At 40.4% G+C, this 72,089-nt stretch overlaps 2 protein-coding genes across 2 annotated transcripts; one reads left to right on the top strand and one right to left on the bottom strand.

Moving 5' to 3' along the window:
* Window positions 1-43,713: 43,713 nt before the first annotated feature.
* On the top strand, window positions 43,714-62,412 carry LOC131242930 (uncharacterized). The gene is made up of 7 exons (XM_058241910.1): window positions 43,714-43,978; window positions 54,188-54,218; window positions 54,324-54,342; window positions 54,862-54,962; window positions 56,984-57,082; window positions 58,683-58,858; window positions 62,044-62,412. The coding sequence occupies exons 1-7, from the start codon at window positions 43,814-43,816 to the stop codon at window positions 62,128-62,130; spliced, it is 678 nt and encodes a 225-aa protein (XP_058097893.1). The 5' UTR covers window positions 43,714-43,813; the 3' UTR covers window positions 62,131-62,412.
* A 1,987-nt stretch (window positions 62,413-64,399) lies between these two features.
* LOC131242929 (cytochrome P450 86B1-like) lies at window positions 64,400-68,629 on the bottom strand. The gene is made up of 2 exons (XM_058241909.1): window positions 67,238-68,629; window positions 64,400-65,019 (listed from the first exon to the last, which is right to left on the bottom strand). The coding sequence occupies exons 1-2, from the start codon at window positions 68,465-68,467 to the stop codon at window positions 64,615-64,617; spliced, it is 1,635 nt and encodes a 544-aa protein (XP_058097892.1). The 5' UTR covers window positions 68,468-68,629; the 3' UTR covers window positions 64,400-64,614.
* Window positions 68,630-72,089: the final 3,460 nt, after the last annotated feature.

Genomic DNA, 72,089 nt, shown 5'->3' with positions numbered 1-72,089 from the left:
GCAGTAGTGATCTCCAACAGGTGCTGTGGACACTGGATACAGCACCAGATCTCTGTGGGCCCCACCATGTTGTGTGTGTGTCTTCCATCCACTCCATACATCATCTGTGCACCCACATGTACACCGTACAGATCAAAAAGTTAGACCGCTAAAAAGCTCTAGTGGGCCACAATAGGATGAACGATGTAAACTCAATCCTGAAACCTCTAGATTCACACGATGTGAACCACTCGAGTTTTGGATCTGGCTGAATTTTGGAGCGTTCCTCAGTCCTGATGTGAGCACCTGAAGGGCTTGGATGGCATATGCACTCTACGGTGGTCCCCACACAAATATGGAAAGTTTAAATGGCTTGTCCCTGTCCTCGTTGTTCGGGATGGTGTGGCCCACATGAGTCGTCGATCGGCGTAAGTTTTAGCTTCTTGGTCCAACACTGTGAATGCAGTGTCACACGGGACGGGATTTCCTGCGAAAAGCCTTTTGCAGGAAGTTCTGGAAACTTTGGTAGGATCCACCATACTTCTTGTGAGAAACCCACCCTGTCCATCCGTTTTTTGGGATCATTTTAGAACATGGAGCCAAAATTGAACAGGATCCGAGACTTAAGTGGGCTGAAAACTTAAGGATTGAATGTTCATAGTTAAAATATTTGTAGGGCCATTGAAGTTTTAAATCGGGATGATATTTTTGTTTTCTGAGATGCTATGAATGGTATGGATGTAATTTAGACATGGCTGTCAACTCAGGGAAGTTTCAATGGTAGAAATTGAAACTACCCACCTTTTCCTTTAGTGTGGCCCACGTGTGTCTTCTACGATGCTTCTCATTTTAAAAACGTATGTACGGAGTGGATTTCTCAGAAACATCACCGTGGCCGCACTTAAGTTTTCGGTGCAGAACTTCCAGAGGCTTTGGCAGCAAATCCTCATCCTACGACACGCAGCACATAAAAAACACACGCCAACATGACATATATCTATGGCATCTAAGCTATTAGCCCCCACCCGATAATCAGGCCCATCCACTTATAAGACGGGTAAGATATCCGCAAAATGAACGTGGATTGTTGATCATTCTCTTTTAATCGTCCATCTTTCTTATGCACGTCTGGACCAACTAATGACTTGAGCAGCATGATTTTGGGGCTTTGAATAATCACCGTTGGCCCGATATAATGAATGGCTTAGATTCACACATGCGTTCCATATTGATGTCCATGCTGCGAGGTCAACATCTCACGTGCCATTTCCTAGGTATAGACTAAAAAGAGGCTCCACTGCTAAAAAGTTCGTGCGACCCACGCGTAGGAAATATATATATAAATAAATAAAACGAATCTATGTCCATTGTTTATTTCCAAATAAAAAAATAAATAGAGACAAATGTTCCCATCCAGACTATAAAGGTGTGACCATCTTAGCCATACAAGTGGGACCAACCGTAAAGATCACTTGGGAAAATAAGTAAAAACGGTCCGATCGTCAGGTGGGATAAACCGTAGAAAGGAATGGACTTATGATTGTCTGACTCAAAGTATACGTATGGCCCACCTAATGAATGGATTAATCCAATTTTCACCCTCAGTGATCTTTACGGTGCAGATCAACTTTTCAAAGCTTGGATTTTCTAGACAAGTAACTGGTTCGAAAGTTCACAGACAACTTTGTATATGGAAGCCTTAATAATAATGATAATAAAATATCTTAAAACATTATTTTATTTAGAAGGTCTCACATCCAACCCTTCTAATAGGTTAGGCCCACCACGAAGATCACTAGTAGAAAAAATCAGCTGCATATGATGATCATGTGGGCCACAATATATAAAACAATGTATAGCCACTCATAAAGAGAAAAATAAAAGTGGCCCCACCCAATCAGTGGATGTAGATTTTTTTTGTATAAGGTAGATCTGGTGGTGTCGCCAACATATTCTACGGGTTTGCATGCACATGAAAGGCAGGAAGCTAACCGCTGGGTGGATAATAACTTGTGGTCCCACCCGTTGGACATGAGACCATTATTTTATTTAACCCCCCTTATTTTCTTTTTCTTTTTCTTTTTAATTACTCATGAGGTATGGACAGTACACTCGGCTCAAAGCCCAAACACGCCTTGCCATCGTGGTGTAGCTCCATTAATATCGTTGGGATAAGCATCTCTCGGAATTTTTGGGATTTGTATTTTATATATGTATTTAAATTCATATTTTTTTATTAGGATTAGGATATCATGTTTGAATATAATTCTAATTCTACATATGTAATAATATACATACAAAAGAATTCATCTTAGCGCAAGTTTTCATGATATTTATTGCATGAGCTTGCATATGTTTGAAAACAGGCACATTTTGACCGTAGGGTAAAACTCAACATTTGCTACATGCTTTCAAGACGAGCTATCATCATAATGCATATATTTTATCCCTTTTATTTGTTTATTTTTTTCATGTAATTGTAGGCATGAGACTTAAAATGATATAGATCCAAAGCTCAAATGAACCACATTATTAAAAACAATGGATAGCAACTTTTTAAGAGTTATAAAAGTTTTTCATCAAGTTGATATTTACGTTTTCTCTTGATCCATGTCTAGTGGCTTTACGAACAGATTGGATGTCAAACAAACATGATAGTGCTACATACGTTTCTACAGTGGGGGACCATCTGCATTGCTTTGAATCTTTTTGGGCTTGTGCCTGAAAATGGATAAAACACATATATCTTGGTGGGGTTGCGACAATTTTGGCAAGTTGAGACACTAAAGCGTCTGTCCATGATGTGTACGTGACCCTTAAGAAAATCTAAAGTATTTTATTATACATTTGCATTTTTTCACGGTGCATTACAACAAAACCAACAGGCCCTAAAACAGGAATGATCACATACGTTGAAACATTCGTGAATCCTCATTTGGCCGAGATTTGTTGCAGCCTAGTAAGACGGATACATACGTGTATAGTATGCTTGTATACACAATAGTATATAAGTAAGATTATATATATGGAAATGGTTCTATGCTGTTGAGCTTGTGGGAACTTCCCATGAGGTCAAGCTGTGTGGGCCCTACTGTGATGCGTGTCGAACATCAACACCGTGCATTTGATAGGTCCCCTTTAAATTATGAGATATCCCATAAATCAGCCGTATACAGAACTCAGGAGGGTCATACCATCTAAAATCATGTGAAGACATGACTAAAACATATAAAATCACTTGGTGGGCCCACCTAAAATTTGTATGCATCTGAAACTTGCTCTAACCCCTCATCCAAGTGGGACACATGTAATGGATGGGCTGGATTTGTGAACCACATCTTAGTGAACCCAACAAATGATTATGAATGTTTTAATGGGAGGGTAACCTCTCTCAACTTTTGTATATGGTGTTGCCCACCCAAGTCATGGATTGACTTGATTTTTAAGTTTGTGTCCCAACATGGGATGGTGCATCTAACTGATGGGGTAGATGTTCGACACGCATCATGATGGGACTCACACAGCTCAACCTTAGGGGAAGTTCCCATGAGCTCGACGGCATAGAAGCGTTATATATATATATATATATATATATATATATACTACATACAAACTTTCTTGAGAACTCATCATATCTAATGAGTCTTGCAAATCTGAACGGTCCACATGAAGCAGAACCTCATGAAACCCCCTGGTACGAATTTTTACTTTGATCCAAAACTTAGGTGGGCCATGAAAAATGCAAGCAGTTTCTTCCCTTGATTTGAATTTCTCTTATGACAATCGTACAAAGGTGATTGAGACGTAAAACATAAATCAGATGCTAGAGAATGAGGCCCGATTGCCGGATGAATCCCAAGATCAATGGTCGTATTTAACGATCTCTCTCTCTCTCTCTCTCTCACTTTTGGAGAACTCACCATACGTAATGTGAGTCCAAAATCTGAACGGTCCATGTGATGCAGCATCCTATGAAACCCTCCAGGGCTGAAATTTTACTTTAATTCAAAACTTTGATACGATATAAAATAAGAAAACAGTTTCCTCCCTTGATTTGCATCTTTCCTTTCTATAGCCCACCATAGTTTTAAATCAGGGTAAAAATTGATCCCTTAGAGTTTCATGGGATTCTGCATCACATAGACTGTTTGGATTAAATGCCCATGACACATGTGCAAAGGTGCGCAAGTGCATAGGTGTGTAGGTGAGCATATATATATATATATATATATATATATATATATATATATATATATAGAGAGAGAGAGAGAGAGAGAGAGAGAGAGGGTCCATGTGATGCGGAATCCCATGAAACCCCAACGGACAAAGTTTTACCATGATCTAAAATTCTGGTGGGCCATAGAAAAGAGAAATGAAAATCAAAAGAAGAAACTATTTTCATTTTTCATAGCCGACCAAAGTTTTGGATCAAAGTAAAAATTGAGCCAGCGTGTTTCATAAGGTGCTGCTTCATGTGGACCATTCAAATTTTGAATTCAAATCACATGTGATGGGTTCTCAAAAAAGTTCGCACCAATTCCGTGCAAATTGGTGTGCAAGTGGGTGTTCCTATATATATATATATAACATCAAATGATGTTAAATCTAAAGAAAATAATAACATTTATTCAAAAATAAAATAAATTCTTTTTATAAAATTTTCACCTTAATAAATCTTATCATAGTTTAGGCCGGCATTACATGTGAAACCTCACGTCCATTGATGAGCCAATCCAAAACTACTCAAGTAGACCAAACCATAAAGAATGATGTAACATTACACGCCTAAAATCTCTAAATGCATGTGGCATGGCCAGGATATAAAGAATGGCAATTTTGTGTGGTCCCTTCATCCTAGTGGGGCGCAGATCGATTGATGAATGTATTGGATGACACCTAGATCCCATGACAAGTCCCATTCACAGGCTCAAAGTTCTCATATCGAGCATGTGTTGTGCTCCAACCGAAGCTCCACGTGTAAGGGAAACTCGCATACGCTTGGAATGTACCCTACCATTCCTAATTTTCTAAAACTCTTTAAATTATTTAATCTTAAAATATATGAATGGGTTACAAAAAGCAGAATCACGTTTGTTTTTGCGTGCTCCCCACTTAAGTGATTCTGGATTTATTTAAATTCTTCCATTGCATTTTATTTTAATGTGGGAGGGTGTTTCAGTGATCCAACCGTTCATACGAATTCTGACAATGTGAATGGGGTGATGCCACTGAAATCTTCCAGATTTTCCGAAATCTGTACGTTGGATATTCGACATTTTATCATTTCAATAAGAGCTGTTATTGTATGTTTTTTTGTCTCCTATTTTTTGGCCCATGTATCTAAGGTCTGGGATCTATCAATCTAGAATCTAAGATCTCTCTCATCTCTAGTGTGTTCCACCAGATTAATGGTTTGGATTAGCAGATTATAGGACCTACACGAACAAAATTGCAGGTCATCAAACCATAGGTGTATCTTAGCTGGAAACTGTACATTTCCATGTATCACGTTGGAATACATATATGATTAGATTTTCATATTATAAGAAGGAAAATTACAGAAGAAACCTTCCCATTCCGAATCCAACGAAATCAACCCAACAACTCCAATTCTTATACTATATTTTGGACCAAGCACTTCCAATCTCAGTGGGAGGAACTGTTCATCTGGTGGGCCCACTTTGATAGATTGGCACGGTGGGGCCCACCTTGCCTGCAAAATAGACGTGAAATACTGAAAACGCCACTTCTCATATTTAAATCTCCATCAATATCAATTCAGATAATGCGTGTTGTGACAACGCGATGGTTGAGGGACAGCACTGCGACTCTAGATAGGGCTGTCAGCGGGTGGCTCTGGTGGAAAAATGTGTTGGAAATGCTGAAAAATAAAAATAAAATAGCATTAATTATTTTCGTTTCATAAAATTTACATTGTTCTTATAAGACAAGCCTGTCAGGATCCTACGTTCAACAATCACGATGGGTTCACTTCGGAACAATTCAACATATCCTGTAATGGATATGTTATATGGAGGATTCAATGGATGAGGAAAGATGTGTTTGAGTTGATTGGAATTTGGAAAAGAATGGTCTAATTCATATAGGCACCAGTGTGTAATGCAACTCGAGCGTTTTAATCTTCAAAGCTCTAAGTAAGAATACTAGACACATCTCCACATATAAATCATTAATTTTCTTTATTCATTTCTAATGTGGGATAAAAGCACACACCAATACTTTTTATTTAAAAATTTTCAAAAAATGTTTTAGTGGCAAAATAAAAATTCCAAAATTTTTTAATTTATTTTTTTTCCAAAACCACAAATTTCAACACATTCGAGTTCTATCCAAGCCCAGCCCACATAGTAAATCCAACAGCCAATCCCAGCCCATTCCTGGGGTGGCCCACAAAAGGCCCACCAACTTTTTTGCATTTGGCCCGTGGATGGGGTTGTCAATGGGATGGGCTTGGGTAGTTCTCAGCCCGAATTTGAATTGCTCGGGCGGGTTGCTAGGCCCGAGACTATTTAAAATTTTAATTTTCAGGCTCGAGACACTCCTACCTTTCATGCATGGGGAGGGGATTAGGTGCGGCCCCCGCCACACCCAACGGACGCGGATTCGGTACTACCCCACTAGGATCTGGGTAGAGAGGGACGGTCCTGGCAGGGACTCTATAGGGCCTCAGCTTGAATGGCCGATTCGAACTGAGCCAAGCTAATTATTTGAAGCTCAAGTTGAGTTCAAGCCAAGTTCGACCAGGATGCATTTCAACTCGAGCTCGACTCGGCTCAATTAATAAATACATTAAATATTATATATTATATATATTGTATATAATATATATATTATATTAATATAAGTTTTCAGTTTTAACTTTAAAAAAAAAAAAAAAAAAAAAAAAAAAACAAACCTAGAGTCTCTACTCGACCGTACGCACCCCCTTTCCCTTTCCCTTTCTTCTCTTTCTCTACCCACTATCAACTGCACGCCCGCCCAGACCACCACCACCAGTTTTCATTTTAACTCCACAATAGTATGATTTCAATCTCTTGAGATATACTTCTTGGGCGAGAAACCCAAGAAATTCGAGATGTGTTCTTCTTAGATTTGTTAGAGCTTCAAGGTAATCCAATGATCTGATTGGCTAGAGCTCTTTACTTGGATTTTTGATCTGTGTTCAGCTCTGTTTCTTTTCTAATACTTAGATTTTTGGTAGTGAAAGAAGATTAAGAACAGATCAGTTCTTACAGGTTTCCTCATCCGATTCGAAGCTTTGTTTGGTTTTTTCATCGGGTTTTGCTTTGATTCTCTTAAGATTTTTGAATTTTTCATCAATGGAGGAGGATCAAGAATAGAATCCATTACTCTCTCACCTAACAAGGTCGAACTCGACTCGAGGTAAACTCGACTCGACTCAAATCACTAGCTCAACTCCAACTCGACTTGATAACTTTGGCAAACAAGCCAAGCTTCAATGTTGAGCTCGAGCTCGAGCTCGAACTTGGCTACATCATGGACAAGCCGAGCCGAGCTTGGCCCACCTCGACTCGAGTCGGCTCGATGCCCACCTCTACCCACTAGGATCTGGGTAGAGAGGGATGATCCTGACAGGGACTCTATAGGGCCCACCGTGATATGTGTGTTTTATCCACGCTGTCCATCTATTTTGACAGGTTAATTTAAGCAATGAGCCTAAAACTGAGGCAGATCGAAAGCTCAATTAGGCCACATCATAGGAAACAATGAGAGTTGAACGATTACCATTGAAAAGCTTTTAGAGTCACAGAAGTTTGAATCAAGCTGAGATTTTGCTTTTCCTTCATTCAGGTCTATGTGATGTATGAACAGGTTGGATGGCAAATAAATATCATGGTAGGCCTAGGAAGGTTTCAAAGGTAAGTCATTGGCACCATTGTTTTATGTGATGTGGTGCACTTAAGCCTTCAATCTACTTCATTTTTGAGCTTATAACCTAAAATGATCTATCAAAATAGATGGACAATGTGAATTAAAAAAGTACAATATGATGGCCCCACAAAGCCCCAGCCAGGACCGCCGGTCTCCAGGTCCCGGTGGGGGTGGTATTCAATCCGCCTCCACAACCAAGATGGTGCGGCCCTGACTGTAATGTCCCATGTTAACATATGTATCGTATATCTATGCCATACATCCTTATTTTCAACTCATTTTAAGCCATGATCCAAAAAATGAAGTTGATAAAAATATCAGGTGAACTACACTACAGGAAACAGGTGAACTACACTACAGGAAACCGCTGTGATTGAACACCAACCACTAAAAATTTACTAAAACCCACCATATTGTTTATTTGCCATCCAACCTGTTGATAAGGTCACACAGACCTGGATGAAGGGGGACAACAAATATCAACTTCATCCAAAGCTTTTGTGAGCCACCGGAAGGTTTTAATCGTAAATCACCATTGTTTACTGTAGCGTAGTCCACTAAGATTTGGATATACTTCATTTTTTATCCCATGCCCTAAAATGAGATTTAAAAATGGACGGACAGCATGGATATGATACAAATACATGAATGTGGGCCCCACGGTCAGGGCCACACCGGAAGCAGATTCCCTGGGAAAGCCTTTAGCAGCAAGTTCCTGCGCTGGGACGCTTGGTGAGGTCCACTGTGATGTTTGTGATAAATCCATTCAGTCCATTCATTTTTTCAGATCATTTTAGGGCAAGAATCCAAAACTCAGCTGGATCCAAAGTTCAAGGTGGCTATACCATAGGAAACAGTGGAGATTCAGTGACCACCGTTGAAACATTTGTATGGCCAGAAAAGTTTCATATTAGATACAAAATTTTGTGTTTTTACTTCATCACAATGGTAATAACCTTATAAACAGTTTAGATGGCATGTAAACATCAAGTTGGATCCCAGAAAGGTTTCAACGGTAGGAAACTCTTTCCTAAGTTTTCCCTATTATATGGCTGCTGTCTTGAGTCTTGTATCCACCTGATTTTTTGCCACATGTCCTAAAATGATATGAAAAAACGGATGAACGGAGTGGATTTTACAAATACATCATGGTGGGTCCCACCTGGCATCTCAGCGCAGTAACTACATGCAAAAGGCTCAGCAGGAAATCCGCCTCCGACCGGGCCACAGGATCTTAGACAAAGTCAAAGCCTGGCCCATTAATAACGGGCTTATATTATAGGTCCAAAGCCTTGCCCTTCGGCCTAGTATTCAGGCCAAGCTTGGCCCGACCATCAAGCCCGTAAGTTGAACGGGCCAGCCCCACCCATTGACAACCCTAGAGCTTAACGTGTGGGATGATCCAGACCTGATGTGGACTTTGGCTCGACTGTGGTGTGCATTTGCAATCTGTTAATCTGACATACCCCACCAAGATAAAGGGATGCCTAGAAAATCAAGGCATTCCACAACTCAAGTTCGTCACACCACATGAATTTAGAGGTTTTAAACATTCTTTTACACAGTTGCTTATGGTGTGGCCCACCTAATGAGTGTTCCTACCTACGGGAAAATGTGTCTGTACATCTGATGGATGGGGTGGATCTAATGAATATCCTGAATAGTGTATGCCTCTCTCTTGTCCTCTTTTTCTTTGATCTCTTTCTTCCTTTTTTTAATATCCCTCTCCAAATGGCCTAAAAATGAGAGTCCCATTGAGTCGGGAGAGATTTATCCCATACTCAGGACATTTAGTTTTTTATGGGTCCCAAGTTAGCGTATATTTCATTGTCTAATAATCCACACTGTTGATATCTTGGACCTCGTGGTGTAATTGAACATTGGACTGTATGGATGCTTCTCCAAGATCAGCCTGTGAGCTTAATACCTAGGCCTAGGCCTAGAGCTAGCATCGGCTGCTAGCAAAGTACCTAGCTGAGTGGCATTAGACAAGTCGGGCCCACCTGGGGTTGTTGCTAGGGATGTGGATTGGGTTTTGCCCTGCCTTGACCGAGCTCCCTCTATTCGTAACACGGTAGGATTTGATTGAATTTGTTGTTCGAAATACGGCTAATGGAAAGTATGTTTAAAAGTTGTCCGGTTGAACCTGAGGAGGTATTATTTCTTAAACAGCTTGTCATCCAATCAAATCTTACACTTAGATAGGACAGTACCCAATTTGCATCCATTGCCTTAGTTATCTATGAATGCCCAAGTCTAATTCTAGATGGTTATTTATCAGCCCCAAAATTCATTTTCAATGCAGCCACCATTTTGTATCAACCAAATCTAGCTTCAGTAGGTAAGCTTAGCTAGAGCTGGGCATCGGACCGAGTCGGATCGGATTTGGTTCAACTCGATCCGAGCCGAAAGCTACGTGATCTGATCCGGGATCGAGCCTGGGACACCTAATCCGAACAGACCCGACGCACTGTTTGCTTGACCCGAACCGGGTCTGACCCGGTCAAGGAAACCAAGTCGGATCGGGTTGGTTAGATTTCGGATCGGGTTAGATGGAAAATAAACGTTACGGTGGGCCATACGAATTTTTAACGGTGAAAATCATTATTCTCACTGCTCTGTGGTGTGGTCCATTTGATCTTCGGATATGATTTTCTTTTTTTTTATAATGCTCCGAAATGATCTCAAAACATGGATGAACGCTGTGGATATAATAAATATATAACTGAGGGGCCCATGTAACTTTTATCTCATTTGAGCCGTTCGTACAACTCGGAGCTCGAAGTCTATCACTGCTTCTCTTTGCACGACACGTATGGCTGTCACAGCCTAGCGACGTGCTAGGCACGATATCGGTATAGGCCCTGCAGGGCTACATCTGGACGCGGATTAAATATAAAGAGGTTTTGAGTTGGCGTCACCAAGTTCTGTGGGCCCCACTATGATGTATGTGTTACGTCCACACCGTTCATCCATTTTTAGATATCATTTTATGGTATGAACCAAAGAACGAGGTAAATAAAAGTCTGTAGTGGACCACACTAAAGAAAACAGTGGGGAGAGTGATTTCCACCGTTGAAACTATCCTAAGGTCCATCATAATGTTTATTTGAAATTCAACGTATTAAAAAGTTTTGGAAAAAACGTGAAATAAGGAAAACACAAATATTAGCTTGATCTAAAACTTTTGTGGCCCTTAGAAATTTTCAACGGTGGGCTTCACTGTCCCACTTTTTTCTATGCTGGGGTCCACTGGAGCTTTAGATTTAACTAGTTATTTGGATATTGCCTTAAAATGATCTCTCCAAATGAATGGAAGGTGTGGATACAAAACATACATCATGGTGGGGCCCATGGAACTTGATGACGTAACTTCAGTGGCTAGTCCCGCAACTTAGCTGCCTGTCACTGACGTGCTGTGCACGCAAGTGGTTGACGCAGCACGTCAGTGACAGACAGCTAAGTTGCGGGACTAGCCACTGAAGTTACGTCATCAAGTTCCGTGGGCCCCACCATGATGTATGTTTTGTATCACGGCACGTCTCTTGGTAAACTATGTTGGGGCCTACCGTGAATGCATGTGGTTTATCCATGCCGTTCATTCGTTTTCTCAAATCATTTTAGTGGTTGAACCCAAAATTAATGAATATCCAAAGCTCAAGTAGACCATTCCACAAGAAGAAGTAGAAGTATTGATTTCCACCATTGAATCACTCTGGATCGAATCGGAACGGTCCGGATCGGATCCATTCGGTCCGGATTTCGGATCGGAACAGTCCGATTTCGCCATGATCCAACCTCGATCCGATGAACAATCGGATCCGACTAATTCAAGCCGAACCGCAACGATCCAAGCTTTCGAATCGGGTCGGATCCACCAGATTGGACCAAAAATGCCCAGCTCTGAGCTTGGCTCACCAGGCTACTTTCACAACTAGCTAGGTCCCACAACTGATACAATCACAACACTTGAATCTGTAGTTCAGATAGATGGCTAAGAGAGAAGCCAAAGCTATGGTCCACATTAAGGAGAAAGATGCCTATCTAGCAAAAAGTTGAAGACAACTGATCTAGCCTAGGTGGGCCTCACTTATCCCGATGGTCAAGATCAAGTGGAAGGGCCACATGGTCATCTATATTTTTGCAGGATTAAGGTTTTTTGTAATTTTAAACTTTTATGGGGTTACTTTGGTCATTTAATTTATTATTGTTACTTTTTAATCAAGAGGATATAAGATTGTTAGAGTGTGTTTTGATTAGTTAAGGGTTAGTTGTGATTAACACAGTAATCATGAGATAATGTTATTGTTCAATCTAGATGCATGGCCACAGGTGTTATGAACAACCCGAATTTAGTCAAATGTGTGCGATTAAGAATAGTGTCAGGTGTGTCAGAGTCACACTCGACTTGAATCGATTGAACGCTTGTTACCCAGCACACCAAAGTTAAAGTGATCAAGCAATTTTGAAGGGAGAGTTGGTCCTTTAATATAAGATCTTTTTGCCTTGCGCTAAGTACTTGTTTTGAATGGTGATAACATTTATAGTTTTCTCAGTCAGTTATGGATGAGGAAAATCTAAATTTAAGGTAGAATCGAAAATTTATTAATTAAAGAAGATGAAGAGTACAATTAGAGAAGAAAAATAAATTAAGAAGAGAAACAAAATAATTACCTATGATTGCCTGTGGGGGCAGAACCAATCTACATGACGTGACTGGTATAATCTACTAAGTAATGACTCGGTAATTGGTGGAATCCAATGACAAAGGTCTTAAATATTTACTCTATTCTTATGGCGTACTGCAGTGATGGTGTTAGACATTAGTACTGGACCTAAGCTAAATTATGAATTCTGAATTTGTTGCAATGTGGTTGGACAAAAGTAAAATGTCTAAGCTAAAAAGTAAAAACTCGAATAAGAAGTGTTGCACTATAGAGATTGATTGGTTGTATGTGGCGAGGGCCTGAAACTCTTTATCGAATTCTGCTTTTATAGGTTTTTTGAGAGGCAATAGCCATACGTAAGTTTCCATATCATGAGAGATTTAGATAATTGGTCATGCGAATCTTCTTGATTCTCCATGCAAGCGTAGCCTGTTATATTAGATTACATGTATAAAAGATTATGTACACCTCTTGTTATTACAGTCATGCGTGGAAAGGTTTATTGAAGTCCTCACATCACTGGGCTCTTGGATATGAAACTTGTTGAAGTCCTCTTATCACTAGGCTCTTGTATTTACAGTGGTTACTTTTGATAAGATTCTAGTATTTAATGCCTGCAAAGAGATTTGCTTAGATGGGGAAGCGGATTGCGTCCTATCATCGGATGGACGCATTAAATTCTTAATGTGTCTAGGCAACTGCTCTGTGGGGTCCACCGTGATGTATGGGTTTTATCTATGTCGTCCATCTATTTTTTCAGATCTTTTTTTTTACTCTTGAAATTTTAAATTTAATGAGAATATGATTGGAATATAGGAAAAAGATCGAACGTGATAGAAATAAGCTCTACTCCATCCAAACTCTTCCCATATCTTTTCAATTCCTTCTTTTATAAAAAGGAAGGTATTCTCTTGATAAAAGCATCTCGATCAAGAGAATATCTCATGAAGAAATTTAAAAAGACAAAAAATATCATTCACCATTATACTAGCTTCTAAATGATATAAATTATTAATCAAGTCTAAGGTCTATTAGAATTAAAGGGTTGACTGAATCATTTTCGCTCCCGTAGTAGCCAGGCAAACCATTAGAAGTAGGTCGTCCATCTTCATCTTTGTGTGAAGGTCACAAGATCATGTAGAAACCATCATATCATGCCGCCCCACCTATCCAGGCCTTTCACCGGTCTTATCATAGCGTTGAATTGTTCACCTCCTCACACCAATTAAAAGCATTCGTGACAGTGGAAGCTTTTGTCTCTAACAAAGTTCTAGTTGATTTTAAGGAATCGGAACGAGGCAACAATTAGAATTATTATAAAGGATTTGAAAGAGATTGAGAAAGAAAACTATAAAAAAGATAAAGATGTCATCCATTCCTTAGAATCGCTCGATATAGAGGTTCACACAATGTTGGATACAAATCAATGTACATGCGAAACTCTCTTTCTCTATGTGTGTGAAGAGTGTGAGGGAAGGGTGTTAGTGCACTTATTTGTGTATCTTTTTTGTCAATCACGTGATTCTATGTGTCATGTCGTCGGTTGAGCCCTTGGAAGTTAAAGACAAAGACACAAGTGGACATGAGCATCAATGAGCAAATAATAGGAAAGTGAGGTGCCTTGGTGACCTTAACCCTACATAAAATAACCCTTTAGCATCTAGATGATCCTAACCCCATAGGTAAACTTTGTTGATAATCCCTTAGCCTTAGGAGCCTAATTGGAACATTATTAATAAGTCTATAAAGGTGCAACTTTATTGTAAAATCGTATGCCCAAAACAGTAATTTTCGAGTGAACTTCAATCCCATCAACAGGTTGTCAATGGGACTCGATCCAATCGAAGGTCCACACGATATGATCGAATAATGAGTTTAACAACCAATAGAGATATATCTAGAATTTCTCAATGGTATCAACAAAGGGTTCGATCATATCGAGGACATTCAATCCCATCGAAGGTCATTTCAATCATAACGATAAAGCTATTAATTAGCATTTTATAGTCGTTTTAAATCAGTTTCTTATAAAAGGGCATTCATTTGTTAGACATTTGAATGGGTTTTTAGTCCAATAAAAGCCTATGTGATTTGATGATCATATTCATCATCATAAGCCTCTAAGTTCATGAGATCTAAGTTATCTTCCTTCTAATTAATCACTTGAAAGATGATTATCCTTAATGAAGAAGATGAACTTGATCTCCACCTTGTTCTAGAAATTAGACTTGAACCTATAATCAAATCTTTGTCTAAACCCTCTAAAACACTCATCTAGGTGATTCTTCTAGGATTACAACCTTTCATTAGCTATAGGAGATTCACTCAACCTCTTATCGCATTCGTCATCTAAAAGGAGCACTACATATAAAGTATTTGATCTGAGCTGAAACATTGGCAAAGCATTAACATCGTGATCGAGGGAGCAAAGGAGAGCTAATTGAAGCACGGGAGAACATCGATCAAGTAACCCAAGACGGTGCATCAATATGGCTCAATTCAACAAGTGCCATTGAGTAAGTCCATGTACACTCCAATGTGTAGATTGAGTATAAGAGTTTGATTGCAAAATTCGATTTGGTAATGGTGTCGAACCTTGGTTCTTGTGTATGACCTAAATTAAGTATTTGTTTACGCCACCAACATGAGAGAATACGTGTAGGTTCTTGTGTAAGACCAAGGTTCGTAACTAGTATATAGAAAATCACATAAGTCTCCGAAGGAGTGGTGTAACACCCCAGTTTTTGAAACTCGAGTATACGACTTGTTTTCCAAAAGCCTGAGTGTTGACCTTTAAATATAGTCAAATTTCACATATATTTTTTTACCTTTTTATTTTCTTTTATCAGAGTGAGCAGTTTAGCGGAAGAAAAATAAATCAAGTTTAAAGGAAATTTACATCAATATTCAAAATATACGAGCGACTGCCCATTAGGCTTATACAAACCAATGTCTCAATACTTACAATTACAAAATGAAATAATTAAACATATGAAATAAAATACATTACAACTAGTTTTGAACTACAAAATCATGCAGCTTCTCTTAATAGATGTTGTTATGCATCTCTAATAATTGTACCATGCTCCTCACCAATCTAGACATGAATATCATTTAAACCACCTGCACTACCTGTATGGTTATATATTCGATAAATGAGTTGCCAACTCAATGTAAATTCCCCTGAAGATTACATACAATCGCATTAGTTAGGCATGGTTTAAACCAGAAAACATATGAAACAATGCATAATGCGATCTTATTTAAATGCTTGGATGTGTGAATGAATATCAAAGAGGGATAAACGTCCGTTGGCCAAATGAATGGACCTTTCAAATAGTCAGTCCATTAATGCAAGAGAATGGGCCTTTTAAACAGTCAGCTCATTCGACTTGCAAAGGAACGGGTTTTTTAAACAATCGACTTACTCATGAAAGATGATGGACCTTTCAAACGGTTCGTCCATTCAATCAATAGAATGGGTGAAAAGGCCGAGCTAAAAGTCCTAGAGGGGGGGTGAATAGGATTACGACAAATTAAAAAATTAACAACGAAATTTAAACAAATAAATAGAGATAGCGCATAAACAATTCCATAATGCTGAAATGAATAACAACCTCAAATGTACAAGTATTGAGAGGTTGATACAAAAGTTGTTCTAAAGACAACCTTACACCAAAAACCAAAGGTTTATGGTAGGACAACCTAATTCCTAGAACGGTCTATGTATCAGAAACTCAAACTGATACAGAGGAATAAAGAAATAAATAACAAAGAAAATGACTAAGCTATTACAACATTCCCACACTTGCATAAAAGAAATTACAACATCCACAAAATGAAATAAATAATCAATCACCACAAGACCAGAAATTATAGTGGTTTGTTTGTGTGTACACCAACTGTTTAGAAAAACAGCCACACAACTACTCCACTCCTAATATCCTCACACAGTGGATATTAGCGTTCACTATAAAATAGGTTTTTCAAGGTTCACATAAAACCCTCATAATTGTGTCTTTCAAGTGGGCTTATACAATTCAAAAACCCCTCACTCTGAGTTTTCTAGATCACCTTAGATAAACCAAATAGAGATTTTCCTAGTACAATCTCAAAAACCAAAACAAAAATTTACAGAAAAGTAAATAAACTTATCTAGATATTCTCCTTTGATGCAGCCCGGTAGAACCAAATTGGAGTAGAAGTTCAATGTCCACACTCACTTATGAAATGGTTCTAGGTTCTAAATGATTTTTAAATTAAATCAAGTTGGGCTAGCTCGATTTGATTTTGATTCCAAAAAATGGAAAAATTTCAATCCCTTCTTCAAATATGATTGGAATGTAGAAACTCAAAATCAAATACTAAGAAAGCTAATTAAAAAGAATATGAAATGAACACTAAATAGCTTAAGAATATCACTAACTTATCTCTCAAAACAGCGTATTGATTTTGCTTGAATTGAATACAAAACTCTGAAATCCGTGCTCTATTTATAAGTGCAGAAATCACATCTTCGACTGCTCTTAGGGTCGGTTCAACTGGTCGAAGAACCAACCAACTTTTGAAAATTTGGGCACGATAAGATAAGGTCATTCCACGACTGGTCAAAGGGCCTACTCGACCGGTCTAGTGGCCTCCACGACCGGTCGACTCCTGTCCACGACTGGTCGTGTGGGATTCAATTTAGTTGCTAGACTTTGAATCGAGCCTGCAAGACTAGTCGAATACTGTTCACACGACCGGTCGAGCAATCTCCAGGACTGGTCGGGGAAATAACAAGAATTTCTAAAATCAGTAACAAACTTAGGACTGGTCGAGGAATTCTTAGACTAGTCGAGCTAGTGCTAGGACTAGTCAAATATAGTCTAAGACTAGTCGAGAAATGGTCAATGCACTTATAAAGTGACCCATTTTAAATTATTTATTCAAAATGACCTATCATATGGTCAATCTAGGGTCATTCATACCCTGTAAGCAATATATGAACATTGAATCTTCTTTTGCTTCAGTTGATAGTCGTTCTTTGAAGTTCACGAAGCTTGAGATCTTGTCATACGATAAAGTTTGATCTTGAGACCTTTTGAAGCTTGAAATTGAAGTACTTGTCTTGTATTCCAACTTGAGTTTTGAGTACCAAAGTGAATACTATTGTCTTGCCTTTAGATAAAGCTTTGAAACCTTGAACTTTGAAGTTTGAAGAAGTGAACTATGTACTTGAACTTGTATATCTCTTGATCTTGCATTTGAGGTTCTTGAGGTAAAGACCTTTGATCTTGTACATGAGATGCAATGTTTTGAACTTGTAAATGAGCTACACAAGACACAGATTCCAAGAGGTTTTGACACTACAAAATTCGACAATAATAGGAGATAGAAAACATAGCACTTACAATCTCCACCTTTGTCAAATTTGTGACAAAACACACTTAGTTAAAAATAGGCATAATATGCATAATAAAGAATCATGCACCAGTTATAAATAGGTCAAAACAAATCGCAACTACTTCCCCAACAATACTCCCCCTTACAAAAAAAATTAATGGCTGGGTGGCTACCTTCATAATTCACAATCCACATTCATAATCCACATATCACACATATCATAAACATGATAAAATTCTTCCCCCTTTTGTCACAATATGACAAAGGAAGGAACCAATAAATGAAAATGGAAGTAAATAAATAAGGAAGAATAAGAAGAGTAATAAGGAATAAATAAACAAGATAGTCAAGATATTAAATCCATAAACAAGCATTGTTCAAGCATGATCAACCATGTTCAACCACATAAAATCCAAGTAACATAAAAGTTATTACAAATCACATAAGCAAATACTAATCAGAACCCAAAGAAGGAGCAGGTATGGTAGGATCAAGTTGATGAAGTCTCTTGTTAAGGTGCCTAAGATATTTGCGCATATATTTAAATTGGAAGTTGTGGGACACATTCATATTTTCTACCTTATCCTGAAGTGAGCGCAAACGTGCATCAAAGTCAGATGGCTAATAATCAGGGTCACCTGCTGAATCGGACTAAATCTCATCAAAAATATCATCCATATTGATGTCATCTGGATGTAAATCACCCTCCTCTTCATTTGTGGCATCAGCTCCACCAACACCCACATTGACTTGGCCAGGGGTCAACTTCAAATTCATTTTGTTAATATTAGAGTTGTTGAATGGTAAGTGGTGAATTGAAGCTTCTCCAACAGGCATAGCCACTAAACTATGGGTGGCCAACACAGTCATAAGATCAGCGAAGGGAATGTCACTGTGTCCTGGAAGGAGACGAAACTGAATGATGCAATGACAAATCAAGGAAGGAAGACATACAGAGGAACTAAAGATGATGAAATGAAGAATGCGAACCATAAATGTAGTGAGTTCGGTTTTGTTACTAAAACGAAGATAACATTCGAAATAAATATCTTATGAAGGACTCTGTATCTGGGTAACAAATACTTTGAGACAAGCGCATTTCCAGCAGTATTCCATTCCGTATCTATATTGCACAAATCTCTAGTAAGCATTTGCTTCTCAGATTCAAATGGTTTTGCTACTAGAGTGCTAATGGGAATACCTTCATCATTGACAGGTAAATCCATTAAGCCAAAGATAAGATGTCGATCCACATTAATTGGACCTTCTCTAGTTGAGATAGTAAATGTCAGATTTTCAGTAGAAAAATCAGTAATACAAGCATACATAGCTTGCGCGATGGAGCAATATGCTGGCCCACCCCAAAGAAGTATGTTATCCCATCCTACAGACTGAAGGGGAGAAATGATATCAAACGGAGTTAAATGATTAACATTAACAGGTCGTTTAACTATAACATTGCGTAACCTAATATCCCGTACATAAGAGGGATCATTTTCAGGTGACCGAAGGTGATGCATTGTTATATGAGTTGATCGAGAAGTAGAAGGACCACGAGATCCTTTCTTCTTGGTTCTACCATTCATTTGTACCAAAGATAACAAATAACAAAGAGATTATAAAAGAGGTAAAGAGGGTTTTCACTAGATCATATTTTTGAAAAGAAAACCCCAAAAACTACTATGAATCAAGAAATAAACTACACCAATAATGAAAAGGGAGTGCAAAGAACTTGATTATACAAGGAAAATAAAAACCATGCATCTTGAAGAAATAGGAGATGGGTTCGGCCGGTTGACCTAAGAGCCATTGGATAAGACACCCAAAATGAGGAAAAAATGATTTTTCCCCCAAATAAAGCACTAAACCCACGCTACACGGCTAGTCGAGTACATGTTTGACCGGTCGTGCCACGACTAGTCGAATATGTACTCGACTCGTCGTGCACAGCCTAAAATGAGCAATTTTCATAAATTTTGAAATTTAAAAATTTACAATAACAAATATATACAATATGATACAGAAAAACATGAATTATCAATTCACATTGCACATACCAAGATCAAATATTAATTTAGCAAACCTACTTTTGTCGAGTGGTTTTATGAATATCTCAGCTAGTTAATTCTCGGTCAGAATATATTCCAAAGAAATTGTCTTTTCTTCCTCTAATTCACGAATGTAGTGATATCTAATGTCAATGTGCTTGGTTCACGAATGTTGGATTGGATTTTTAGATATATTAATTGCACTAGAATTATCACAATATAAAACCATAGAATCTTGTGTAATTCCGTAATCGCTTAACATTCTTTTCATCCATACAAGCTGAGTACATGTATTACCTGCCGCAATATATTCAGCCTCAGCAGTTGAGAACGATATGGAACTTTGTTTCTTACTTTGTTAAGAAACTAAATAGTTCCCTACATAGAAACAACCACCACTGGTTGATTTTCGGTCATAAATGTTATCAGCCCAATCAGCATCCTTGTAACTAGCTAATTGCACACTAGTATCATGTGGATACGAAATCAAGATTAGTTGAACTAGCAATATATCGCAAAATGCGCTTAACAGCAATTAAATGTGACTCTTTAGGGTCAGATTGATATCTAACGCAAATTCCTACACTAAATGCAATATCAAGTCGGCTCGCAGTTAAATAAAGTAAACTTCCTATCATACTGCGATATAGCATAAGATCCACACTCTTACCTGTAGAATCTTTTAAGAGTTTTAAAGTAGTAGTCATAGGAGTATCAAATTTTTTCTCACTCTTAAATCTGAACTTTTTAACTAAGTTCAAAGCATATTTGGTTTGAGAGATAAAGAAACCATCAGGTTGCTGTTTTACTTGCAACCCTAGGAAATAATTCAATTCCCCAACCATGCAAATTTTAAACTTAGACTTCATAAGATATGTAAGCTCAATAGTCATGTTAGCACAGGTAGATCCATATATAATATCATCAACATAGATTTGCACTATTAAAATGTGATTATTATGTTTCTTTACAAATAATGTCTTATCAACACTTCCCATTATAAAGTTATGACTTAGTAAAAACTTAGTCAACTTTTCGTACCATGCCCTGGGAGCTTGTTTTAAACTGTAAAGGGCCTTTTTTAGGCGGTATACATGATCAACATTCTTAGGGTCTTCAAAACCCGTTGGTTGTTCAACATACACTTCTTCATGCAAATCGCCATTTAAAAAAGCACTATTTACATCCATTTGGTATATTTTGAACTTTTTAAATCATACAATGGATATAAATAGTCTGATTGATTCAAGATGAGCTACTGGGGCAAAGGTTTCATCATAATCGATGCCTTCAATTTGAGTGTACCCATGTATAACCAGCCTAGCCTTGTTTCTAATAATATTACCGAGTTCATCAGACTTATTTTTAAAAATTCATTTTGCTTCGATAATGTGTTTATCTTTAGGTGTAGGAACTAAGTACCAAACATCATTTCTAACAAATTGATTGAGCTCTTCTTGCATCGCAACTATCCAATTTTCGTCAGTAAGAGCTTCTTTTACGTTAGCCGGTTCTATCTGAGATGTAAAGTACACGTAATTACACATATCTTCTAGTTGTTTATGAGTGCGCACACTAGTTGTCACGCCCCAAATTCAGAAACCGGGCTCACAAATTCCCGATCGCCGCATCTGGTGCTAACAGCCTCCGTAGTACCTCATTCTTGGCTCCCAATGCGCATGCACCAGATTCCGATCCTAGGATCCTACGAGAAGAATTTTCTAACGTACATTTATCTCATAAGAATCATAACTACAAATATACCCAAATCACAAGAACAACATCATCATCATATATCCACTAATATAAACATTTAAATATATTGCTCAAAGGAAAATACATATGTCAAAATCAAAGCTCCAGAGGTTCACTGCATGCTCCAAGCTCAATGCTGCTGCAACCTAACGCCACCTGCACGCATCTATCATACATAAGCTTATAAAAAGATTAGTGGGTGGTGAAAGTGTGTGCACAAGGTAAGTGCCAAGTAAGCAATATCAAAGTAATTAGAGTTAGTGAAAATACTGATAAGTCATAAATCATACAATATCAGAAATACTGAAAAGATCATAATGAGGCAAATACTAAGGAAGTAATGTAGATCAACTATGCAAAGCGGAGACAATAAGCCAAATATAAGATGCTAATAATGTAATGCAATATGCGGTGCGAATGAAATGACCAAGTTGGAGTGAAGTCGGGATGATAGTACGTAGTATCGCAGGCTATAGGGTCCATCATAAGGGACTTCTATCCAAAGCAGTTCCATACCTACATTTGGATAGCCAGACTCAATGTAGTAGACTTTTGATCTCAAGTTAGTCGTACGCCCAACTGAAATCCTTGTCATTACGAAGGTACACAACAATTAGTTACGCACCACCAACCCGAATGGATAATGAATGAATGAATGAATGAATGTGCAACTCCTACTCGATAAGTCCACATATCAGTACGGTTTCTCTCTAGAAAATCATCGGGGTTTAGTACACTATACATGCAAATCGCCGCCCACTGACGCATGACCATGCAAGTGGAAGAGACCTCACCATCCGCTTGGCCAGTAATCAGTCAATATCTACCCGGCACATCGATAGCGGACCCATTCACGAGCTGGTCAAACTCACCCTAGCATTGCCCCTACCCTCGGGTGGGTAAGGCTACACCCCCTCCCAACCAACCACGACATAGTGAGACACGTGGCCTCTTAGTATTCGGCACTCGGGCGCTCATGTATCCACTCGATCTCGACATTGGGCCATCCTTTGGTACCAAGAGGGTTTAGAGATTTTCACCCAGGGCCATCTATGGCAACCCGATGTTAGTAACAGATTTTTGGTGTCCTATCTGGCCATCAACGATATGCCTGTGGAGTCTACGACCCTGATTTCACGAGGGCGTACAATAATTACAACACATAATGCGAGATACATAAGTCATACAATCCAGTCATCCATCATTCTGCGCATACCGTATGCTCATGTGAGATAACCTCCGCCTATCAAGGAGTCTCATAACAACATGCCCAATGATATATGCAAAGGTCAACCACATCTCATCATAAACATGCAGATGATGTGTATGGGCATATATCATGATGCTTATGCTGTCACATACTCATAATCGGTATCAATAATCAGCTTTGACAATCGATCTCGACAATGTGGACATTTGACCAACATTGCCCCCAAGGAATGACTCACATAGAGCCTAACATATAGTGGACCCATGACCTCACACAATGGCCAAAAATACAACACCATGGGCCTCACTCAAGAGCTTAATACACATCACGACGGGCCTTTCACATGAGCCTAACATACATCACAATGGGCTCCATAGGCTGGCCCTCAAATGCACCTTAATGGGCCTCATACAATCATAATGGACCGCATTATATGGGTCTAATACACATCACATGGGCTTCTCACACGAGTCCATTAAGCATCATATCAAGATGGGCCTCAATGGATGGCCATAAATATGTCACATTGGGCCTCATATACATTAAGTGGGCCGCATCACATGGGCCACATATACATCACAATGGGCTTCTAACACGGGCCTAATATATATCACAAAGGGTCACATCTCATGGGCCTTATATACATTACATTAGGCATCGACAATTGGAATCGACCTCAACAATTGGAATCGGCCTCAACCAAATGGAATCGGCCTCGACCAAACGGAATCAGCCTCAACCAAACGAAGTCGACCTCGACCAAACGGAATCAGCCTCGACCAAACGGGGTCGGCCTCAACAAAACGGAATCGGCCTCGATAATCGGAATCAGCCTCGACCAAACGAAGTCGGCCTCAACCAAACAAAATCGGCCTCGACATACGGAATTGGCCTCGACCAAACAGAATCGGCCTAATCGGAATTGGCCTCGACATACAGAATCGGCCTCGACCAAACGGAGTCAGCCTCAACCAAATGGAATTGGCCTTGATAATCGAAATCGGCCTCGACCAAACGAAGTCGGCCTCAACCAAACGGAATCGGCCTCGATAATCGAAATCGGCCTTGACATACGAAATCGGCCTTGACCAAATGGAGTCGGCCTTGACCAAACGGAATCGATCTTGACCAAACGGAGTCAGCCTCAACCAAACGGAATCAGCCTCGATAATCGGAATCAGCCTCAACATACGGAATCGGCCTTGACGAAACAAAGTCAGCCTCAACCAAACAGAATCGGCCTCGATAATCGGCCACAACATAGGGAATCAGCCTCATCGATCGGACTCAGCTTTGACAATCGGAATCGGCAATTGACCTCGACGTAAGGCGGGGTCCATAAATGGACATCCGATGATGGATCAAGCAATATCAATGGGGCCCAAGCGTTTGGGTTAACCTACTAGAGAGCGATGAGAATGGGCCTATCTAGGCCTAAGGGAAGGTCATAATGTGGACATTTAACCATCACTGCCCATCAATGTGGACATTTAACCATCATTGCTCCCAAGGAGTGACCCACATAGGGCCAAACATATCGTGGGCCCATGGCCTCATACAATCACCATGGGCCGTATCAATGGGCCGCACCAACGGGCCTCATGTACATCAAGTGGTCGTATCAATGGGCTATGCCAACGGGCCTCATGTACATCAAGTGGGCCATATCAATGGGCGACACCAATGGGCCTCATGAATGGACCTCAAATACATCTCATCGACAAGGCTGTGAAGGTGCATGCAATACACTTACGTGTACGGCTAAGCTACTGTGCAGGCATGCATTCAAATAATATTACCAAGGAGTGCTTACTCAACCTCAGGCCTCACACGTGCTTCCTCCCCTAGTTTAGGTCATGCACGGATCAGGTGTCCATCCCATATATGTCACGTATGCATGCAATATAACCCATCACTCATGCATGTATTACTTGCATCCATGCATGTATAACACATAACATGGTGTCATGCACCTTATCACACACTCATCATACATGTATGCATGCATACAACTATTACAGGTACCATCTAGTCAAGCATCTCATGTGTACATACACACATGCCATGCATTCAAGCCATTCAACATGACATGCATGAATGCAATCTGTCACCCACAAAAGGCATGGGCCCACATCACTACTAGATGGTGCTCTATGGACCCACGATGTTGCATGTACCTCATCCAAGTGGCCGGTATAAATATAATACATACATCATGGCTGGTCCAAGTCCTCGAATGGACAGCTGGTATAAATCACATACCTCTGATCAGACCCACATGACTTGCTATCATCCACACAGCAGCTAGGTGGGGTCCCCACAAATGGACGGTGTGAGATGTGATACACATCATGATCAGGCCCACACAGCGTGCTGACGTCAATCAGCAGCTGTGTGGTGCTAGGTCGCAGGTCCAGCGTTCAATAGATGAACGGCTTGGATTAAATCATACATCAAGGTGGCTATTCAAAGCTCATGCCCGTCCCAAAAGGTGGGTCCCCTGCTGCTGTGACCAAAAAGGGTTTCAATGGTAGACGTTCAACCCCTGCTGCTGTGACCCAAAAAGGATTTCAATGGTAGACTAAATTCTCAGCTCAAATAGCAAAGAAACCCACTAAAATAACATCCAAAACTACAAAAACCTACAGAATTCTTAGCTAAAACATAAGAAAATAGGTTGAATCAGAAATGCCACTAAAATTACATCCAAAACTCCAATGCCCACAAATCCAAACCTACAAAATGCACTAAATTCTCAACTAAAATGGAAAAAAAAAAATAGCAGCTAAATAAGAAACCCACTAAAATGACAGCCAAAACTACAAAAACCCACAGAATTCTCAGCCAAAACATAAGAAAATAGGCAAAATCAGAAACACCACTAAAATTCCATCCAAAACTCCAACACCCACAAGATTCTCAGCTCAAACAACAAACATAGCTGCTAAATAAATAAATAAACTAATTGTAAGACTCGTATCCTAAACCATACCGTTTTGTAGGTCTCCGCGGTCCTCCCGGTCGAATTCCGGCGACCCGCGATCTGTTTTCGGCAGTTGCGCGCAACCCTGAGTCGTATCCCGTGGATCTGAGTCAGCTTGATCCAAGACCTGTACCCTAGCGACCGCGTCGTCACTGCAGTTCCAATGCCGCATCTCGCGTGCCGAGGCGATTCCCGAGCAAGGAGATGTGGGCCCGCGTTCAGTTCGAGGAAAAACACCGAGCATTTGCAAACCCGAGAAAGATTTCAAATCATGTCCCATCAATCCCACCAATCACACCTTATGTCAAGTACACATCACCCCATCCCCAAGCAACCCCTAAAGTTAACACTCTCTTACATAAAGTACACCCATCACTCACTTCACCCATCACCCCATCACTCACCCATCCCTCTCTCTCTTACAACCACTCTCTCTCATCTCTCTCTCCCTCATTCTCCAAGCAACCCACGTCCAAACTTCCATGGGAGAGAGCTTGTGTGGCCCACTTCCTACCTCCCATCTCCACCATCCAAAGAACATCTCGACCATTGAAATCGTCCCCTTGGAGCTCTAGATTGTGTTGGAGGAAGAAGGAAGAAAAAATTAAAGGTGGGTGATCATGGATCTTCATTTCTTTATCTTTTTGTGATGTAAAGGACCACTTATGGTGGGACCCACCTTGATGTAGGTGTTCACTCCCTAAGTATACGATTGTGATGTAGTCATAAACTCGGTAAGATCGAGGTCGAATCCCAAGGGACTGAAACCTGTACGTAATCTGAAATTAAATAGAACTAGAACTAGAATAAGATGAAATCTAAATCGAATGAAATTTGAGGAATAATAGTGAAATGCTTATGTAAAACTTAGAGAAATCAGGGGTAGGAAACTAGGGATTCAGAGGATCTACTTGTAGAGATCAGGGAAAACTTATGCCTGTTTCAAGAACTCAACTAGACTTAGAGTCTCATCTTCATCCAGTTGACAGGTGTAACCATGAAAATCAACTGAACTTCCTTTGATATAGTTTTCAAGAGATGAAAGGTATACGAATTAGAATGGATTCTATCACCAAACTATGCCCAGGAGACAAAGTAAATAATAGAATTAAACTAATTACCAACCAATCAACAATGTATGAAGGTTAGGAAGGGTACCGTCATCCGACCATGCCCAGGAGACGATGGTGAACAACAGTGCTTCCTGACGTCATAACATAAAAAGGAAAGGAAAATGGTCAAAGCTATCGCAGACCTATTGTAATTTCAGTCACAATAGACCATTAAAAACTAAAAAACATTCCCTTAATTAAACTAAAATCAACATCAGTTCAGTTTAAACGAAAGGCACAATCAAAACGTCTCTCATCATGCTACAAACTTCACCTCTTAGCCCTAGCTAAGAGGTTTAGCCTAGAATAGAAATGATTAGGTTAAACATCATTTTTTAAAAAAAGAAAACATTGAATAGAAAAAAATAAAAAAAGAAAAGGAAGAAAAACCAATGAAGTTGGGCCGCTCCACGGCTCTTTCTCTCGTGCTCCTCTCCAAGTCCATGATGAATCCCCCCCCCCCCCCCACTCTCTCTCTCACGTCTTTTATAGGCTGGAGCAAGTCGGCTGGCTTGGAGATGTCGGTGGATGCGAATTCTTTACGCGGCACCGTACGCATGTACTGAAGAAAACTTAAGAATGCTGCTCCCGCTGGTTCTCCTAGCGTCCACAAAAAAACATTAAAAACATGTCCCTTTCGACAGTTTTAGATGGTCTACAAGATAGACGGTCTGGATCATGCATCCGATTAATGATGGTGGGCCATTGCTTTCTTGAAATTCCGGTTTTCCTGGACGTAATTACGCATGAGAATTCGTTGACGTATTCGGTGGGCCCCACTATGATGTTTTCGGATGAATCCACACCGTTCATTGGATTTATGGCGAAAAACCATTTGCAATTGACTGGTTTTGGGTTAGATTCGGTGTGGTCCACATGGTTTTCTTCTCCGCCGTCCGTCTTAGGTTTCGACGGTCGAAATCTAATACATGATGCTTCTTAGAAAATTTTCACCTAGGTAATAGTTATTGGACCTGTAGAACTCTGATGGACGGTCCCGATTGAACCTTTGAATTGCGATGATGGCCCACAAGAATGAACCGCAACCTCTGTTTCGCAACAGGATTGCGAAATCCTTGTTAATTCGAATTTGAGCGGGTCAGCGGTGGCTAACCGGTTTGACCAGATTTGGTGCACCGTGAGTGTACGTGTGCTGTGCACATGCACTCACGTAAATTGGGTCCCAGCTTGATTCTTTTGATAAATCTACACCGTCCATTTTGTTCCCCATCTCATTTTAACTGTGGGGACTAAATTTGAAGTGTATCTGGACAGCAGGTGGGCCCCAAATCAGGCTTTTAGGGGTTGATGTATCCGTTGGGCCACTTCCACAGGGATCTAATAGTTCATATCTGAGGTGTACGGTTCATTTATGGTCCTATGGCTACGTAGAGAGTTTTGAGCCGAACGGATGGTAGCAACCTTGTGATCTTGCATTCTAGACCCTTTTTAAGTCATTTAAGTTTCAGTTTCTCGATTTTTCTCGGATATCTGGCATGTAAATCTGTCCATCTTGGTCCCCTGGGGTCTATCCCTTGCCTTTGGTGTCATCAGAGTGTTAAATCCCTGCTTTAAGCATCTTGTTTCAGTCTAAGCTCATAAAAACACATTGCATCACAAACACGATTAAATTGAGCCATTAAGCAGTATCATGTTCGTAAATCCAGGTAATAACTGGAGTCTAGTATGCAATATTTGACCCTCAACAGTAGGCTTTGTATCAAAGAGGGCCCATAGTGGCGGGGCCCCTCTATCCTTGCCGATGTCTCTCTCCTCTCTTTCTCTCTCTCTTTCTCTCTTTCTCTATGATGAATGGCCCACCTATGATGGGTGTATTTTATCCATGCCGACCAACTAGTGGGCCACTTGATCCCGATTCGGGGGTCCGCATGACTGGATCGTCACACAGACCCGGATGAATGGGAAAATACATATCAGCTTGATTCATATCTGATGGCCCAATACGTGGGACCACCGTGAAGTTTGAGTGCCATCCAGCTTGCTGGATGGTGGGCTGGACACGTGGAGATGGGACCCACCATGGGAATCGGATTGGCTGATGTTCATCCCTACTGGAGTCACCGGGTTCTGTGGGACCCACTTGTATGGATTTCACCCAGACCGTCCATCTGTTTTCATACAGACAGACCGTCTGATGGACGGTAGCCAGCATGCGGCTGGCAGCTGCAGCGTTAGCAGGCCAGGTGGGCCCTGGCCATGGGGTGTGGTTTGCATCCACACCGTTCATAATAAGGTGGGCCTTCCCATGGCTGCACGTGTGGATCCTCACCGTCCATGGCTTGGACGGTGGGCCACATTGATGAATGTATTTCATCCAGCGTCCATCTGCCTGGACGCTCCAAGCGGGCCACATTGATGAATGTATTTCATCCAGCGTCCATCTGCCTGGACGCTGGGTAGTTTAAAAAATAAATAACAATTATAATGATACTACTAATAATAAAATAACTTTTATATATAATATTATATATATATATATATATATATATATATATATCTGGTGGGCCCCACGTGGGATCCACCTGCATGAGAAAAATGGTGTGGCTGGTGAGTACGTCACCAGGTTCTGTGGACCCACCGCATATGTATGGGTCTTATCCACCGTAAATCTGTCCAGACGGTGGGACCCACTTCAACTCGTGTATCCTCCATCACCACCGTCCAGAATGTCTGGACGGTGCAGTGGGCTCCAGCAAGATGCATGTGCCTCAAATCCACACCGTCCAGACCTCTGGACGGTGGGCTGGTCACCAGGTATGTATTACATCTAACCGTCCATCCATCATGACGATGGGACCACCTGTATGAGGCACTGCATCCACCGTCCAGCCCATGGACAGTGGATCCCAGCCATGATGTACGTGTTTTACACATGCCGTCCATCTGTTTTTGACGGTGGGACCCACTACCATCTGTCGACTGCAAGTTCTGTGGGTTCCACTACCAGGGACGTCAATAGGGGGTTTGGGACCCCACCATGATGTATGCTTTGTATCACACCGTCCGATGGCTGGACGGTGGGCCCGTGCTTAATGTATGTGTTACATCCAAACCGTCTATCCATAGGGTGAGCTCAGTCTACGGCTACCAAAATAAGGCAGATCTAGTTATCAAGTGGACCACACTGCCAAAAATAGTGGAGATTGGACGTCTACCATTGAAACCCTTTTGGGTCATAAGAGTTTTAGACCAACATGATATTTGTTCATCAGGTTGGTTCAAGTCCTTATGACTTATGAACAGAGACAGAAGGGAATACACATGTTATGTATATGAGGTTCATGTGCAGGGCACACCTGTGATGTGTATTAGGCCCATTGTGGTATATTTAAGGCCCATGGGTGAGGTCTATTATGATGTGTTCAAGGCCATGGGCAAGGCCCGATGTGATGTATTTCCGGCCCATGTGACATGGTCCATTATGAAGTATTCAAGGCTTATGGGCGTAGCCCATTATAATACACTTGAGGCCCTTGTATGAAGCCTAATGCGATGTATATGAGGCCTATGATTAAGGCCCAATGCGATGTATGTGTGGCCGCTACGTTGCGTATAAATCCCTTATGTGGGCCACTCCTTGGGAGCAATGTTGGTTAGATGTCCACATTGAGGGGCAATGATGGTTAGACGTCCTCATTGTGACCTTCCCTTTGGCTTTGTTAGACTCATTATCTTCATAGGTTAACCCAAATAAGTGGACCCCATTTACCGTAAACGAATGACTCCGTGCTATCGGGTTTGATATAACCACGGCTGAGTGCCGATCTTTATATTATGGTCAATCGGTTGATCATCTATGGACACCACTTTATTTATCTACTGATTATCAGTGCCGATTATCGAGGCTGACGCCGATTATTGACCTGATTGCTAATACCGATTGACGTGACTGATTTGTCGATTCCGATTATCGATCGATTCCGATTGTCGTGGCCGATTACCGATTAGCGATCGAGGCCGTTTGTTGTGACCGATTGCCGATTCCGATTGACTTGACTGATTGCCGATTAGCGATCGAGGCCGCCCGATTGCCGATTTTGATTGTCGTGATCGATTTGTTGTTTCTGATTATCGATCGATTCCGATTGTCACGACCGATTGTCGATACCGATTGACATGACCGATTTGCCGATTCTGATTATCGATTGATTCCGATTGTCATGACCGATTGCCGATACCGATTGACGTGACCGATTTGCCGATTCTGATTATCGATTGATTTCGATTGTCATGACCGATTGCCGATACCGATTGACGTGACCGATTTGTCGATTCTGATTATCAATTGATTCTGATTGTCATGACCGATTGTCGATACCGATTAACGTGACCAATTTGCCGATTTTGATTATCGATCGATTTTGATTGTCGTGATCGATTTTCGATTCTGATTGACGTGACCGATTTGTCGATTCTGATTATCGATCGATCCCGATCGTTATGGCCGATTCCAATTGATGTGACTGATTTGCCGATTCTAATAATCGATTGATCCCGATCGTCATGGCCGATTGCCGATTCCGATTGACGTGACCGATTTATCGATTCTGATTACCGATCAATTCTGATTGTCGTGACCGATTGCTAATTCCGATTGACGTAACCGATTTGCCGATTTTGATTATCGATCGATCGTCGAGGCCAATTGTTGAGGTCGATCCCGATTCCGATTGTCAATGCCAATTATCGAGGCCGATTCCGATTCTGATTGTCAATACCGATTCCGATTGTAGAGGCCGATTCCGATTGTCGAAGCCCAATGAGATGCATATGCGACCCGTATTTAAGGCCCGTTGGGATGTGCATTCGGCTCGTGTTTGAGGCCCAATGTGATATATATACAGCTCGTATTTGAGATTGTTGTGATATGTATTCAGCCCGTATTTAAGGCCTAATGTGATAAATATGAGGCCTATATGATGAGGCCCATTGTGATGCATTTGAGGGCCAGGCGATGGAGCCCATTATGATGTATGTTAGGCCCATGAGAAAGGCCCACTGTGATGTATTCATGGCCCATGATGCATGGCCCATTTGATGTATTCGAGACCCATGTGTAGAGCCCACATGTCGTGTATTTGAGGCCCATGAGCAGGGCCCGCTTGTTGTGTATATGTGGCCCTTGAGTAAGATTCATTGTATTGTATATCAGGCCTTTGTATGATGCCGTGGGCCCATTATATGTTTGGCTTTATGTGGGTCATTCCTTGAGAGCAATGTTGGTTAAATGTCCACATTCTCGAGGTCGATTATCGATGCTGGTTGTTGATACCAATTATAAATATGTGACAGCTTAGCATCATGATACATGCTCATACACATCATCTGTACATTTGTTATGCAATGCGGTTGATCATTGCATATGTCATTGAGCATGTTATTATGAGACTCCCTGATAGGCGGAGGTTATCTCACATGAGCACGCAGTATACGTAGGATTGATGCATGACTGGATCGTATGATTCATGCATCTTGCATTATGATTATTGTACACCATAGCGACACCAGGGCCGTAGCCTCCACAGGCATATCGTGGATGGCCAAATGAGACACCGAAAATATTTGGTTCTAGCATACGGGCGTCATAGATGTCCTTGGGTGAAAATCCCTAAACCTCCGTGGTCAGGAGACGCCCCAACGTCGAGACCGAGTGGATACATGAGCGCCCGAGTGCCGAATACCAGGAGTCCGCGTCTCCCATTGTGTCATGGTCGGTTAGGAGGGAGTGTGGCCTTACCCGCCCTAGGGTAGGGGGCATTACTAGGCTGAGTTTGACCAGCTCGTGAATGGATAGGTATTGACAGACTATTGGCTAGGCAGATAGTGAGCTTTCTTACGCTCACTTGGACTGTGCTGATGGGAGAGAGAGACAGTGTCATTTTGAGTGTATTAAACCCCGGTGATAATCCCAGAGATGAACTGTACTGATATGTGAATTTAGTGAGCAGGAGTTGCATACTCATTCATGTATTCATTCATTCACTATCTACTCGGGTTGGTGGTGCGCAACTATTTGTTACGTGTGCCTTCGCAATGGCCAGGATTTCGATTGGGGCGCACGACTAACCTGAGATCAGGAGTTTACTACATTGAGTCTGACTATCCAAATTTAGGTATGAGACTAGTTTGGATAGAAGTCCCTTGTGATGGACCCCATAGCCTGTGATACTACGTACTATCATCCCGACTTCACACTCCAGTATGGTAATTTCATTCGCACCGCATATTGCATAACATCCGCGGCATACGGCATTTTGGGTTATCGTGTCTCTGCATTTATATGGCCTAGGTACGGCTGACGCTATTTGTGTTACTCATCGGGAATGTATGTTGTATTGCATCTGATATTTGGCTATCTACGATTCCTCATTTGCATAATTGTTCTACATTGTATATTCTGATATTGATTGACTCATGGACTTGTCCGTATTTTTGCTTACTCTGTTATCGTATGATTTATGATCTTGTTAATATTCTGTTTACTATGATAATTCATGCTTTTGTCAGTACTTCCGCTTAATCTGATTACTCTGATATTGAATACTCGGCACTTATCTTGTGCATACACTTACACCACCCTTTAAACTTTCTATAAGTTTATGCACGATAGATGCGTGCAGGTGATGTTAGGTTGCAGCAGTGTTGAGCTTAGAGCGTGCAACGATTTTCTGGTGCTTGATTTTCGATTTATGTATTTTCCTTTCAGCATTGTACTCAAATGATTATATTAGTGGATATGTGATGATGATGTTGCCTTTGTAAATTGGGTAATCTTATGGTTATGCTTATTACGAGTTAAATGTACAAAAAAAATCATTTTTGTAGGACCCCAGGATTAGAATCTGGCGTATGGACGCTAGGAGCCGAAAATGGGGTACTACAGAGGCTGTCAGTACCGGATTCGGCAATCGAAATTTCTGTGAATCCGATTTTCAGGTTTGAGGCGTGACACTAATTTTAAAAAAAAAACCAGTGAAGAGTACAGTGTGAGACTTAATCTATATGTAGAATAGGCCCACGGATCTGTCTGTGCATGGGACATGGCGATCAGGGATTCAGATAGCTTACCTAGATGAGACGCCGCCATGGAAGTTAGATAAGAACACCAGAATACCAGAATTCTTGTAGAACTTAGGATCTTCCTCTCCTTCACACCCTTTCTGCAATACAATAGATGGGACTAGAATTCTGCTATGGTGTAGATCGGGGACCCATCTCTCTAATATAGAGTCTGTGGAGAGAGAGTTTGAAACCCATCACAACTCTCTCTCCCACGCTCCACATTGTTGTGTCCTAGTTCGACTCAAACTGTTGTCTGCGTAAACAGCCATAGCATTCCAGCCCTAGTACGCAAAGCTGCGCAGATAGACTGCGCAACACATCACCTGAAGTGGGGCCCACTGGTCTACTCAATCATCCAGTCCAACTGAATGATAATCCAGACCGTTGATCAGTAAGGCCCACTAAATAGAGTTCTTACATACGGAGCCCACTAAATTCCTTATACAATGTAAAGATCACAAATATTTTTTACGTAAAGCTTGGGCCATGTATGTGCCCATGTTAGGAGTGGGTTCTGGATGCGAATAAAGTTGCCAACACCACCCCTAATGGTGGTGTGTTGATGTGCTGGGCACTGTGGGGCCTAGGGTACTAATGTATGTGTTTTATATTCACACTATTCATCTATTTTGCCTCATTTTATGGCAGTTCATGTTAGTGCATGAACCAAAAAATTAAGTAGAATAGAAACTCAAGTTGACCACAAGAGTAGTGATTGAATGCCCACCATTAAAAACTTCTCAAGGGCTATAAAATTATTGGATCAATATGATATTTGTGTTTTCCTCCGTCTAGGTCAGCGTGGCCTTAATAAGAGGTTGGATGGCAAATAAACATTATAATTAGCCCTAGGAATATTTCAGCCATGGATGTTATAACCCCGCTGTGAGCTTCAGATCTCTTCATTATTTGTTTCATGTCCTAAAATGAGCTAGCAAAATGAATTTACAATGTTGATATAAAACACATATATCACGGTAGCCCCACAGTGCCTGATACATCACCACACCACCTCTTAATCCGCCTCCAATGGATTGTATGGCATAAACACACCACTGTGGACGCTCTCCACAATTGCGATGATTTTATCTGTGGTGGACTGGAAGTTCCATCTTAACTGCTCGTCATAGTTCAGTACCGACTCGTTTTGCCTACTGACGCTTTCAATGGCCAGTGGTTATTCTGTGGGCTCCACCATGATGTATGTGCTTTATTAGTCCCGTCTATCCACTTTTTCATGTCATTTTAGAGCATGATGTTAAAATTTAGGTTGAGGAAAAAAATCTCATGTCGACCACTCCCAAGAAAACAGTGGCGATTGAGCGGCCACCACTAAAAACCTTTTAGGTTTCAAAAGTTTTGGATGAAACTGATATTTCTCTATTCCCTTCAATCAGGTCTGTGTGACTTAGTGAACAGGTTGATGGAAAATAAACACCATAGAGGGTCCTAAGAAGTTTTTAATGATAGGCATTCAATCACCACTGTTGTTTTTTTTTTCCTTCGTGGTGTGGTCTACTTCAGGCTTGGATTAATTTCATTTTTGAGCCAATATTCTAAAATAATCTGAAAAAATAAATAGACAACGTGGATAAAACATATATATCACGGTGGCCACACATATCACTGTTAAGTAGCAACCTCGCCAGCATCCGTTTAATCCACCCATGTGTTGCCAGTTGAATCCGCGTGGATTAGGAGGTGCTGCCAACCCAACTCAAGCGTAGGTGTGTTGATGTGTTGGGTGCCGTTGGGACCAACGAAGTGTATGTATTTTGTATCCACGCCGTTCATCTCTTTATTGAGATCAATTTACAGCATTATCCAAAAAATAAAAGAGATAGAAAGCTCAAGTGGACCACACCACGGGAAACAATGGTTGTAATAACACCTAGCATTGAAATCTTCTTAAGGCCCACCGTAATGTTCATTTGTCATCTAACCTGTTGATAATGTCACTTGTAAGGGAAAACACATATATCAGCCTGGTCAAAACTGTTGTGGCCCCAGGAAGTTTTAAAGGTGGGCGTTCAATCACCACCGTTTCCTGTGTGTGACCCACTTGAGCTTCATATCTGATTCATTTTTAGATCGTTGCCTTAAAATGAGGTGTCAAAACTGATGAACGGTGTAGATATATTACAAATAAATCATATTGGTCCCCAGTGCCCAACACATCCACGCACTACCACACCACCGCTGGGTGGTCTGATCCGCGTTCGTGTTGAATTGGTATTATTACATTACTCTTGGGCGTGGATTAGGTGTGACCCGGCCTCAACGGTGCAGCTCTTACTGTGGGGCCTACCTTGATTTATGTATTCTGTATCCACGTCCATCAGTTTTTCTAAATCATTTTATGGCATTATCTAAAAAATGAAGTGGATCCAATTATCAGGTGGACCATATCATAAGAAACAGTGATGGTTGAACCCCTGCCACACATTTAAGTTTCTGTAGTGTTTATTTTACCATCCCATGTGTTGATAAGGTCGGATAAGCGTGATGAAGGGAAAAAGAAAAACAAATATTAGTTCAATCCAAAACTTTTGGTGGTAATGCTCAACCACCACTATTTCCCGAAGTATACTCCACCTGATAATTGGATCTACTACCGTTTTTAGATAATGCTATAAAATAATATGAAAAAATTAATGAACACCGTGGATACAAAATAAAATATGGAATAAATACATCCATGGATTAGGAGATTTTAAATTCACTATCTATTTTACACCATAGAGTAATTGAGGATTTTGATTCTAAGGATTTCAAATCCGCTGAGAAAGAGGAGGTTTGAAATCCAAGATGGAACTTATGATTACATTTTAAAATCCCCTAATGAGTCATAATGTGTAATATGTGCATTACTAAGCTACTAATCTATTAGGCATGTGGTCTATCGATGATATCCTAAAGCAATTAGATTATCAATTATATCAGTAGTATTACTTCAATAAAATATTTTATGCAATCCAAACATTGTCTATGTAAATTAATGTTTAAAATTTATTGGTTAGTGGTTCGAATGTGATCTTAAGCTTGTAGTTTATCTGGGACTTTAAATTTCATCCTTTTTTTGCTAAAGTATATATTTCAATAGACTTACCACGATCATTGTGTAAACATTACACACACACACACACACACACACGTTAATTAGAGATATTTAAGTTGATTTAATAATTAAATTTAAACTCCTCAAATATATTATACTACTTTTTTTTATTATAATGAATTCTAAATTTAGGTTGTCAAATATAATAGAAATATTTCAAATATAGGGTATTTTATATCCAAATATAAGGGCCTGTTTAGGAGAATGGATTTGGAACCCATGGATTTGAAGTCCTCGTATTGTATTTGTCACCCTTGATTCATAATCAACTTTAATACAAAAGTAGCTATGCATAGTATATTTACATGGGTTTGAATTTAATTATTAAACCAACTTTAATGTCTCTAATTCATGAGCGTATGCAATGTTTGACACAATGATTGTAATAAGCCGTTCAAATATATTTTTGCCCAAAAATGATGGATTTTCAAGTCTTGAATGAGCCACAAGTACAAGATCACGCAACTAACGATTTTTAACCATTGATTTATATGAATAATGTTTGGACAATGCTAATCATAGTATTGAAGTAATTATAGTAATGCAATTGAGAATTTAATTATTTTAGGTATCATTAGTGAGCCATATGTCAAATAGATAAATAATTAAGTGACACACATATTATACATGTAATTCTTGGAAGAAATTTAAATGTAATCGAAGCTTTTAAGGTGGATTTCAAACTCTTTACCTTGGTGTCAAACAAAATCCCCTCAGTCCACGGTGCCAAACGACCCCTAAGGGCCCATTTGGCCCGGTGGATTGGAAGGGATAGGAAGGGATTGTAAGGGATTGGAAGATATAACCCCGGGATTGGCCGGACATGCCGAACAAACTCGGTGAACCTCTCTCGGGTTATAGCAATCCCATAGATCTTAACCAATCCACTGACATCACCATCATTACCTTAAAATCCATCCAATCCCTCCTAATCCCGTTCAATTTTTCCTGGGACATGTTTGGTTGGAAGGATTGGAAGGGATTTGAAGGTAAAATCTCGAGATTGGCCAGGCGTGCCAAACAGACACGGTGCACTTGTCCCGAGATATAGCAATCCTATTGCTTTACCGACAATCCACTGATGTTGTAATCATTCCCTCAAAACATGTGCAATCATTTGTAAAACCATTCAATACTATTCAATCCCGCCTGCCAAACGAGCCCTAAGTAGAGCTGGGCATCGGAGCAAGTCGAGTCGGATTGGGCCCAACTCGACCAGGTCCGAGTTCTGCATGGCCTGACTCGAACTCGGACAGATCCGGGATCGAGTTTAGGTCCTCTGACCCAATCTGATCCTAAACCCTCCTGACCTGAACCGATACGAGTCCGAGTCGGTCAGGAAAACCGAGTCGGATCGGATTGGCCTAGGTTCGGATGGGTTTTTTTTTTTTCTACACTTTCACACGGATGACTTGATTTCTAGGCTCTGTTGGCCAGTGTTCTATAAGGTGAAAAAGGTAGATGTTGCCTGGAACTTTTGCCTAATTAATCTCTCCCTCTCTCAGGTGTTGATATGCTCATGAAGGCAGTGGGAAAAGATTGCACGTCATTACTCGGTATCCTTTGTCTGCTCTGAGTCTGAGTCTCATTGGCCCCAGTATCATAGATTTTTGTCTCCAAGCCAAATTTCTTCATATTTTCTAGGGGCATGATTTCGGAGCTTGGTAAATATTTGGGTGGAAAATACTTTATAAGAAAATGACGTTTTCCTTGATTGGTAGTTCACTTTCTACCAGAACATTTTCTAAGGATGTATTTTCAAAGTACCCCCCTTTTTTTGTCTCCAAATGCTTACTTGGAAAATAACTTTCAAAGAAAATGTAACCATTCCCTATTATTTTCCACTCTCCCAAACTTGTTTTTTTATCTCCAATGCTTTCTTGGAAAACAACTACTAAAGAAGACGTCATTCTCCCCTTTTATATTTTCCACTCTCCCAAACTTGTTTTTATCTCCAATGCTTTCTTGGAAAACAACTACTAAAGAAGACGTCATTCTTCCCTTTTATTTTCCAAGCTCCCAAACAAGCCCTAAAGAAAATTGAAAGTACCACTTGGAGCTTTTTCCTTACCATCAGTCCCAGGGATCATTAGGCTGGTGCATGTGGTGTTAGCCAAACCCTGTACACAGGAAATGGAATCTTTAATTTTCTGTTCTAGATAAATACCATGCCTAGGTGAATGCCGATTTCTTGCTGGAGAAGTGCCTAGTGGGCATTCTAGATGATAGCCGATGAAGGACAACCACAAATCATGAACATCACTGGTCCAGATCTTGGAATCTTCGGGCGAGATAGTGATGGACGGTGGGGACAGTGACAGATGGCGGGCGCTGAAGAAGAAGAGGAGACTAGAAAGGAGTAGGGTAGGAAAAGACAAAGAAGATCTGGAGACTGTTTGGTAGGGTAACTGTAATGACCCGAAAAATTTCGTGCAAAGACTCGAATACTACCTCAAATTCCTTAGAAGTTTAATGTGGGTTAATTAGCGTTAAACTCGATTGCTTGTGAAATTAGCACTAATCACTTTAAATTTAATCTGCAGGACTCAAAACCTGTAAAATCATTAGCGCTATATTACCCTGAAATCTAGGATTCAACGCTAAATCCAGTTGCTCTCGGGAGTACTTGGAAACTTTGTATCGGACCTAGACCGCGCGTCGAAAGTCCGATAGCGACGATCTTAGACAATTATAATCTCTTTGTTGGGCTTGACCATCACCTCAAAAATCAAGTCCAGATGATGTCCTGTGTCGATTTGCTTGAGTCCGGAGTAAAGAGTGTGAGAAAGCTGAGAAATTAAATATGGATTTATGAAATCTGAGTCGTGTCGCTTGCGCACCGATTCTAAGCTTTCTGACCATTGGATTCTGATCTAAATTTACCCTCGGATCAGGAAAGATGGCCCAAGCATGTCATAGTACTTGTGGACCTGATCGAGTTTCGGTGACTGTTGAATTGAGATTGGTCCGCCACGGCTGATCTGTAAATCCGATCGGTACTAAAACTCAGCCTGACCTAGATCCATGGTCAATGAGCTTAAGTCCGACCGCACGTAGAGAAAGGACCACCAGAAGTGCTCCGTTGGACCGATATAGACTCGATTTGGTTATAACCTAAGTATACCTTGGCCCTGGGGCTATTTTCATCAATGTTAGGCCTATATAAAGCCCTTAAAACCCTCACTCTTAATTCCATGCGAATTTTCTAACCCTAACTAAGAGAGAGAGAGGAAAGGAAAGAGAAAGTGAGAGAGAAGCTGGTAAATCATCTTGAGATTCTTCCTTGTTATTCTGCATCCCTAACCATCACTTCTGAATCGTTATTCCGACGATTCTAAGTTCATTCTTGGGTAAGTCAATCAAACCCTAATCTGTGTTAGAGCTTAGAATAGTCTAAGTATTGATGTAGCTCATTTCTATTCATGCCTTAGGTTTTCTAGTCGCTGTTGACAAAGACTTATCGTCTGAATCGGATCTGTGCACATTTTCTGGTTTAAGGTGCGTACTATATTGGTATAGGTTATGGTTTTCAAGGCTTTCAATGTCGGTTAATGATTTATTATTGTTGTGGGTGCAATTTCACATGCCAAATGCGATGTTTATATTGTGTTCCTGATATATATGGGATATATTGAGAATTGTGTATTCCTTTTATATGTAGAAAGCATCGTATACGTATGAAATACGAACTTGTGTTTGCCATGATTAATTGTCGTGTAATTGTACTAGTTGTATGTGTATCAACTCCTTGGCGAAAGGAATTGTCCAAATGTGTGTTATCACCAACATATGTCATGTATGTTGGAATATGTAGTCTAAGTGTTTGTAGAAATGTCTGAATGATCAAGTGTGTATTATATTATCCTGTTTATGGGTGTTGAGAAGAGATTCTCAACTATCCTATTGGTGTGTATGATTTCCTACATGCAATTTATATTCTTTGTTGCTTAACTTCAAGTACTACTTATGTGTAAATCCATATTAAGTTGATATTCATCAAATGCTTCCATATTATATGATTAGAATTGTTGTTCCGTTACTGTTCTAAATTGTTTGTATGAATATCTGTTATAATTGAAGATATTTGGGACTATGAAATAGTCCAGAAAATTGGTAACAAACCTTGAGTTCGTGGCCGAGGTTGTTTTCGCCACGTAGGACGTGTTTGACAAAACTGAGTCGTATTAGGGTTGTCGACAGTGGTTTGACCACATGGAGTGTTTGCGCACTCTATGTCGTTCAACTCAACGTGTGCTTGTGCTAGTCGAGTTCGTCAAGCAACCTGATTGTCTCGGTGGATGTACACCATGTATGGACGCTATTGCTTGAATCTATGGTACCAAACTTACCAATGCAATCCCGTTAACCATTGTACCTTGATCCGCTAAGACTCATAAGCCGGGCATGGTGGTATGGGACACCGTGGTCGAGCTGTCGGCCTACGCTGGGGTGACGAGCCTCCCCGTAGTGACCAGTGAGCACACCAGACTTGTGAGCCGCTTATGGTGGAATGAGATACTATATTCGTGCTATCGGCCTACATTGATTGGTGACGAGCCCTTTGTAATGACCTCGAGCATACCTTGCTACTGCATTGAGGCGACGAGCCTTAGGGTAATAACTAAGGTATGATAGGCATGCATTGATTGGTGACGAGCCCTTTGCAGCGACCTAAAATCATATGATCGTATGAGATTGTCTAGGACTAACGACCCTAGAATGGATCATTGTTTGAAAATTGATATGAGGGAGGTACCTTAGCTTCTCAATCCTACTGTATGAAAAGGACTAATAACAACTTGGTAATCATGTTCATGCACCGCATTGCATGTGCGTTGGCGTCGTTGGCACTGCGGGAGGTTGTCATGCGTACCGTAAGATGAAGACGCTGAGGGAGTGCAGGCGAGAGCATGCATCATTTCTATATACATCCTTGCATTAACAAGAGTAATTAGGACGTGTTTGATTGTATTGCCTTATCATTACTGCTTGATTGATTTGATAACATATTAACTTTTGATGTATAGTTCCACTGAGTTGATCACTCCTTCCCATATTCTGTGACGGTGTTTCAACACCAACCAGACTCTGTCTTAGATGCAGATGATGACCCGACCCCTGAGGCAGAGCAGGAGTATGAGGATGATGAGGACGCGTTTTCTTTTATGCAGTTCTCAGGCGGGTTCATGTGAGTCATATCCTGATATACGGGGATTCTAGGTTTTCTTTGTATTTGTAATAGATGATGTCATTTTGATACTTATATTTTGAAACAACACTCGTAATTATGACCTGGCAGAGTATACATATTTCAGGGACTTGTACATGTACACATATGTTTCTTTAAGTCTTCCGCTTGTGTCTTTCACTTATCCTTGAATTATGTTTGTAATTTGGCTTAATCTATTCCATGTTTTATGCACTCATACAGACAACATACATTCATCATTAAATATGTTGCATAAGTGATGTTTTGAAACTCGGGAGCTGAGTTATGCTCGACCCCCGAATTTCAGGGCGTTACAGTAACTTGGTAAGAAAGAAAAGAAGTGCGCTCATTCTTCGGTTGGTAGGGTAACTTGGGAAGAAAGAAAAGAGGGGTGGGGTTAGGGTAAAAAGTCAAAAAATTATTTATAGTACCCACCGGGTCAGGTTTGTTCGGTTCGGGCCGGATCCATTCGGTTCGGGTATCCGAGTCAAGTTGGTCTGGATAGACCTCTATCCGCACCGGACCCGAAAAACAAACGGATCTGGGTGGTCAGACTCGATCAGGCCGATCCAAGCCGTCGGTTCTGTTTGGAACAGTATCGAGTCGGGTCGAATCGGGTCAGATCCACTGAATCGGGTCCCAAATGCCCATCTCTAGCCCTAAGGTACTTTATATCTAGTAAAATTTTAATGGATGGCATTTCAAATCCATGGTTGCAAATGTAGCCTCAATTGATTGATGGTCGGTGCTCTGTGGGCCCCACCATGATATATGTGTTTCATCCATGCCCTCCATCTATTTTTAAAGTTCATACCACGACATGAGACCAAAAATGAAGTATATCCCAATCTGAAATGGAACACATTATAGGAAACACTGTTGAATGAGGGTCAACCATTAAAAATATTTTGGGGGCCATAAAAGTTTTGGATTGAGATGATTTTTGTTTTTCCTCTTCATCTAGGCCTGTATTACTTAATAAACAGATTGGATGTTAAATAAACAGTACATTGGGCCTCAGTAGGATTTTAATGATGGATATCCAATCACTATTGTTTTCATGTGGTGTGGTCCACCTGAGATTTATATACCTCTAATTTTTGGAGTAAATCCCTAAAATGGTCTTTAAAAATGGATGAACGTAATGGATGAAATACATACATCATGGTGGGGCCCACAGAGCATCGATCAGGGGGAGTAGCCAATCCGTTTCCGCTCAAGCACGGCTGCGCCCGTGATGGATCGCATCCACTGGAAGTAACCCATCCACCACGTCAGCGAATAGTTAACTCTCCGCAGCCGATCTTTCAAAATCCGAGTGGGAGTGATAGACCAGAGAGAGAGAGAGAGATGGGGCAGCATGATCAGACGGTGAGGAACGCAGAGAAGCTGGTGGAGAGGGCCATGAAAGGGAACGATGCATCACACGACGCTGCACACGCTTTCAGAGTTAGAGATCTCGCTCTCTCCTTAGCTCACGAGGAAGGTCTTCCTTCTCCTCATTCCATGTTCGTTGTAAGCCTTTTTACTTCTTTCCTCCATTTCTCCTCTCTACCTATTTTTCTCTCGTTACAAGGGATTCGATTCTTATTATCTCCCCCTGCGAACGTTATCAATTCACCTCCTCCAATTTTAATTAGGGCCTCTTTTGGATTCGCTCAAATGTAAAAAATTAAGGAAACGCAGCTTCCGTGAAAGCAGGCTTTCGTTGCTTGTTTTTTTGTAAAATTTCCTGGAAACACCATTTCCACTTCCATCCTCTCTACTGCAAAATGTTCACTTTTCATTTCCTTAACCTGAATTCCAGAAACCCAAATTTCAAGAATTTAAGGAAAAGGAGAGGAAACGACATCTCTCTCTCTCTCTCTCTCTCTCTCTCTCTCTCTCTATATATATATATATATATATATATATGATGTGAGAGCGGATTGCATGTGACCCCGGGCTGTATGGGGCCCACAGAGATGTCTGTGACAAATCCACTCCGTCCATCTGTTTTTAAAGACCACAATAAGATAGGATTCTAAAAATCAGGCAGATCCAAATCTTAGGTGGGCCACCACAAATGAAACAGTAGGAACGGAAATGTCCACCATTGAAACCTTCCTGAAGCTGACCATGATGTTTATATGCCATCCAAACCGTTCATATGGTTATTGCCACTCAGATAAACTGTAGGAACAAATATCCTCCTGATACAAAACTTCTAGCACCCCAGCGGTTCAATCTCCACTGTTTCTTGTTGTATGGGCCGCATGAGTTTTGGATGTGCCTGATTTTTAGATTCCTATCTTATTGTGGTGTTTAAAAACAGATGCGTGGAGTGGACTTGTCACGCATATCTCTATGGGCCCCACATAGCCTCGGCACGGGTATGTCTTTATGCCCAAAGGCACATGCAATCCACTCTCCTATAATGTGCCCCACACGTTGCCACATTTTCCACCGACCATCTTCGAGTGTGACACGTGCTACCGCCCATCTTCAAGCACCCACATGTTTTGCTATCCATCTTAAAGTGGCACACATGTGCCAATGTGCCACATGCGTGCAATACATGCCATCAACCATCTTAAAGCACTCCACACATGTCAATGTGCCATGTGCTCCCGTCCATCTTGGGTTCTTCAAGTGCCCCACATGTACTCCACACGTGTCGATGTGCTAGCAACATGTGACATATTGACAATTATTGCTAAGTTTTAATTTAATTAAGATATTTAGTTATTAAGCAAGCTTCGGTTGAGTCAAATTCAAAAAGTAGTTTGTTGGGAAAATTTCTTTTGTAGAGTTATGGTGTTAGTAGGATTATGAAATACATACATAACATATATGTAAAAGTTTTTTTTTTTTTTTTCACACGCACCCACACACGCCGTAGTGGGATTTCACCACCTATGGGTATCGAACCCAAGACCTCGTGTTGAAACTCCTCAGAGTCCACCATTGAGATAAGGACTCGAACCCAATGTAAAAGCTCTCTCTTTCTTTCTCTTTTCTTGTCCTTTTCTTCCTTCTCCATGGATACCATGCCCTTCCTCTCCATAGCATTGCTTGTGTGACTTTCTACATGGTATCAAAGCCTCAAGGTGAGTAGATTGGTTGTGTGACATTTTTTCACTTCCATTGCGTTAGATCTCCTACTTTCCTACTTTGCAAATTTCTTTCTAGCGTTGGTATGCTCGATCATGTTGATATTGAATGCTATTGTTCTTGAAGTTCTTATGACAAAGAACTATTGAAAAGTGTGTCTACAAAGCTATTTGATGGACCCGGGCCTTTGGGATATCATTGAGGTAGCAATCCCAAATTGGTAGTGAGCCAAGCAAGACTTGTAAGTTGGATAATGGGAAGGTTCTACGTGTTATCCGAATCTCTTGTGCATAAGATATGATTTACTTTGTTAGGGAATTGGATTTGGTGAAAGAAGTGTGGTATCGCTTGGCTATCATGCACATGAAAGCGAATGTTGCTAGGAAGGCATTTTTGGAAGCAGAATTGAGGGAAATCAAGCAAGGCAACAACTCTAGGATGGAGTTTTCTCGACAAAGCGAAGGATCTATGTGATCATGTGGAGGGAATTGACATCAAGATGGAAAATGACACTTGAATTGTAATCATCTCGAAGAATCTAGAAACCGAGTTTGATGCTTTGAAAGTGTTAATTCAACAAGATAAGCTGCCTATGGAGAAGGCTATGAGTATGTTATTACAAGAAAAAGGCTCTTCTAGAAAGTTGGAGATTGGCGGCTCAAAATGGTTCTAGAAAAGTTGGATACAAGCAATGATTCTTTGTTTTCACAAACGCATGGTTAACCCTATGGAAGGGAAAGAAGTCATGGCTTTACAAAGAATTCTCAAAAATTTCACCAAAATCACCAAATCATCAACAATCGCAACCACCCGCCACCAACAACAATCGATGCAATTCTCAAAGAAGTATAAGCTAAAATTGAGTTTAAGTGTTACAAAGGCAGAAAAAGCAGGCACTATGCAAAGTAATGTAGAGTTGATGAAGGAAACTAAATTGTTGAAGATAAGCAAAGAGATGGTGAAGAGAAGCTCTTTGTGCAATGCAAGCTTCAGAATTAGGTACAAATGAGTGTTAAATATATTTGGCGTACTTGAATGACCTGTCACTAAGAGAAGATCACTAGTAAAGATCTAGCATCGAGCGTATCAGATTTTATCAGTGGAGATGACACCCCCTTGAAGTCGAAGGTAAGGGTAGCATCACCCTACAATATTCTAATGTATTGCACATGCCAAAGCTATGAAAGAAAATCACGTCCATATAATAACTTGTAGATCAAGGCTATAAGGTTATGTTTGGTGGCGGAGGATGGGGAATTCTAGTGAAGGATGATGGTAGGATTATTGGACATGGAAGGTAGCTGGGTCAATTATTTACACTTACATTGGAATTATCTTTTAAGAATTCCTCGTTAGAAGTTGCCAATTTGTAGCATATGAGATTAGGTCACTATAACCTTCAGCGGATTAGGAACATATTAGGAAAGAGAGTTGTCACTAGAATGTCGACTATAAAGTATGATCGAAATCACGTGAGGCATGTGAATTTGCAAATGTGACACGTCATCCTTTCATATAGTCCGTCATCACAACCCATTATCTGCTTGAAGTTATTCGTAGTGATGTTTGAAGACCAAGTCCTATGGAATCCCACATGCATTTAGGCACTATATATATATCCCTCATTAATGAGTTCTCACATTATACTTTGATTTATTTTTTATCTCAGATTCGAAGTATTTGAATGCTTCAAAGAATTTAAAGCACTTATGGAAAATCAATTTAATTGAAGAATAAAAATTCTACGAACTAATAATGGTTGAGAGTATCTATCCAATGATTTCAATGCTTTTCTAAAAAGCACATGCAGTCAAAAGGCAGCTCACTTGCCTAAGAATGCCATGGTAAATGGGATTTTTAAGAGGAAGAACTGTCATATAGTTGATGCAACTCGGGCTATGATGAATGAGAAAATTTTGCCTAAAGTGTATGCAAGTGCACTTGTTTGTCAATCACTTTTGTTAGTGTGTCAGACTGTCAGTAAGTCGGTTGAGCCATTGGAAGCTGAAGACCGAAGATACATGAAAACTTGGAGCATTAAGGAGTGAGGAAACAGGTAAATTGAGGTGCTTTGGTGACCCTAACCTTAGACCCCTTTAGGTCCAAAACAACCTTAGCCTCTAGATGATCCATTCCCCAATAAGTAAACCTTTGTTTGATCATCACATAGCCTTGGGATCTTAATTTGATCATAATTAGATAGGTGCAAAGCTCTTGTAAATACATAGCCCAAAACAATAGTTTTTGAGTGGATCTCAAACTTATCGACAGGCCATCGATGAGACTCGATATGATCAAAGATCTCCATGATAGAATCGAAGAAACAATCTAGCAAGCAAATTGTAAATTCCGGGATTTTCTTGATGGGATCGTAGACCAGTTCGATCCTATCGAAGGCTCGTTCGATGCTATCAACAGAGCTGTTAACTAGTCGTTTTATAGCCGTTGGAAACTTTTTTTTTTAATAACATGGGCATTCAGTTCTTGGGCAAAATGATGGTGTTTTGGTGTAATTAGAGCCTAAGTGATTCCTCACTCAATTTCCCTCTCCCAGACTCCAAAACCAAAGGGTTCCATGTCATCTTTCATGTGATTAACTACTCTAATGAGCAATCCAAGCTCCATTATGAAGATGTATATGAACTCCATTTTCTAAAGATTAGACACAAACCTATAGGTAAATTAGTGTCTAAATATTCTTTAGAACACTCATCTAGGTGAATCCCTACTAGGTACCAACTAACATTATTAGTTGTACGAGATTCAATCCAACTCCCATTACCTTAGTATCTCAATAGGAAGATCATTGCCGGTAGCCGATTCAAGGAAGCGGAAGAAGATCGACTTCAAGGATCGGGAGAGCACAAGAGAAGCGGATTCAAGAAGTGAAGACGCATCTCAAGACGGGGCTTAATTTGATAAGTAAGGTTGTCAATTGTAAGAGTCCATATACTCTTTCCTTGTGTAGGATTGAATATAAAGTTTGTGACCCAAACTCAAATGTCCTTGTATAGAACCGTCTTCGGCGGAAGTGTACGTAGGTTCTTGTGTAGGATCGCCACCAGGCATGGGTGCTTATGTGTTGGTTTCCATGGGAGCCTCCAACGCGAGTATACACAGGTCCTTGGATTAGGATCGTAGTGGTTATTAGGTAGCTGATAGAAAACCAACTAAGTCCCCACAGGAGTTACCAACACGGTTGAGTACCTGTAGGTCTTTGTGTAGGACCGTCACCGACATGGGTGTGTACGTGGTCCACCAGCATGGGTGGAAATGTGTGCCACCAACATGGGTGAGTACGTATAGGTCTTTGTGTAGGACTGTCACTGACATGGCTATGTACGTGGTCCACTAACAGGGGTGAGTATGTGTAGGTCTTTGTGTAGGACCGTCACCAACATGGGTGTGTACGTGGTTCATCAACACGGGTGTATATGTGTGTAAGTACTTGTGTAGGCCTCCTACGGGAGTGTATGCTTGTAAAGGTTAAAAGTGAACCTGATTTAAAACCTCCGAGATAGTGAAATCTAGTACACTCGAGGAGAGTGTATTCGCTAGGAGTGGAGTAGACAAGTAACCAAATCACTATACATCGTTGTGTTTGCGATTGCTTATGTGGATGCATGCCTATTCTTGCTTGTAATTGAATGTGCTTAATTCATATGCTTGCATGATTAGAATGTATGCTAGGTACTTAATTTGTAGTACACATAATTGATATTTCATGTCTCACCACATAGACTAGTAACTCAATTAGTTGAATCATTTGTCGTTTATATACTTGGACCCACTTAGCTTAGAAGCCTAAATGTTAACTGACTTATTAGTTGAATCGGTAAATTGTTTTAATTATGAAAATAATTTTAAGTGGTCTTATTCACCCCCCTATAGGACTTTGCCGTGAATCTAAGCCCCACTAAGCTTCGTCATGCCGTGGCAAACAATCTACGCAATTTTAGTGTATGTGATTGAGCCATGCATACTGTAGTGTGCTTGATTAATCGTAATGCCATTGTGACTAGGTACGAACGTCCTACATCAAATTCTTTATAAGGAGAAGGTAAATTTAATGCATCTACAAGTGTTTGAATGTGTTGCTTATGTGAAGCGTAATGATAAAAATTACGACAAGCTTGATGAGAAGGCCACGAAGTGTATTTTCTTGGATATTCATATGATAGAAATGTATATTGGTGTTATGATCAATGTTTGTGATATCGACATTATCAGTTGATGTATCAGCCGATAATGTCAATATTGCACCTGGCTGATATGATATACATAACAGGGTGTTCCAAAACGATAACGGTGGTCGTAACGGTCACCACCATTACCATTATGATACGGGCCGTAACGGCCCCCATATCGGCCGTTACAACCCTTTTTTATTTTTTGAAAAAATTGTTATAGGATCGTTACGGGACCGTTACAGGGCCTTTACAACCTGTTTTTTCTGTAACGGGCGTTTCGACCCCATAATGTGTAGTGGTTATGACCATTACTGTTACGTAACCGATTTTAAATACCTTGATGCACAACTATGATAAAAAAAAATTCTTGTGCCGTGGGAAATATTGCAAGATATCCCAAGATATTGATGATATTGCAATATCACGCAAAATATCAAACCCCCTCTTTATATATTTTACAATGTATCAACAATATTGATCAATGCTGTGGGAAAAAAACCCAAAAAATTGATTTTTTGAGAGAGGAGAATGAAAGAAAAAAGAGAATGAAAAAAAAAAACATGTGTGCCGTGTCGCGATTCTTCATCTTTTTCTTCTCCTTCTTCTCTTTCCTCTCTCTCTCTCTCAAACTGACACACTCTCTCTCTCTCTCTCTCTCTCTCTCTCTCTCTCTCTCAAACTCCAAGAGTAATTTTGAAATAAGGAAACGAAAAAAAGGGTCGGCGCATCACCTCACCTCGTGTTAGGCGATACATGGAATAGGTGACTTAGGTGGGCCCCATCTAGATGTTTATGTGAAACCCAACCCATTCACCAGGTGTGTCACCCCATGTTACATCCAGGGCCCGAAAATCAGCCCTATTGTGATTAGGTGGACCACTTGATTGGGAACAGTGTACGTGCAATACTGATGGGGACATCTCGCGCACACGCACGCCCCCCTTACACACGTACGCAAGGAGGGCCCCACCTTCGATCTGGATCGATGACGACATTCATGGAGGGCCTCCTAGTTAGAGGACTGTGTTTTGGTTCCTTGGGGTAGACCCGATCATCATGTCAATCCCATCATTGGATCTCATGATCGTGGCCCACTACCCTAGGTGACCTAGGACTTTGAGTTTTGCTTATTTCCATTATTAGGAACATCATGAACGGTTTAGATTGCATTGATTAGTTGTTATTTTTTATTACAGTCTTTAAGTAATAGTATGTACAGGTTTTTCTTATAAATAGGCAACCCCTTGTTAGGGGTGTACATCGAGTCGAACCGAGTCGAGCTGGCCTCAGCTCGACTCGGCTCGGCCACTAGCTGACCTCAGCTCGAACTCGACTCGGCTCGGTCCTCTAGCCTGACTGGCCAGCTTGGCTCGGTTCAGTCAGCAGCTCAGGTCGAGTTCGAGCCAAGATCGAGCTGAGTTCGCCATTGAGGCATTTCCACAAACACCTGAACTGCAACATCAAAATCCCACTGTTTTACAAATAGAGGCAATGGTTTTACAGGTATTTTATCAAACACCTTCTAAGCAACATAAAAACCAAGAAAAACAAAGAGAAAAGGGGTATTTGTTTCATGTACATACCTTCCTTGCCACCTGCCACATTTCGTTTAGTCATTTTATCAAATAGTTGGTGAGCAACATCAATGGCAAAGTAACGGAGTCATCGAACTGGTTCGATCCAAGTTCGATTCGAGCTGGATTCGATCCGAGTCGAGCTGGGGCCTGCTCAAACTCATTTTCGAGCTCAAAAAATCAACTCAACTTGGCTCGAACTGAGCTTCGAATCGAGTCGAATTAAGCTTTTTCGAGTCGAGTCGAGTCGAGCAAGCTAACCGAGCTAGCTCGGTTCGTGTGCACCCCTACCCTTTGTAGGGTTTTTTTCAAAAGATGATTAATAAAATTCTACGTTTCCTTGCTTCTCTAATTCTCTGAGTTGTGGAAACCTAATTGGGTGCGAAACCCTCCCTTCTTTGAAGGGTTAACTACCGTGGTACAAAGCCACACCCATCCCAAATCGCCTCCATCTCCTACCCTCCATATTCCTCTTCTCCTACAACCATCCCCTCATCAAATCCACCCACGTTTGCAGCTAATCTTTCCCTTATAGCAGATTTCCATAATCTGGCCCTGGAAGAGGGTTGAAACTTCGGCAGAGCACCGTGTTCAAACCGATCATCTGTTTGGCCTGAAATTTGGAGGGAAGGTGGCCTATCCCTGGCAGACTAGGCCCTAGCTGGCCGATTCTAGATTCGTGGGCCCCACACGTGTGTGGGCAGCCATCCACGCACGTGCGTCAGGCCGGTTTTCTGTCCACACGTGCGGGCTGATCGCAAGTTCCCTCTCATCTCTATTTCACTTCTTTTTTGCATTGTTTCCGTAACCCTAACCCTAGATCATCTCAAATCCCCAAGTTCTATTCTACTTTTGAAACCCTAGGTTTTCCCGAATTGAAACGTGAGAATCCTTTGGATTGGGAAATAATACTTTGCATGTGTGGATGAATCTACTATCCTTTGAGCATTGTTTGGTGTATAATTTTTAATTGATGTGTAGGCTTGGAACCTTGTAGATTTCCCTTGTTGAATGCTTGACTTTATGTGGGATGTGGAATTATTGTGATTGTTTCTAAATTATTATGATCTAAAGCCTGAAATCTTGCACATCATATCTAATTTTTATGTCCTGCATCAAATGCTTACCCTTCAAACTATTTTCCTTGGTGTGGTCCATGTGAAAAACAGATGGGCCTAATTTTTTGGCCCCATTTCTAAATTTTATTGTGATGCCTAATGGTTGGAGTGGATTTTATATAACCATCACGATGGACCCTGTAAAAATCAAGGTTGGACGTCTCTTTACCAACCGTTTCCTTTAAGGTAGCCTACCTGAATCACAAGTCAACCTGATTTTTTTTCCCTAGACCTAAAGTGGGATTACACATCTAACGGTCGGAGTGGATTTCACATACCGCATCACGGTGGGCCTCGAAAAATTGAGGGGTGGCGTCCTTTATTTGAGCTAATATATCGAAAAAAATAAATCTTATAGACCCGTTGATTTTTTACGGAGCCCCCCTTAATATGTATGTGAGATCCACTCCAACCATTATGTGTAATCGACATTAGGTCCAAGGCCAAAAAATTAGGCTGTTCTATGATTCAGGCGGGCCACACCAAAAGAAATAGTTGGTGAAGATACGTTCACCCTGATTTTTATAAGGTCCACCGTGATTATTATATAAAACCCACTCCAACCATTAGATGCCATAATAAAATTTAGAAACGGGGCCAAAAAATTAGGCCCATCTGTGATTCACATGGGCAGTGGGCCACACCAAGGAAAGTAGTTTGAAGGGTGAACATTGCCTGTACACTGTTTCGAATCGTGTGGTCCACCTAAATCACGGATGAGGCTGATTTTTTAACCATGGGGTGACATACCTGGTGTTTGGGGTGGATTTCATATAAACATCACGGTGGGGCCCACTTGAGATGCTAGGATTCCTATTTTCTATTTAAAAGCATGCACAAATTGGACATGTGTATGGTGCACTTACAACACTTATATGCATGCACTCAAAAATTGTATATGTGTCAGATATTAACTCAAATCATACCAATTAAATTGTGGAACCACTATTGCTAAGTCACAGTCCCAAAATCGGATTGTTTAAATGATCCTGACCTTTGATTCGTGGATACTTGTTTATTGAAACGGGACCATTGAATGTTTTTCACTCTTGACTGTCCACGAAATGTCATCCTAGCTCATCATTAGATGAGGAAATAATCCTAATTTTCGGATTATGAGACATAATATGACAATTTAATTTCAAATGCTTGTACACGCGTGCAATTTTTAAAAATAATCAATTGATTGTGTTTTTATATTAGTTGATTTTGAATATAGTTGCATCGTTTTGTTAGACAACGCATATTTTAGGACCCTATATAATGAAAACTTATTATGATGTTAATGATGTCTTTTTTAACATGTACTGAGGTTTCATTGAAAATTTCGACCAATTTCCCAATGTTTCCCAAAAGCAATGAAACATTACACGATATATCCAATATTTCCTATGTGATAACTGTGTGTTTCCGTATCTCAAGGGTGTGATACATCCATTGATACTGATACTGAAAACATTGGTTAGAAAAACAGTTACCATACATTGTAGGCTGTTATCCAAGAAAAGGACAGCTGCTAATGAGAAAATAACAGCCATTTTTTAATGGCCATCTTTTTGTTACAGTGTAGAGTGACATATCCCCTTCTTAGTATAATGGGTGTTATGTTGTTCTCTAGATTCAGGATCTTGCATCTGGACATCATAGGAACTGAATTCTTAAGAGAATTGTTGTGTTTGGATAGTTTTCCTTCTACTCCCCCTCTCTTAATTTTTACCTTTCTAAATCTCTTATTGTTTTCCTTGTCAGGTAGAGCTTGCAGCACTTCTGCATGACATAGGTCTGTCCTTCTCTATCAGTTTATTTATTAATTTCAAATACATTATTTCTTTCCTTTAGCTTTTCATGGCATTGATGTAATTACTGGTTGGGTACACTGTTGCAGGAGACCACAAATATGTGAGGTGGGTACATTCATTGCTTGCTTAATCTTGCACAATTTTGAGGAACTCTCTAATTACAGTTAATCTTTTTATTAGATCATACAAGCGCGTGTTTTGTGTTACTCTGTTTTTTTTTTTTCATTATGTGTTCTTGAAAGATTCTATTTATTCGTTACATTTCTCTCTTAATTGCATAAATTTAAGGTGGACGAGATTTTTCTTCCTTTTCTGTGTAATTTTGCATGTTTCCATACCTTGTGTATCCCTTTGATTTTCACATGTGATATGGGTGTTTTCAAGTTGTGATCTGGTAGAATATTATTTTTTAAAAAATTTCTTTTGTCCGTCAGTTTCACATTTTTTTGGAAGGTTGCCACTATTTACACACACCCTGATGGAGAAAGATACCCAATACTTTTGGTAATACAATAGTACAAAGCTGTACTATTGTATTACCATAAGCAGAAGATAAAGGTTGCATTTATTAATCAAGAAGGGTGCCCATATCAATTCCTATTGAAATTGTTCAGTTGGGTGTAGGGAGCATTCTGAGGAGGCAATGATGGTTGAGAGGTTTCTTGAGGAGGAGGGGTTAGAGGAGAGCTTAAAACAGAAGATACTGGGGATTATAAAGGGAATGGGTAAGCTTCAGTCATAAAGGATTTGGAGTATTAAACTTTCATTACTTTTCTTATTTAGTTCTCATTAAGGGCCCGTTTGGATACCACCAAATAAGTTACTTTTTCTACTCACAACAGTAGATAAGTGACTTATTTGAGATATGTTTGGTTTATGACGAATTATAAGCAACTTTTTGACTTAAAGTTACTTAATCACTTCAGCTTAATAATTAGAAAACAAGATAAGTTCCTTGAGGCATAAGTAGCTTATATTAAGTAACTTATGATCCAAACACCCCCCTAAACGTCAGTTTTAGGTAGAAGAAGGCACTGTCTTTTTATGTGAGCATGTATATCAGCATTTTACCTTTATTCATTCAAAAACATTATTTAACTTAGTCAGAAATTGGTCTTTGCATTTCTGAATTCGACTTGACAAAGTCAATGGAACTGAACTTTTAGTAAACGAGGAATTCTATCATTCTCGACCCAAGGATATGCGCCATGTCCTGAACTTTCAGATGGTACAAGTGTAAACCATGGTTCAGTAATCCGGACCATGTTTTGGACAAGGCCCCACTATGGATGGACTATGCCCCAAAAATCTCCTCAATAGGACAGTCATAATCTTCCAATTTGTGTCCTGCAAATGGATGCCCTGAAACAAATCCAGCAAATGATGCCCATTGAACTGGAAAAAGGCCCAGTTTTGTGGCTATGGTCTTCATGTCTTGGTAATTTTCGGGAATGGTCCATCCAAGGTGGGGCCCTGATAGACAGGTAGTTTGGATTCCCAACATGGACCCAACTAGTACAGACTAGAAACTATGCATTCAGCACAAATCCTTGGTTCAAGGATCATATGATTTCTCTTGGAAAAATTTGGTTCCCGAAATCATTGACTCAGTTGTTTCTTGTCACCATTTTTGGTTTTTAAGTTTAGTTTGGACATGGAATTTTGGGCATGTGAACCAAGCTCTCTCAAATTATCAGCAATTTCAAATATTTCTTTATTTTTAGTTTTCACGAATATCCAGAATTACATGTGCGTGCTGCTGTCAATACTAAAGTTTAGATTCTCAATGTAGTACTTGAGAAACTTGCCGAGAGGAATCAACTCAATGGAGACTTGGGTCTAGTTAAGGGGGCACCTCATTGTCCATAGCACTGAAGAACTCATTGATTGTTCAAAACCTGGAAAATGTCTGCCCTAACGTTTTTAAAATGGAAAAACTCGATTCTGTACTTGAAGACTCAGTTCAACTCCGACCTGAGCTTGCATCAAGTCAAAGTCCAGTTTCAAGATCCTTAACCTCGTAGTTAGCATATGTAGGTACTGAAAATTGACCCCATCAACCTAGGACTAGTTGCACTCATGAGTCAGGACAACCACACCTTAGTTGTACAACACTGCAACTATACCTCTACACTAATACATATTTACCTTAGGTCGTATATAGAACTGTTAATTTAAAAGTACACATCAGCTTGATTCCACAGGGTATGCATTCATTCATACGGGCAAATGGTTGACAACATCAATAAATAGGACAATTCTTTCAAATTTTTTCCTTTTGTGGGTGGGGTCCCCTCTGCAGACCATAGGATGTGATGAACAGCTTATTTTCACTCTCCTCTTTGGTGTGTTCAAGTAATTTCCTTTGCAATCTACAAGATATGTTTCACTGGAATGAAGACGGAATCAATTTTTCTTCGTGATTGTGAATATTCACCCCATAAATTATCCGTTGGTAAGATAACCATGTTGGGATTCTCTCAGAAACCCAATTTATGACCATTATTCTATTTTCAGAATCGTAGTTTGTTCATCCTTTTGCCTTCTATCAAAATATTTGTCAGACTTGTCACTAAAAATATCGAATTTTTTTACCAGATATTGAGTAGGATTCCATTTGCCTCGGTTACTTTGTCTCTCTAGCCTCACCGTGTTTTCTCCATATCATTATCCATCTCATCATTTTTTTTCCCTTTGTGATTTCAAACAATGCAATAATGGGTATTGTTTGCCTTCTAATTTTCAGGTTTCAAAGATGAACTTGCACGTACTGAATTTGGCAAATTTCCCCTAGAGTTTGGGGTTGTTCAAGATGCTGACCGACTTGATGCAATTGGGGCTATTGGTAAGTTTTATGGTTCAATGCTGTTGAAAAAGTTTAACCTGTGATTTTTATAGACATTATGAACTCATAAGGTCCACAGCAGGTCCAAAACTTTCAGTGTGAACACTGTTACCTTTCAGTTGTTGCTTGCTTTATTTACTGCTGTTCCTGAGTTGTGGACCATGTTCAATTCCTACCTTTAAATTAAAAAAACACCATAATGTTGCACGGGAGAGCATCTTAGTCTGTTCTCACGTCTTATTTCTATCATTCGTTGTTATGCTTGCCATTTTTATGCTATTTAGTATATATGTATGTTCAAGTATTTATTGCAAACTTTGCTAGGCCCACACGTCTGTGCAATAAAGCTGTTGTACACGCCACACATGTGCCCACATGGAATGATAGGTCCAAGATCCAATCCATCCATCAGAACAGTGCCACTATGTTGATGCCCTAGACCAAGAACTAGGTTGATCAACTGGTCAGGTGGGCTACATTTTGCAGAACTAATGTACAGTTCTAAAAGGATTGGCTGAAGTGTTCTAACCCATCCATCTGTTTCCAATACTGGGGCCACATACTGAGTGGACCAATTTATTTTTGGAAAAACATGTAGAAGGCCGGACTGACATGATGGATGGAGTGGATCTTGCACCTATGTGCCATGCTAGCACATGTGGCGTGTACATGAGCAGTATTGTACACGCATTTGTGCTTAGCAAAGCTTATTTATTGCATTCTTCATTTGTAGTTTTTTCTGTTGGCATAGGTATTCTTGTCTTATTTCTCGATTAATAATTTTCTTTCTATTGCTGCGCCTGCAAGCTATGCTGCTTAGGTAGCATATGCATGTCAGTATCTGAGATGGGTATGGAGTGAAGAACTCGGAAAGTAGCAAAAAAATAGGATTCATGGGATTCCATGTATGTTTTCAATCTATTATGACAAGTTGGTATATAATATATTGCAAAGCAATCTTGAGTAAATAACATAACAGCGGGTTATAATGATTGTAAATTGGGAGGTATAATGGATGATGTAAGCCTGATGTTTTACTTTCTATAGCATTGTATTGAGAGGTTGGGTTTAAAAGCATATGGGCTTTGTTCGTATGCACACATGAATTGCGAAGATTCAATTTAATGAAGATGTGGATCAAGAAAAAAAGATTCAGTTTAATCAAGAGCAAGTGACAATTTAATGATGTTTCTTACTTTTCATAGTGAGGAAATATCCCTCAAATTGCAGGTACATTTGTTATAAATCCAACTCGAAATAAACATAACTGCAATTTGGAGCCTGGTCCTCCAATATGACTGCTGAGGAAGGAAATCACCACTTTGGTTATTTCCATGTTATCGAACTAATTACTGCATTTCAATTCGGTAGTGTATGAGAACCACTCATGCAAGTTAGTGTTTTGTACAAAAACTGAAAAAAGAAATCCAAAAGTAGCACGTGTAAATCAAAGTGTTGGAGCAAGTGTAAATGGGGATGGATGTACTTTTTCCTTCCTTTTGTCATGGTTAATCCTTACACATTCCCTATCCTTATCTAATCATGTGCGTTCGCTGCATTTAAATCTGTAACTGGGTAGATCTATTCTTATTGATTTCAGGAATTGCTCGATGCTTTACATTTGGTGGAAGTAGGAACCAAGCATTGCATGATCCTCAGATTCACCCCCGATTGAATTTATCGAAGGAACAATATATGAAGAAAGATGAGAAGCAGACCACTGTGAATCATTTCCATGAGAAGCTACTGAAGCTGAAGGATATGATGAAAACACAGGTATCACTGGAAAACATAACACATGCTCGTTATATTGATGAGCTTTTGCAATCATGTAGCTAAGCACTGTAGAGAGCGCTGTATTCAGTCATCCATCTAAACACATTTGCATGCATGTATTTGTTATGGGCATATTAAATAGAATATGGTGTTAAAATTTGTACATGTAACACGTGTACAAGACCCAAGCTGATCACCCAACTGACCCCAACTTAGATGGGCTAGATTCCAAAAAATCACATGGATAGGACTATCCTAACCATTCATATTAAGGACTTTTGGGGAAAGTAAGTAGATGGGAGATGTCAACCAAAACTCTCTCTCTCTCTCTCTCTCTCTCTCTCTCTCTCTCTCTCTCTCTCTCTTCTTCTTCTTCTTCTTCTTCTTCTTCTTCTTCAGAGAGTGCTTTTTTGCCTTGTCTTGGTTGCCCTAGCATCTCGTCTATAATTCCCCTCCTCAGATGGGTTTGGGCTTTCATCGTTGGACGTTGGCCAATCATCCCTCAACCTATGGGCGACCTGTGGTCATCTTATGTGGAAAGTTAGCATGATGCTCCATTCTTGAGGATGGCCCTTGTGGGGCATCAAATTGTCTCTCAAGTCCCCAGTTAAATTATCTCCTTAGCTTTTAATGTAAATGTGTTTGCATTGGATATCTTAAATACACCCTAGAAAGCCAATTCATTTCTTATGTCCACTTAAGACCATTAAGATTTCTTGAAATCTTTTGCCCTTCATATTCATGAAACCCCGTCATGATGTCCACGTATGGAACCCCTCTGTATATTCATTTACTAATTTGTTCTGTTGACGTAGATTCCAACATCTTTAATAGAGGTCATGGGCATAAGTGGCCGGTAGGAACTTCCTTTTTATTTTTTTTTCCGATCTTTTTCCAAGAATTTACTTTCTTATCTTGACAAATGCGTTCGGCTCAGAGGTTGTCCCACCAACCTAACACGTGGCTGGGAAGCTTCATAACTGCTAATTTAACATGCCAATTGTTTGTGATCCTTGTACTAGAACACCTTTTCCTCTTGCTTAGCTAATTGAAGTCCTCAATATGCAACAACCATGAAATTTCAGATTTTCTACCTTAATTCCGAGCTTCTGTCATGTTCCAATAATCGAAGAATTCGATCATTGTGTCTCCACGTGCTCCAACTTTGATCTCCGAATTCCCTTCATGTCAGAGCTCCCCCACTGTATTAGTGAGAGAGTGTGAAGATTAATTGGATTCTTCCTATGTCACACCCTTTGAAGCCATTAAGAGATGATGTAGAGTTGAAAATCCTCCAACGATCATCCCCTTTTATACAAAAATGGTGTAACTCAATTATTGATTCAATGAGATATCGATACCTGAATTGCAAGAATGGTTAAAAGTACACCTACAAGAATGTTTGAGTAGAGGAGTGAGCAAATTTATTGAAATTAAAATTTCTCCTTACAATGACTTAAAACAAAAACCCAACCATTAGACCGATTTCAATTCAATTAGTTTCAAAGCAATCTATAATTTATCTAAGATAACAACTTCCTAAGAACAAAGATTTGGCCTAAAATAGCAAAAACAAATCTACTAAATACCCCCAAAATCTTCAATCATATCTTCCACATCAGTCCCCCTAGCTTCCACAAATGGCATGTGTTCCTGAACATTTAGGCCCAAATCTTGCAACAAACAGCCCAAAATCAGCACATGATGGGCTCTATTGCGGGTCATGTGCCTACATTACTAGTTTACAATCAATGGTGGAGAACAATTTGACCCTGATGCAGGCTGCTTCACTTGTGCACATGCATACATGTGTGGAGTGTATACATGTGCTACTGATATGACTGCAGAATAATCTAGTGCTAAGATATACCAAGTAAAAATGTTTTATGCGTTCTAAACTACGTATGTCATACCGATTGCCAACCACAAATGCATAACTATAACAATTATTTAGAATTACAACTCACCCCTAGTTACATGCTCATTATTCTCTGAATACTTTGCCATGGGAACATTGATGCAGCTGGCCAAGTGCATGCGCGGAAATGATGCAAATTGTCACTGCATCCTTATTAAGGGGTGTCCACTTTGATTTTTTATTTTTTTTTAAAGCACTTCATTTGGAGTTTGTGACGATCACAATAGACATTCAGCAGAGTGAAGTCTGTTAAACCACCTCCTAATCACTAGTCATCTCGTTACTTCAAATACAAGAATCAAGAACAATGGCCATTCTGCTGAATATGAATATAGTAAAATTCCAAATGCACCCTTAATTTACAGATTGCGAACTCTTTGTTGTTTTATAGTAGTATATTCTGCCGACTCTGAGTTTCATTCATCAAGTCAATATGGAAGACACCACAATTTGATGAAGTCAGGGTTTATACTTGTTGATCTTAGCCAAAATGAGTCGACTCCACCTAGTTCCAGATGCAAGTTTTTGAATGTTGCTAAATGCTGGTATTGGCAAGCTTCTTTGACAAACTTGTGTGGATAGGCAGCCAAGACAGAGGATATGGTAGAGCTGGTTGTACCATAAGTTAGAGCCCCAATGAGTGTTTGTCATGTGGTATTTAAAAGCACTTTTCAAAGATTTCTCCTGAATTTTTTTTCCCCTAAAAAGTGCAATGTCACAACACATACACTTGTTGGGGCCTACAATATTATGGTTCAACCAGCTCTACTGTATTATTTCTTGGCACCAAATGAGTTCACAAAGACCTTGTGAGATATTCGTGGACGTTGCTATCTGTATGTGTGTATTAACTGTTGATAAAATCATTTCCCTAAATCTTCTTCCTTCGTTTGACTGGTACCTTTGGGTTTTGTGGGTGGTGAAAAATTCGGCAAAGAGAGATGATACAGTAGAGCTGGTTGAACTGTAATAAGATAGAGCCCAATGAGTGTATGCCATTTAACATTTAAAAGCACATTTCAAAAACTTCTTGAGGATTTTTTTCCCTGAAAAGTGCGATGTCACATGGCATACACTCATTGCATCTCTCTTATTATGGTTCAACTGGCTTTACTGTATTTTTCTTGCCCGCAAATGAGTTTACAAAAACCTTGTGAGAAAAGTGAGGACACTGCTACCCGTACATGTATTGATGAAATCATTTCCAAAAACCTTCTTCCTTAATTTGACTGATACCTTTGGGTTTTGTGGGTGGTGTAAATTTCAGGCTGGTAAAAGAAGGGCTGAGAAAAGGCACAATTTCATGCAGGATTTCTTAACAGAATTCTATGAAGAATGGGAGGGAAGAGCGTAAATTGGGTAAAATTCCTTTCCGCATAAGAACATCTCTGATGTTTCCATTACTTTTCTGTGATGAAACATAGAAGGAATTGCATTCCTACATGGGTTTGTTATATTCGAAACTAAAGAGAGAACAGTAATGGGTACCTGACAGGATATGTACCTGATGTACTTTATCTACCAAATAAATATCTGGTAATTACTATAGCAAGTGTTGTTGAAACCCTGTAAATACAATTAAAATCTGACTATGTGATTCTAGTTGGATCGAAACTTGTTCACGTTTCAGCTTGAATCTCTTGCAGCATTTGAATGTACCACCCAAATTGTGGTTGGCTGGGCTTCCCAAGCACCCTTAAGGGCCTGTTTGTTTTTCAATTCATGGGGTAAATGGGCAATTATTATTTACCTCCCTTTGACAATGACTTGACGTTGACAGTGGGTTGAAATGGAGGAAAGGAGGATATTTTAGTGGGGCCCACTTTTATGTGTGTGCTTGATCTGTGCCGTCCATTTGATTTTCCCTCACATTTTAGGGCCTGAGCCAAAATATGAGGCAAATTCAAAGCTTAGGTGGAAAACACCACACGAAACAGGGGGAATTGAAAACTTACCATTCATTTCTTCTATGGTGCCATCAGAAGCTTTGGATCAAGCTTATTTTTATGTTTTCTCTTCATCCATGTCTATATGACATTATGAACGGTTTGGATGGCAGGCATGCATCCATGTGAGTCCTAGGCTCATTTAACTATTAAAGGTAGGCATTCATTTCCACCTGTTTCCTATGGTGTGGTCCACTTGAGCCTTGTATCTGCCTCATTTTTTGGCTCATGCTCTAAAATGAGCACCTAGAATAAATAGACGGTGTGGATCAGACACATGCATGAGGATGGGCCTCACAAAATTTACCACCATAATTTCCTTAATTAACAATGCTTTGTGCCAAGATGTTCGAATCAAACTTACAGCCGCATTTCCTCTTTTTCAAGCCGCTGTAAAAAGTTATAATTACTCATTTACATTGTATTTAGAAAAGCAAAGAGGCTGTGGTTGGTTCTAGGGTCTTGGAGCCACAGTTCTAAAACTTACTGACTCAACTCGAAACTCCTCCATCAAGTCAACTCGCCAAGATTTTGAGCTGAGTCCCTAAGCAACTCAAATCTGAGAGTAACTCGGCCGAGTCTGAGAGAGACTGGTCAAGTATACTCGCTACATTGGTCGACTCAGCACATCTCATTCTTACTTGGGCCAAGTCACTCACCTTGTCAGACCTCTTCTTAATTAAAAGTGAAAAGAACACAGGCAAGATTCAAACCCACAGCTCTTTTGAAGATGTAGGTCTGTTGCCTATTTCCTTATTTCACAATCTTATACAAAGTGAACTAATTTAAAATTTGTTGCCATTCCTACTTTATTTTCGTTTATAGTCATTAACCATCGAGTTAGATCAAGTCTTCGAGTCAACTCAGCCCAAATGAACATTGAGTTGAGTTTTTGAGTTTTTAAACTATGCTTGGAGCAGTGCAAAAAAGGCAGCCCTCAGTATGTTGGGTCACTCTCAATCACGATATTTGGCACAGACGCTGGCCTTGGGAACCTCAAACACCCAAATACTCTGCTCAAAAAGTGGAAAGCATTTTTTTTTTTTTAAAAAAACATGGACTGAAAGGAGATGTAGCATTGAAGACTGAATTCCTTCAAATTCTGTTTGGATGCTCTGCAAAGTTAATATCTATTGAAATTCTGTCAGCATGTTATAAATTAGGGCATGATTTCAATGTGCCATCTCAGCACTGAGAGTTGCTGTGCATACTTCCCACCCTTAAACGCAGTTGGCAGGCATCCATTTCGAATTCCAAAAATCACATTTATGCTTACAGTTTTACTGTGTGCATGTTCTAAGTTAATTTTATTATGATATTTATTACTTTTCTTGATGCATATTGATGGAAAACAGATGATGAATTAGGTAATTATCCTTTTCTAATTTATTCATATTTTCCTTTTTTTTTTTTTTCCTTTTGTAAGAAAATCAGAAAAAATCTTACAATTTAAAACATGATTTGAGATTTGATATGATTAGGCTGCATAGATCACGATCTATGGTTTGGTTAAGATTTTTTACAACATTAGTGTAGCATCAAATATGCTTAATTAGGTAGCCCTGTGCTTACCATTTTATTTATTTTTAATTAATTTGAGTAACCTATAGATGATGAAAGAATTTATGAGATCTACTGTTTCACTTCAATGAACTTTGCCCTTTGACGGTTTAAAGATGAAAACTAACTTATATTATTTCTTATTATTATTTTTTTCTTCCTTGAAGAGAATGACAAAAGGATAAGCTGTAACCAAACATGATTTCATGACTTTTAAGTTATTATGTAACAAACCCAACTTATAGTCATATTATCTAAAGTTTTAAAAATCTAGAAAAAAAAAAAAAGAAGAAGAAGAAGAAAATCACACACATGTCGATCTTCTGTGGAACTCAGAACCCGGTTTGCTGATAATTCCAAATCTCTGAATCATCTCGCTTGCTGAGCAGAACCTTCAAACCGTGCTTCATGTACATGGTCATTGCTAGCTTCGGTTCGACGGGAAAGTTCTCCACAACCTTCACGCGGTAGCGGTAGATGATGGAGGCGGCAACGAATTTCATTTGATAATAAGCGAAATCCTTCCCTAAGCATAGCCTTGGACCCCCATTGAATGCAGTAAATTTGTATGCCGATTCGCTCATGAATCTTCCATCTCTAAGCCATCTCTCTGGCTTAAACTCTCTGCAATCTTTGCCCCATATGCTTTCCATTCTCCCCATTGTGTAGATGGCATAGATAACCTTTGTTCCTTTCTTTAATATGGTTCCATCGGGAAAGACTTCGTCTTCAACAACCTGACCAAAACAAGATACGTATATACTTCAATAGCTTTGTTTCCATCATTTGATTCTTGGCTATGAAATCTGAAGTATTCAATGTGCTTTCTTTTTAGGGTAGTAGCAAATATAGTATGGAGATAATATTTACGATACGGATGTGCCACGCATGTGGATGTAAGCGAGAAAAGGGAGAGATTCAAAGGGAATAGGAAAAAAAAAGGAGAGGGACTAAGGGAAAGGCTGGAGAGAGAGAGAGAGAGAGAGAGAGAGAGAGAGAGAGAGATGGTGCACCACAATACTGTCTTTCTTGTTGTAGCCCACTTGAAATCTAATCCGCCTAATTTTTAGGTTAACATCCTAACATGAGTCGATGCAACAGATTTATTAAGTGGATGTTATCTTATCATCGGAGTAATCCAAGGCATCTAATTAGGAAAGAGGAGGGGTTGTGGATTACATGCATTAAAAGAAGCAAATTAGAGCGGGCGCAATTTATATCGCCTCCTGAATGGTAAAATTTCAACTTTTCCCTACCAAGCGGGTACATTTCTAGGATGAGTTTACTCTCTCTCAACTAATGTTGTGAAGACTCATCGCAAGGGCAAAAATGTGCGAAGCTATTGGCGTCATATATGATATAGATATGGATATGGATGTGCATGTATATATATAAAAAGTACTTTTAAAGCCAAATGCCTCCAAATTTTGGATTTTACCAAAGAGTGGCTCTAGGAACAGTTAGATTCTTCAGAGGAGAAATTACACTATTATTCTCATATATTTTTTCTTTACAAAGTGGAAAATCCATAAATATGGGGCCCAAGTGGGTACGTGTTTAACATCCAACCTGTCCAACAAATGCATATCAACATGATTACAGGGCCAACTAAAAATATAGCGGATCCAATCATAAGGTGGGCCAATCCATTTTTAAAAAAAATAGACACCACTCAAAAGATCCAAAGTGTAGCCCATCTGCTATTTTGATCGGCCTGATTTTTTATTCGTGCTATCACCATGGTGGGTTGCTTATGTTGGATGGCTTGGATGTTACACACATACATACCACGTGGATCCCACAAATCTCAACTTTCACTAATTCTTAAAGAAAAATCTAGATGAGGATATTTATGTACTTTCCTCCCTCAAAAAGCACCTTCATCTGTATTTGGTAAAATGTTGGTTCCGGAGGATTTTTACTGTAAAAATCACTATATAAAATACACGGCCATAAGCAATGCATGAAATAGCTGCTTCCAATTTGTTTGAATCTTCACTTAACTCGACCCAGTATTTAATAATTAGATTAAATATATTTTAAATTAGTTATGAATGTTTAAGATAGTTATGGATGATTAAAGGATATAGAGGAGGTAGTGAGTTTGAAACTACCAGCTGTTTTTGGTTTCTATCATTTCAATTGAACCGAGTGACTCAGTTGGGTCCCCCCAAGTTGGGTTGAGTCGACTCAGTCAATTAGCCAAATTGATGAATCTTGTTGATTTGAGAGTCACGCTGATGAGCAAGTTTTCTAATGACTCATTCGAAATATCGACTTGATAATTAATAATTATAAATTAAAAATAATATAAATAGTAAAAAAATATATTTAAATGAGTTACAAATGCCTAAGTATTTATAAAAACAAATGGTGAAGTTGATGCAGGACAGTTATTCACTTGCTCTGAAAGATCGAATTGATAGAGCATGGCGAATCAATCCCTTTATCTCATAACCCAGGCCCTACATCCTGTGGGTTAAGACCTTAACCGAATTTCTCTCGTGGGCCCCACATCACATAGGTACCGCCTCACATAAGCCACCCGTATCACATGAGTGGGGCCCGCCTCACACGGGCCGCCACCCCAAGTGTGTCCCTGTATCTCACAGGCCACCCCACTCAAGTCTAGTGTGAAAATGTCACTGCATTAGAAGTTGTTAAATGGCTTCTGGTAGAAGACATCTATCAGTTTTAATTAAAAACACCTTCACAAGGAGATTGACCCAACCATCATCGTGAGTTGGGTTGAGTCGACTCGATGAGTCTTTCATAGTCAGGGCCAAGTCAGGTTCAGAACCTAGTTTCCTGATGACTCGACTCAAGATCTCACTCGTCAACTTAGCGAGTTGAATCAATGAGTTTTCCGAGTTAAGTTGACTCGGGTGAGTTAGGAGTCGAGTCAATTGAGTTATAGAACTATGATACTTTCACACGTAGAGAAAGTTGTAATACCTCTTTGTGGTCCACCGGAACCGAAGGATACAGCCTCAGGGATTCAGACAAAGCTGCTTGCAAATACTCCATTCTCTTCACCTCCTCCGGCGTGAAAACAACCGGAGCATTCTCCTCATCTTTGTCGGTATTCTTCCTCTCACCGACTATGCGGCGAACCTCAGCCAGTATCCGTTCTTCAACCACCGGATTCTGATCTAGCAACCAAAGAAACCAAGCCAAAGCCACCGACGAAGTGTCCCTCCCAGCGAGTATGAAATTCACACAGATGTCCCTCAAGAACTTATCTGAGTAAGGATTCCCATCGTCGTCTTTCGATTTGATAAAGATCGTCAAGAGGTCGGATTTAGTCACCTTGTTGGGAGAGTCTAAAGACAGCTCCTCCTTCCTCGCCCGTATAACATCGTTAGCGAACTCGTCCACTCCCTGAATTGATCTCCTAAGCTTCTTCTCCGGCCCCACGTCGAGAAACCGCATGGCTCTCCATACAATTGTTGGGGTGATGAAACGTATGATCGTCGACTCCGTCGCATCCTCGAAAGCCCGAGCAAATGGTATTTCTGGCAAGCCTGGGCTCAAACAGCCCGGGTCGGCACCAAATGCTATCATACACACGTTATCGAATGTTAGCCTTAGTAGCACGTCTTGTAGATTGATGGGTACCTGCTGTTTGATGGAATCCTCTAAGACAGGCAACAGGCGTGAGTGAACGAGTTCGACCAGTGACTCAGCTGTCAGTTTGCGGAATTCAGCTGAGTGGAACTCAATACTTGCCGTTTTCCTTTGACGGCGCCACGTCTCGTCGTCGGCATTGAAGATACCGTCTCCAAGGAGGTCCCGGACGGTGTTGCGGAAGTACTCGCCTTTCGGGAAACTGGTGAATTTGGTCTTTAGTAGGTGTTCGAGGTTGCGCGGGTCCGCCGTCACGATACAGTTGAGGTTACTGAACCATGGACCCTTGAACATGAACGTCCCGTTCTGGCGGAATAGAACGTCGGAAATCCATTCATACATGTCGGTCTGTAAGGCGGCGATTAATGACGGTAACATGCCCATGAGCGGCCACACGGGTAGACCCCATCGTTTTTGTTGCCTGAGGGAATGGATCACGATGAAGATGATGAAGGCAATGAAGAGCTCGAGGATTCGGATATCCGGCAAGAGTCGGTTGGGAACGATGTTCCCGACAGCTTGGGCGGAGGAATTGGCCGTCTGGTTGCCGGAGATCATGGTGGGGTGATTGTGGTGTTGGTGGGGAATAGTGCATGGTTCTGTGGCTGTTGTTGGTGTTCGTTTGTTATAGGGGTGTTGCGTTTCTCAGCGTGCTTGGCTTTTGTAGTTGTTTTGATTTGGTGAGCTGAAAGTGGGGGGATTCTGGTACCAGAAAAATTTAAATAAATAATTAAAAAAAAGTAGGGGAATTTAGTTAATGGATTCCTTGGGTTTTAGATCTTGTGTGCTTCCTATACCATTATTAAATGATATTAACCTTCCAAACCTTTGCTGGGTGAACTCTGGCTGTGGATTAGGAGTGGCAATGGACCCTGACCGAGCCATAATTCCTTATGGCCTGACCCTAGCCCTATAGGATTGGTCCTGTGACATGATTAAAGGTTTGGATAGTCTGAAATTTAGAAATTTTTTTTTGCCACCCGCAGTTCATCCCATTATATAAATGGGTTTGATTATAGGTGCTTTTATATGGGACCCACTTACAAGTCTCTTCAGATAGTCGGTTATTGTGTATGACTGTGTACTTGATGATGGACGGAGCCAATGGGCTGGGCGGGACCCAGCCTTCGGGCCAAGTTTAGGGGCCCAATCATGGCCCTATAAGGCAAAGGTGGGCAGCCTGCCCATTGCCACCTTTACTGTTATAGGTAGAGCTGGGCACGGGATGACTCGACTTGGCAACCTCTACTCCTCCGACTCATTCAGACCTAACTCGATTCGAACCGAGTGGGTGAGTTGGTGTGAATATAGTAGACTTTGTCCAATCCAAACTCAAACCCAGTCGAGTTCAGGTCATCTAGTAACTTGACTCAACTCGATCCGAAACTCAACTCGTGTGTGTGTGTCTAGATAGAGAGAGATTCATGCTCACATGGGCACGTGGGCACCTTTGCCCATGTGTCAAGGGCGTCTAATCCGAACGGTCCTTGTGATGCGTAATCCCATGAAATCCCAAGGGACAAATTTTCACCATGATCTAAAATTCTGGTGGGCCATAGCAAAGAAAAATGCAAATCAAAGGAGGAAATTATTTTCATTTTTCATGGCCCACCAAAGTTTTGGATCAAAGTAAAAATTGGGGTGGGGGGGTTTCATGAGGTGTTGCTTCACATGGACCGTTTAGATTTTTGGAGTCACATCACGTATGATGAGTTCTCAAAAAAGTTGGCACGAGTTCCATGTGAATTGGAGCACGCATACAGATATGTGTGTGTGTGTGTGTGTGTGTGTGTGTGTGTGTGTGTGTGTGTGTTTGTAAAACTCAAATTTGATGTTTGAGATATGAGATGTTGTGTAGCTGATGGAAAGGCTGCAATTCTAGCCAATGCATATAGGTTTTGAGTTGTGATTTCAGCCCGTGGATACCTGTTGCATCCGGCCCGACTTGGAGCTGACTCAACCCGACTCTGTACTTGTGACTGAGTTGGACTCAATCTAGATTAATATAGGCTAGACCCATACTCGGATCAAGTTAGGCATGCTGGACCCCGATACCGAGCCGGGTCGAGTTCAAGTCAAGTCTATTGTAAAACCAAATTAGAGTTGGGTCAACCCTAACTTGGTCTGACTCGACTCAATGCCCAACTCAAGTTATAGGGCTGTCAATGGGCCAGGGTAGCCCATTAGGCTTTTAGGCCTAACCCACTTCATGTTGGAAGTGGGCTGAAACACCAGGCCCAAGTGCCGAACCTCTGCCCAACAATCCCTTAATTAGGGCCCAAGCTGGTATGGTTTCGAGGGCTTCTTTGTCATAGGTCATGCATGGTGGTCCCACCTAAAATGAACAGCCCTGATCTTGCACAAAAGTGTGGCCTAGCTCAGGCTTGGGCCATGCATAATCATCACGTTGGATTTATAGACCTCTGCCCATTTATGGCTCTTAGCTGTAGATATGGACATATCCAACACAAGCTGTCCACTGAAATATCTATAGTTTGCGCATTTAGGAAGATTGACCCATTGCTAATTTTGACCGTTGGATCCATCCATGGTGTGACCCACCCATTGGTTGGTCCAGATTGGCTGGCATGTCCAAAAACATAAAGTATTATTAAGGTTGGCACCATTTAATAAGCCATACGTAATTCACACTGGAGTCGGTGCCTACTCGTTCAGATGGAGTGGTTACACAAGTAGCTGATGTTGTTAAATTGATTTTTTATTCTTTCTTAGGAGAATTAGAAAGATAGCTATACTTCCAATTGACTAATAAAAGTGTGGAGGATTGGAATGGGTGTGTTGGTTGAGCTACGTAACAAGAACTTTTAATACTCTAGCAGAGCTTCACAGATGATACGCGGGCAGCTAGAATATATTTAGTGCATGCGAGGCATACAAGTTAAATTGGCTTATAGAAGTTAATATGGTTCACCTATGGGATTGGTGGAATTGGATGGTTGGAATGTCAACGAATCAGCGATTTTTCACCATTCAATCTGATTTTGGGACTGTGACTTGACAATCGTGCGATCCACAATTTTCACGGCTTTTTCTGAGTTAGGGTGTGCCACGTGTATAATTTCTGAATGCCTGTGTATCAAGTGTCTTGCTCTGCCTCTGTATTAAATAACTTATCTATAAGACTTGGTGCAGCCCAGGTACGGTTACTCGTCGTTCAACCAGGTCATTCCTACCAACGTGCCGCTAGCGTAAGACATCCGAGCCATGCGAAAGGTCGGGCCCGTTGCGAGCTTCTCACCTGGACAAAATCAGGCCGTTCCTCTCATTAGGTGGAGCACACGTGTATATGATGTGGCAGATTGTTGGTCGTTTGTTTATTTCAATAGTGTGGTCCACCTGAAGAGTGGAATAGCTTGATTTTTGTACCAGGTGACCTTCAAGGTGGGGCCTGCCGTGCCAATGGTGCCGATCTCCTACACGTCGCACATTGGCTGGAAAAATCTGGTTTACTTTATTAGAAAAAGACGTCTGTGGCCACCTCTTTCTCTATCATACGTGCCCCACATGCACGATGGGACCACCTAATCGACGGTTTGTTTGGCACGTGGGTGGCATGCATAGGGCTGCAGGAACCCACATAGGGATAGAAAATTAATGAAAATCCGACGCGGTTTGGCTGATGACCCCAACACCAACCGCTGGCTGGTGTCAAAGCTCCGTGGGCCCACCATGATGTACACGTTTTATCCGTGCCGTCCATCTATTTTTCAGCTTATTTTAGGGCATGAGCCTAAAAGGGAGGACCACACCGTAGGAAACCGTGGCGATAATGACATCCACCGTTAAAACTTTCCTAAGACCCATTCAACCTGTTCATGAGGTCATGCAGATCTGGATGCAGGTAAAACACAAATACCAGCTTGATCCGAAACTTCTGTCCCCTCAATAAGTTTTCAACTGTAAGCTTTCAATTTCCACGGTTTCCCTAGTTTGGTTTAACCTGAGCTTTGGATCCGTCTTATTTTTGGGCTGATGCCTTAAATGAACTGCCAAAATGGATGGATGGTGTAGATAAAATACATACATCGTGATGGGCCCATTGAACTCTGACACCACTTAGCTGGCTGGTGTTGGGTCATGTGCCTACTGAGTACCGAGTAAACTCTGTGAGGCGTGATGTATGAATCTTATCCATACCGTTCATCCGTTTTACCAGCTC

The sequence above is a fragment of the Magnolia sinica genome, chromosome 4, assembly GCF_029962835.1.
Source record: "Magnolia sinica isolate HGM2019 chromosome 4, MsV1, whole genome shotgun sequence".
In the NCBI taxonomy this organism is placed as follows: domain Eukaryota; kingdom Viridiplantae; phylum Streptophyta; class Magnoliopsida; order Magnoliales; family Magnoliaceae; genus Magnolia; species Magnolia sinica.
The sequence above is the reverse complement of the archived record's forward strand: the minus strand, read 5'-3'. Positions and strand labels throughout refer to the sequence as shown.

What these genes read in the sequence shown, in the direction of transcription:
- LOC131242930 (XM_058241910.1), top strand. Translation starts at nt 43,814, where the DNA reads ATGGGGCAGCATGATCAGACGGTGAGGAACGCAGAGAAGCTGGTGGAG. An exon ending in CTCCTCATTCCATGTTCGTT is followed by an intron (nt 43,979 to 54,187) that starts GTAAGCCTTTTT and finishes TTTCCTTGTCAG; the next exon opens with GTAGAGCTTGCAGCACTTCT. An exon ending in GGGGATTATAAAGGGAATGG is followed by an intron (nt 54,963 to 56,983) that starts GTAAGCTTCAGT and finishes TCTAATTTTCAG; the next exon opens with GTTTCAAAGATGAACTTGCA.
- LOC131242929 (XM_058241909.1), bottom strand. Translation starts at nt 68,467, where the DNA reads ATGATCTCCGGCAACCAGACGGCCAATTCCTCCGCCCAAGCTGTCGGG. An exon ending in TTCCGGTGGACCACAAAGAG is followed by an intron (nt 65,020 to 67,237) that starts GTATTACAACTT and finishes TGTTTTGGTCAG; the next exon opens with GTTGTTGAAGACGAAGTCTT.